Below are 72,089 nucleotides of genomic sequence, written 5' to 3' on the forward strand. Positions count from 1 at the left end.
CCAAGGGATGCTGCATACCTGTCATATCAAACATCGGCAGACCTGCCACAAACTCGGTGGAGTAGGAAGTGTCCAGCACCTCGTCCACTATGAGCTCCTCCAGAGTCCCCTGGATGGCCTGCCACTCACTCATTGTACAGCTTGGAAGGACTTGACACAAGGCTAGGCATACTGCCTGGTAGAAATCCTGGCTGGACTTTGCCAAAAGAGTCTTGGGTAAATCCTGTCCAATATAAGAGCAAACACACACAAAATAAACACTTCAAATAATATGCCACTTGTTGTCAAACATCATTACTATTACTGTGTTTAGTAATATTATCATCATCAGCAACAGCAGCAGCAGAAGTAGTAGTAGAAGTAGTAGTAGTACATGTACTAGTAGTAGTAGTAGTAGTAGTAGTAGTAGTAGTAGTTGTTATTGTTGTCGTTGCTGCTGCTGTTGTTGTTGTTGTAGCAGTAGTAACAGTAGTGGAAGTAGTAGTAGTACAAGAAGTAGTGGTATTGCCATCACTGCCATAATAATCAATACAGTACGTAAACCTCTTAACTGCATACAAATCCATGCAAAACTAAGGGTGCATTCGAGCGCTCTAAAGCGAACCAAAGCGAACCGAACCAAAGCGTACCGTACCGAACTGTGCCAGTTTTGGAGCGTTTGAGTGCTCTGTTGAGAAAGCATACCTCACAAGTTATTTTTAGAAAAGGTCACACATTTTTGTAGCAAGGATGTCATCCACCTGGGGCTTGAACTACTTGCACCTGTCCCGAACAAAGTGAATGATGTCTTTGCATTGTGATGTATGCGAATGATACGCGCATGCTTTACAGCGAACTTTTGGTACGCTTTTGGAATACATCGGGAAGGGGTCCACTTTTGGCTTGGTACAGTACGGTACAGTACACTTTAGGAGCGTTCGAGCGCTCTCTGGCGCCGGTACGGTACGGTACAGTTCACTTTAGGAGAGCACTCGAACGCACCCTGAAAGTTCTTACCTGGAAGAAGAGGTCTCTCACTTCCACTGAAATACAGCAGCCTTGAAAGAAGGCTATCATCACAGTGCTCCAAGCCAGGTAAGAGGGCACAGAGTCTGGATGTGGAGCAAGTGATGAGTAAGGGAGAACAGTGAGTAAATGTATACTTATAGTCATTTGGCATTTGTAATTGTTTGTAATTGCTGCTCATGATGGATTCAGTGTCATTAGCTCTTGAGCATTATACTTGCAACACTGTACAACATGACATCTTTATTTTCTCGTTCATGCTAAAGCAATACTATACAGGGATATATGTAACAAATTATGCTGATTTGTGCCCATGAACCTAGCCTCACCACAATCAAAAGAAGTGATTTTTTTTTCTCTGAACAAATTATAGTTACACTGTAGGGTTTACATTATCACTGCATAAAAGAAACTGGATGCCCATTAAGAAGTCTCTGATAATACTGAAAGAAATCGAGATGATATTTTCACAATTTACTGTCACTTCTAGGAGCAGTGTAATCTATATCATGGCTTCACATTGATGTCCTCCTGTTCAACAAAAATTGTTTCCAAGAAAAAGAAGGAATGAATGAGGGGTCCATTGCCTGATAAAAAAAGGAAACACTCATGGAAAAAAAAAAAACAAAGACAAACAACGAAGAAAGATGAGGACATTTCATACAAGCTACATACCTGTACTCTGCTTTGGCTCTGCAGCAAATGATTCCATCACTTCAGCCACGTACAGAGCAATATTCTGCACACGCACAAAAAGGGGAAAAAAATGATTTCACAGCACATGCATTGTATGATTAACCCTTTCACTGCCAAGGACTTTGGATGGTGTGTACAATGCTATGGAATTTACTATGCCAATTGGCACTCAAAGCAGATATAGGGTTAAGGATTTCACTGTTGTGCATAGTCTCAACTGGGATGCCTTTGCTATTCATGCAATCACTATCGCTGCTGTAAGAACATGGTCCTTCTCATCAACATTTTGATAAAGCTCAGTCATCTGGACCACTGACCAAGGACTGACATTCAACACTCTCTTGACAAAGGAAGTATTATACAATTAATTTCTCTTCATTAAACCAAAGCACTTGAATAGCGCGCTCATACTTTAAGTGGAATTAATTGCCATGTAATGGCATCAATGCCTTTGTACAGTGGCCACAGACCCCATGTTGTCTACTGACACCCTCACTTGTTATGATCACTTGTGTGTATTACATAACACACTTTTGTTTTCTGGTGTGTATCAAATTGAAAAGACAGATTAGAAAACAAAAAATAATTAAAATGCTGCTTTTGGCATTCATTTATTTCTTAGATACTTAACAATGTCTTGTGACCTTTTGCATAAGGGAGCTTTTGATTTTTGTGACGGAGATGCTCAGAGGAAAAAAAAACAAGTTCTGCGCATGTGCAAAATCGCATGTCAAAGTCTATCTATTTATAGCTTGCACTATCTGAGCTTTCACTACGCGTTCTAGGCTATTTCATACTACTTCATATGGGGTGCCATTTTATTTTTAATAGCTTGCGTCTCTGCGTAATCTAAAGCTACATTTCAACACGACGCAGGGAGAGAGGAGAACGTCCAACGCAATCATCGTCTAAAATGTCTGCGCCGCAAATCCAAAGCTCCCTATTGTATCCTGGTGTATTACAAATATTTCTTCAAGAAATCAAATTTCCCACCACCCTGTTTTTAGTGGCCAGCTATCTACAAAGAGTTGTGTTTTTTTTTTCTTGAGTGACCACAAAACACAGGTTTGACTGAGAGATGTCTACTAAAAAAATGCCAGTGAACTACTTGATTGGTCTGACAAGCTTTCACATTTCTGCCATACTTAAAACCAAATTGTATTGAATATAGAAAACAAAATATATGAAAAGAGAAGAAGAAAAACCATCAAACAAATAAACCAAACGACAAAGTCACCTTCTTGCATTCAGGTTCTACGTCAAGGAAGAGAGCGTTGACTGTCAGTCTGGTTAACCAGTCCATGTCTTCTGTCTCCTCAAATAACCATCTGATGCCATGGCTAACCGCATCCCCTGGGAAATACACCGGTGGTCTGTCATTATCCAATACTTTCCAGTCAGTAACATGAGAGACAAGTTTAGCTTTTGTATCCCTGCACACATTTTGTGTTAGACTACTGTATTAAGACCAGAAACATTCACAGCATAAAACTTTTGCAAATCGGAGTCAACAAAATTTTTGGTGGCATGTAGTTTTGGCGAACTGCCACTGGCATTCAATGCATCGTGCAGACAAAATCCGTCATGTGCATTTAACTTTTGCAAATCCAGCTGAAATTCACCAATATCTAAGGCATGTAAAAATTTCTGATTTTTACAGTATCTGGGCATTTTATGTAAAAAATAAAACTCTTCAAAAGTGATTTCACAGCCTGTGTAACATTGCTACAGCCTGAAATGTTTTGGGTGCCTTCTGTGACATGGTTTTTACCTTCTACATCAACAAATTAACCCGTTGAGGATGGTTTGATTTTACTGCAACACACATTTCACATAGACGCTTGGCCGAGTATACTTTGGACTCGTCCTCAATGGGTTAACTATCTTACAGACTTGTTGGAAGACAAACCGAAAAAAAAAGCTTCTTAGGAGCATAATACATCATGAGGTCTAGCTACATGAGATCATGGAAGCTCTTGAATTAAAAAACAAACAAACACTAATTTCTATCTCCATGTATGTCTTTTAAATACTTTGAAATGTCGTCATCGGTTTCATTTTTTGTATCTTTAACACAGCTTTAATACTATGGCTTGAGAGAAACATCACACAGGAGTACACTCTTTGACTCAAAGTACATACATGTGTATTCTGTTGGATATACACAACTATAACGTCATGAAAGGAGAATTTGGACTATGATTATTCCAGCCATTGAAGTAACTACAATCCTATCTTGGCTAACTGGCATTTTGACTTTGTGACTAAGCAAAAACTGTGGAAGATACCTTTAAATGTTCTTTTGATGTGCTCAGCAAACTTGCGACAGAGATTTGTTACGAGTTCCTTGATGACAAACCAATCCCCATCCCTTCCTCCACCTCCTCCTCCTCTACCCACCAAAGCCGGATGACACTCTTCCAGCATTTGGCAGAGACAGAAGAGGGCTGAGAAGCTGGCTCCAGCATCAAAGACCGCATCCCCTGGCGATGAGAGACAGGTGTCCAGTGTCAAATCTAAGACTCTGAGAGCAATTTCCCTCCTGACTCCAGAGGGCGTGTCTGTATCCGTTCTCGGCGGGTATCTGACAGATGCTTCCTGGGACGTTTCCGGTGACATCAGAGGCCAAGCAACGTGTTCAGCCAGCATGGCAGGAGGTATCAGGGGAGGGTATTTGACTCCCAGGCTTGGGTGGGTGGGAGACTGATATGGCTGCCAGGAAAAGAGATAAACAGCGAGATATAGAGAGAGGGAGGGAGAGAATGGGATTGTATTATTTACTCTTTTTGCTGCCATATGTAACTACTTTTTCCTTCAGGTGTTCATGCATCCAAATGTTTTAAAGAGATATGAATGAAATTGCCTTATCCTTGCAATAAGATATCACACTCCATCTCACAGGAAGAAACTAATGATCAGACACAAATGCCAGTGAGCCCTCTTGTGTTGGATTGAGACTCAGCTCATCTTCACTTCCTACTCCTTCATTTCCTACTAAATCACATTTTAACAGTCTCTGTGCAGGCAACAACACAGAGAAGAACACAACAGCCAGATGCATGTATGTTTGCCTGGGATACATATGCCACCACAAAGCCACACAGAGTTACTGTAGTAAACCCTTTCACTGCCAGGGACTTTGGACAGTGTGTACAATGGTGTTTTGTGTATTTTTTTTATTTTTTTTTTTGCCACACAACGCTCAAAGTGCATAAATGGTAATAGCAAGGTGTTACACTCTGTCAGTCATTTAATAAAAAAGCAAGCTCATTCCCAAACAGATGGATAGGTAAGATGGTGGCTGTCCATCATTTACTGTTCAGCACTGATATATAATTTAGACTGATCCGAGGATTGGTTTGTGCATAACATCACTGCAGTGTCCTGCAAGCCGACCGCAATATCTATCTCACCTTCACCACGTGGGGCACTGCAGTAGTGGCACATCGTGATGCCAAGTCAGATCAAAGGACAGGGCCACATTTCCTATTTTCCTCATTCCAACATTCTGGGATCCAGATTTGTGTGAAATGATGTGGCATGTATCATGCTGATATAATTCTATCTACCAATTACATTCAGGATAGAATGAAATTCCCTTTTCTCTTTCATTTTCATATCCTGCAAGACAGCACAGACCTGATAAAGATGACATAAATAATGACTGACTCCGCTTACCTGCATCAAGGTTTCAGTAAATCTTAGCAGATTGAGCTTCTCAGTCGACTGATGATCCTCTTTACAGAATACTTCAACAAACTTGCGGAACTCGACGAGAAAGCATGGCCGGCCATCCACTTCCAGTTGAAGCAAGAAAGGCAGACACTGTAACACCTGTGTGGGAGAAAAAAACATCAAACTCTAATACCACATTTGTGTTTCCATGATTCAAGTTTTTTGTCACTGGCTCCCCAAATCCAATGATGGAAAGACACATTTGGTTGTTCAAATATTAATTTTTTTTTTATCATAACATGAACAACAATGTGGAATGCAACATGGAGGCCCTTCATTTCTTTCTTCATTTTGCTACATTTGCTAAATTTCCTACTGAAATTTTTGACCGATTTCACAATATCTGTACAAATGCATTGTGTACGGGCCAGAGTTGGCCTCAGACTACAAAAAGTTGAGAAGCCTGGGTCTACAAGATCATACAACATGACACCACACCAGCTGAACACTACAATATACCAGTTGAACAGTAAACTACACCAGCTGAAAACTACTAATCACTACATTACACCAGCTGAACACTACAGTTTACCTGCTGACACTACAGCGCTACACCACCTGAATGCTAAACTAGCTGATCACTACTGCACATACGCTGAACAACACATTTCACCACTTGAGTGCTACACTACACCAGCTGAACACTACACTATGAACTAGCTGATAACAGCATTTCACCAGCTAAACACTAAATCTAACCAGTCAATGCTCACTTTGCAGAGGAGTTTGCCTGCATCTTGACTACTGACAGCTTCTTCGATGGTCTTCTGAAGAGCAGGCCCAAGCGAATGGAGTGCAACCCAGCAGAACTCTTGGGCAGCCTGTAACAGAGAAGGGTAATGGGCATTATTTGGTAGAAGTACAGTACCAACAAATATTTGCGCCTAAATCATACCATTATCTTCTAGAAGTGGCATAGAGATTTTTTTTTTTTTTTAATCCTTGAATCTATATCTGTGTATGATAACGCATCTCTATTTTCTCACATTTTTCTTTTACCTTTCATATGTTTGTTTCGACTACTTTTTTCTTCTCTTTTCTTTTTGTTTGCGTTACACTGTGTAAACCTATCTGCAATATTTCAATATTCTGAACAAAGTGTGAAAGTGTACTTTTTACTCGTTGCCATATCACTTTTTGGCCATTATTTTTGTACATTCTGGTAACATAATTTATTTTGTTTTTGCATATGGTAATCTCCTGCTGTTTTTACTATTGATTTGTTAATTTTGTATCTTTTTTACTTATGTAGATATCACATCTTGATTGTTTCTATGTGTTCGTTTGCTTTCTTTTTTGTTGCTGTGGAATTATGTGATTTTTACTCGCAATATGTACTATTTGTAACAGGGCTCACTTGAAAAGCAGGCCCTTGGGCCCTGAACGTGACTACCCTGTTCTTTTTTTAAATAAAACTGAATAAATAAATAAATAAATAAATAGAGAAAGTGGTTATTTATCTATTTATCTGTTTTTTTTACAATTCCTGAAGAAAGGAACTAATATGAAAAGGTGAAAAAGTCCATTTTGCATACGACAAAATTAATCAATTCCCCATTCATAAAGAACAGCAACAAAAAACAACTACACAACGTATTTACCCTATGGAAATAGGCAGCAACAATTATAATAACAATCATCAGACAGACAATTGAATTGATGTTTGAATTGAACTGAATTAACAAAGCTGCATTCATGAATGGCCAGATATTTACCTTGATGATTTGTGTGTCCACTACTCCGGTCACTAGATGGTTAAACACTCGAGTCAGTTCCTGCTGGACATTGATTGGGCTATCCACCTGGTAGAGGACACGCCCCTTTGGCTGCTCCCACAGCCACTGGAACACACAGCATTGGAGGGGCAGTGGAAGAGCAGCAAAACACTTTGATGAGAGCTGCCAAATAAAAATTTAAAAAGTGTAGAATACAGATCAAAGGAAGGAGAAAATGGAAACAAACCATTTATATATGGCATTAGAATAAGTTGCACTGTTTGCGTTGCCATTTGTGTTAACAATTAGTGTAATGAATAATCATTCCACTATCAAATGACAGTTCTGAAATACACTTCAGAATAAAAATTCAATCACATCTTCTGTTTAAACGAGTTCCATACATTAAATGAGTTCCATACATCTTCTTTGAATGAAAACTGTACTCAGGACTCGTACATGTGCGTCATTCCCTCATGAGTCCTGTGTTCTGTGTTCTGACCCACTAATACTGTGTATAGATGGGGGCTGAATATCATGTAATCATATGTAATATGAATAATGCTTTTTTTTTGTTGCTCAAATTGTATTGTTTCAGGGCAAACCTGACTTCTTTTTCTTAATTATGATATAATTGATACCCTCACAATTTATTTGTAATGCATGTACCAGTGCACAGTATGAATGAGTTGATTTATGCTGTATGATATAGCAGGAAAGATGTTTACAGCAAATACAGAGGTCAGTGGATAATGTATAGATCTGCAAAGACAATTCGAACTGTGAATATTCAATATTTCAATCTTCATCCTTCAAATAGTATTTCTCCCCTCATTCTTTTTGCCCAATTTGGACCTCAAGAGTGATACATGACTGATTCTAGAGAAACCAGAAAAGAAAAGAAAAACAGTAATTGAAGTATATTATTAAATGACAAAGTCAAAACTCTGGGTTTTCTGATAGAGACATAACATGTGATGGAAGAGATGCAAGTGTGGTAAAAATAGAAGCAAACAAGCAAAACATTGATGGCAATAAGCAAGGAGAAAATGCTGTGGTGGAGAACAGAGGGGAGGAAGAAGGGATTAAAGAAAGAAAACAATTTTATACTTTTAGGAGTCTTCTCCACGTGTCTGCTTCAACTCTGGTCAGTGTACCACTTTCTCTCTCGGCTAGAATGAGGCAAGATTCCAGCATCTTCTTAACCCACCTGTAGTGATTTCAAGAAAATAAATTTCACAGAGCACAGTTAAATAGCTCTATGAGGCATCATTCTGTAGAAACAAAGCTCTTGTAGAATACCATGTATCTGGGAAAGACTGTGCTATGCTTTGTCTGAACTCTGGCAAATGATCCATATTTAATGCATGAAAAATAAACATATGATTTACATTAATCATATCTTAAAGGTATTGGGAGCAGTAATTAAAAAAAATATATTTGAGTTCTCACATTTGATGCACATGTGTACATTGTGCATGTCATTTGTATCACAAAACATTGGACTGCCATATAAAAAAATTTGCAACAAAGCCTATTACATAGAAATATAAGGAGATATCACTATTTTCCACAATAAGCCACTACTGTATACAGTTTATTCTAAAAACAATTTAATGGAACTATTGTTCACAGTTTGTATCTAACAATACTTAACATTGATTATACTGATTAACATTTCTACATTGGTTTCTTCTATCCCTAAATCACATTTTAGAACTATTTTGAAGCATGGAAGCTGGGATTTTGTTTGCATGGTAAATAATGCCTTTAAAGGGTATGTACATGTACAGTTCTGGTCGAGGTGAGGATTTAGCTTTAACATTTTGCGAGATATTTAGAAACTACTCTATGAGATGTCAAAGATCATGCAATTCTAAGGGATATCAAAAGTTTATTTGATGAAAATCGGTTTTGAAATGGCCGAGATATCCAAAAACAAGGTGAAACAAAGAGATCCTAATAAAGTTGTGGCATGTCGCCTTTTATTATTATAACTTTTTTGGATATCTCAGCTATTTCAAAACCAATTTTCATTAAATAAATCTTGAATCCTTCTTAAAATTGCATGCTCTTTCATATTTCACAAGCAGTTTCTCATTATCTCACTTAGAAATGTTCAAAACATGAATCCCTTACCTCAACCAGTACTGTACAGACCCTTTAAGCATTCTTCACAGCATCATTCTTAATAAACATAAATTCTTGAGTTGGGAAACATAAAATAGTCATTTGTTATTATTTTCCAAGAATTTCCATGGATGGATGAAATAATTAAACAACTGATGAAATGCCTCATTCTAACTTTATTCAAAATATTCATGACACATCCATGTAAGATTAAAATTACTGTGTGATATGGGCATAAACATTTATATAGTATGAACATACAACTATTGTATGTTTGTACAATTACTGTGCTGAACAAAACATATATCTCAGTTGCATGATTCATCAATTTGTAATAGTTGGCATGACACTGCATTTGTCATACTCCACTCTTCTAAGATTTTTTTCTTGTAAATCAGCCCTAGTTCAGTTACTGAAACTTATTGTACAGTTACTGATTGTCATGTCATATCTACTAACCACTGTACAGTGTACTGCAGAAATGCATGAAAAAGGCACTGAGTGATTTGTGAGTGCTGTGAGAACTTTGCCACAAGGCTACATTTACAACTGTATTCTCCCCCCCCCCCCCCCCCCCCCCCATGCTAACTTCTTTAGTTTTACACATCATAAAGCAAATAACAGGTCAGGGCTTCTGGTTAAAACACATGATGTCATCTCGCTTCTTAGATATAAGATTGCACCTTCAAATGCACAAATGGAAGCTGACAACCGTGAACAAATGCAATCAAAAGAAACAACTCTGAGATACCATCCATCCTCTGGGCAGGAAATCATAATGGAACTGTCCAGTTTACGAGGAGGTCAAACAGAAGCAACACGAGAGAAATCAAATGTCCATGGAAGTTTCCTTCTTGGACGTGATGGACTTTGTTTGCCAAGTCATATCTCTACAGCTGACTAGGCACGACAGGAGCTGTATTCGATTTGCACAAATGCCAGAGCTAGAGTGTTTTCTGTTTACGCGTGAGTATCAAATGGCTGCTGATTCTCTGATCGCTGACTGCGATGAATGGCTGGTAATTTGACCGGTGCCCTGCGCTGACAAGCATGCAACTTTGTCAATTTAGAATCAAATACAGCGCTGAAAAAATGAAAAAAAAAAATGAAATGGATGTCAATGAAGCTTTTGTATGGGCAAACTGAAACACTGCCCCTTGTTGGCAGTGTGCAGAGAAGCGAGACCAAATGGCACGCACCGCAATTATGTCACTGGTTTTGTGATCATCATGGCAGAAAATCGGTATTTGCTTCGGACATCTCACTATCACTTTGACACACCATGGGTTGATGCTAGGCCATAGAGTTACTTGTACCAATCACAATGCATCAAGATATCAAATACTCCAAAGAAGATATTGTCAATCATCATTTCAAATGTTCTGCATAATATGGCATGGTACAGTGTAGCTGTATTTACTTTGGTCCGAAAAGGCACGAAAGTCTCAAGAGGTAATTTCCATCTTATTTTTGGTTGTTACTATTACAAAAGAAATTATTTGCATTAGCTGTTAATCTACAGTATAAGCACTCAAAGCAGGGGTGGGGTGGCATACTTTCCCTTCCACTTAAACATTAAAATTCATCCCTATTCTATGTCTAGCTTCCATCTGCAGTAGACGACTGTCTTCGCTGCAATTGCATGCATGCTTTGATGATTTCATTTTTCCACTCTAGCGTTGTGGCCCTGTCTACATTTTGTGTCCTCACTCACTAAAAACATTTCTGTGCAATATATATCCATTTTAAAGGGTCCCTGAAATCCAAATGCATGTTGATTTGGTTGATTTATGATACCCTCAACATTACTTTCGCTGTGAAACGAATATCTAGAAACATTCCATGTATTTTTAACGATTTTTTTCTTCTAATTTTTCTTCTATTTTTCTTCAGATTACTTGGGAACGCCCACAAAAAATCCTTCCAAACCAATATTCCTCAGATGACCTCATCTGTCAATCATTGCTAAAGTACTGAAATGTTCAACAAAAGACATTGGAATGCACCTTCCCTCAACTCAGCATAACTTGCATGTTTCTGTGATATTAATGTGACTAACAAAAGACATGGCGAGGGAATATGCAAGTTATGCTGAGTCCAGGGGAAGGTGCATTCCAATGTCTTTTGTTAAACATTTCAGTACTAGCAATGATTGACAGATCAGGTCATCCGAGGAATATTGGTTTGGAAGGATTTTTTGTGGGCATTCCCAAGTAATCTGAAGAAAAATAGAAGGAAAAAATCTCTAAAATTATATATATGGAATGTCTCTAGATATTCATTTCACCCCAAAAGTGATGTTGAGGGTATCATAAATCACCACAAATCAACATGCACTTGGGTTTCAAGGGCTCTTTAATCATATCACAGAAAAAAAAAACAGTACTTGCTCCAGGGAGGTGATCAACCTCTGTGCATGCTCTATGATACTTCCACATTGTAGGTTTCACTTTCCACCCTAATCAATCAGCTGGTATGATTTCCGTCAGCTGGTAGCAACACATCAGTCATTGACATGAAATGCAACATTGGCAAGACATCCATGATGAATCAGCATTCATATCAAGATTGGACAAGAGTTTTATAACACAGGTCTTATACACACATCGTACATCTTGCTGACAGAGATTAATTCTTGTGCAGCATACACGCATGTCATACTCTTGGCAATATGCAGATTCATTCAATCTCTCACTCCTATAATATCCCCATATGAAATGAATATAGCTGCTCTGTGTCCCGTCTGCATTGATGTGCAAAGTCCTCAGTCCAGATTTTATAACACAGCATCCCTGCAAGTTTCTACCTGCTTTAATGGTGCATGCATGGCAGCTTTCTCCAATATGCACATTATACATTCAACTCTCATTCTTCATCCATGTATGAAATGAATAATCTGATATCCATCCCTCTGTCCTGCCTACACATCAATACATGCATCTACTCAGCCCAGTTTCCAATGTACAATGTAGCATCTGTGAAAGTTTTCTTTTGCTTCCAAGATTTCGTGGGAGCTTTCTTTCCACTGTCATCCTTTCTGAATCTGTGATAAACGACTGTGGCTATGCTGCTCATTAAAAAACAAAACAAAACAAAACAAAACAAAACAAAACAAAACAAAAACAAAAACATTAAAGCTAGAAGAATGACGAGATTCGAAGGAATGCCACAAGAAGCCAGAAAAATTTCCAGACTAGCTTCCTTAATGGTGTATCAGTGTGATGCGCTTTCAGTCATGTTGGCCAACTACTCTTCATGAAGTTTTTTGTGTCCTCATATTTAATACGCTGACACATTTTCCTCTCCTCAGCAGCAGAGCTCAAGATCAAATTTAGAAGTTATCCAGCATACATAAACAACTAACAAAGAACTTCCTTGGAAATGCATGCAGAAACACACACACACATGTGAAGACACAAACACAACACTGTACAAGTATGTGTATGATACAGGATTGTGTCTCAGTGACATCAGTTGTGTAATAACATACTGTATGTATGAACAAGCAGCGTAAATGGGTATACCATTGACAGTGATAAATCATTCTACAACTCCCAGGACAACTAAGAAGTCAGGAAGAGAAATTACAATCTACGTGTACTTGCAAAAAAGACCAAGGGAACTAGTGCTCACCTGAGTACATGTATCTCAAGTTCGCCTTCCATACATTCTTGCAGACTATTACCTATTAATAACACTGCAAACTTGGAGTGGTATTCTGAAAATCTTCCTAGGTTTCTTCCTCAGTTTCTTCGTAAGTCAGAAACCTAGAAATTGCCTAGGAAAGACAGAATTGGTATTCTGAAATTTCTTCCTAGGAACTTCTTATGCAAATTAGGCCATCCTTATCCCCGCCCACGCCCTCTCTTAAGCCAATGCGAAATGTGATACCAAGGAACAACCAATGACAATCGTATATTACTATGATGTGGGGTCAAATACATGTGTTCGCGGCATGTCCCCTTTCTCACACCCATTTTGCACATCAAAGTACATGTTGCGCGCAGTGAATGACAAGCGCGCCTATTACGATGTTTGCAGCTTGCTATTTTTAACAACGTACTTAGGACAGGGGTAGGGCTTGCCTAAATATTTCCCTAAAATTCTTTCCTACAAGTGTAAGTGCATTCTAGAATACCAACTACTTCATAAGTCAGAAATTAGCATACTCCTGCCCTCTTCCTAAGTTTCTTCCTAAGTTTAGGAAAAAACCTTAGGAACAGACTTTAATAACAAGAAACATAGGAAGATTTTCAGAATACCACGTAGGAAAAAATCCTGACTTAAGCCCCTTTTACACTTTCACGGAGTGCTTCACGGATGACCACGGATCGTCATCCGTGGTGTTCCGGCATGCAAAATATCAATTTCCTCTCAATACCGGTGTGAATACGATCCCAACTGGGTGTCTACACAGACAAGTACATGGAAGCTACAAGGACAAATACGGTGCCTACACGGACAGACAAGGAATGAACGCGGACCACAGTGGAAATGGTACGGAGCTAACACGGATATCAAGGAAGAGCACGGATGCAACTGGGTCCCTTTGCGGTCTTTGCACGGATATCCCTAAAATGTTGACAAATGACATTTACTTTTGCTTTTGATACTTTATCATTCTCGGGAAACATACTTCTAGAGCCAATAACAAGCACACCAGAAAATCTACAGCAGCCTACATCCGTTTTGCGGGAACACCATAACATAAACAAAGCAAAACAAACTATATAAGACAAATCAAAAGACAAAAAAAAAAAACAGCAGGAAGATGTGTGTGGGTCACGGAAGCTTCTCGTGCATAGGCGTACCCAGGATTTTTTAGAGGGGGGTGTTCAGTGGCGTGCCGTGGGTCAAGACATTGGGGGGGGGGCGCACCTCATGGCCGGAAGCAACATCAGAATTGCATAATTGTACAATTAAATGCGAGCGAGCGGAGCGAGCGAGATTGAAAATTTTGATATTTTACAGTCCCCAAACTGCCGTTTGTAGCTATGTATAATAATATATATATATATATATATATATATATATATATATATATATATATTTGCTTTGGAAATTAAGGGGTTGCACCGGGTGCAACTGCTGGCAGTTGCTGGCAGTAACATCAGGAGAATGGCATAACGATTAAATGCGAGCGAGCGAAGCGAGCGAGCTTGAAAATTTTGACATTTTAAGTCCCCAAACTGCCGTTGGCAGCTATATTTTTTTGCTTTAGAAATTAAGGGGAGGGGGCGCACTGGGCGCAACTGCTGGTAATTACTGACAGCAACATCAGGAGAATTGCATAACGATTAAATGCGAGCGAGCGAAGCGAGCGAGCTTAAAAATTTTGACATTTTACAGTCCCAAAACTGCCCTTTGTAGCTATATTTTTTCGCTTTGGAAATTAAGGGGAGGGGGCGCACCGGGCGCAACTGCTGGCAATTGCTGACAGCAACATCAGGAGAATTGCATAACGATTAAATGCGAGCGAACGAAGCGAGCGAGCTTGAAAATTTTGACATTTTACAGTCCCAAAACTGCCGTTTGTAGCTATATTTTTTCGCCTTAGAAATTAAGGGGAGGGGAAGCACCGGGCGCAACTGCTGGCAATTACTGACAGCAACATCAGGAGAATTGCATAACGATAAAATTCGAGCGAGCGAAGCGAGCGAGCTTAAAAATTTTGACATTTTACAGTCCCAAAACTGCCCTTTGTAGCTATATTTTTTCGCTTTGGAAATTAAGGGGAGGGGGCGCACCGGGCGCAACTGCTGGCAATTGCTGACAACAACATCAGGAGAATTGCATAACGATTAAATGCGAGCGAACGAAGCGAGCGAACTTGAAAATTTTGACATTTTACAGTCCTCAAACTGCCGTTTGTAGCTATATTTTTTCGCTTTAGAAATTAATGGGAGGGGCGCACCGGGCGCAACTGCTGGCAATTACTGACAGCAACATCAGGAGAATTGCATAACGATTAAATGCGACCGAGCGAAGCAAGCGAGCTTGAAAATTTTGATATTTTACAGTCCCAAAACTGCCGTTTGTAGCTATGTATAATAATATATGTATGTATATATATATATTTGCTTTGGACATTAAGGGGGTTGCACCGGGTGCAACTGCTGGCAGTTGCTGGCAGTAACATCAGGAGAATGGCATAACGATTAAATGCGAGCGAGCGAAGCGAGCGAGCTTGAAAATTTTGACATTTTAAGTCCCCAAACTGCCGTTGGCAGCTATATTTTTTCGCTTTAGAAATTAAGGGGTGGGGGCGCACCGGGCGCAACTGCTGGTAATTACTGACAGCAACATCAGGAGAATTGCATAACGATTAAATGCGAGCGAGCGAAGCGAGCGAGCTTGAAAATTTTGACATTTTACAGTCCCAAAACTGCCGTTTGTAGCTATATTTTTTCGCCTTAGAAATTAAGGGGAGGGGGCGCACCGGGCGCAATTGCTGGCAATTTGACAGCAACATCAGGAGAATTGCATAATGATAAAATGCGAGCGAGCAAAGCAAGCGAGCTTGAAAATTTTGACATTTTTACAGTCCCCAAACTGCCGTTTGTAGCTATATTTTTTCGCTTTGGAAATTCGGGGGGGGGGGGGGGGGGGGGCGGGGGCGCACCGGGCGCAACTGCTGGTAATTACTGGCAGTAACATCAGGAGAATGGAATATAACGGTTAAATGCGAGCGAGGGAAGCGAGCGAGCTTTAAAATTTTGACATTTTACCGTCCAAAAACTGTCGTTTGTGGCTACATGTATATATATTTTTTTTTTTCGCATTGGACGGAGGGGGCGCCCGGTGCGCCCCCTGGATCCGCCACTGGTCGTCAAGGGTGTCGGTTTATGTTCATGATTGGGGGAGGTATGACCAGCGAGCTTGAAAATTTTGACATTTTAGTCCCCAAACTGCCGTTTGTAGCTATGTATAATAATATATGCATATATATATATATATATATATATATGCTTTGGAAATTAAGGGGGCTGCACCGGGTGCAACTGCTGGCAGTTGCTGGCAGTAACATCAGGAGAATGGCATAACTAAAAAATGCGAGCGAGCGAAGCGAGCGAGCTTGAAAATTTTGACATTTTAAGTCCCCAAACTGCCGTTGGCAGCTATATTTTTTCGCTTTAGAAATTAAGGGGAGGGGGCGCACCGGGTGCAACTGCTGGCAGTTGCTGGCAGTAACATCAGGAGAATGGCATAACGATTAAATGCGAGCGAGCGAAGCGAGCGAGCTTGAAAATTTTGACATTTTAAGTCCCCAAACTGCCGTTGGCAGCTATATTTTTTCGCTTAAGAAATTAAGGGGTGGGGGCGCACCGGGCGCAACTGCTGGTAATTACTGACAGCAACATCAGGAGAATTGCATAACGATTAAATGCGAGCGAGCGAAGCGAGCGAGCTTGAAAATTTTGACATTTTACAGTCCCAAAACTGCCGTTTGTAGCTATATTTTTTCGCCTTAGAAATTAAGGGGAGGGGGCGCACCGGGCGCAATTGCTGGCAATTTGACAGCAACATCAGGAGAATTGCATAACGATAAAATGCGAGCGAGCAAAGCGAGCGAGCTTGAAAATTTTGACATTTTACATTCCCAAAACTGCCGTTTGTAGCTATATTTTTTCGCTTTGGAAATTAAGGGGAGGGGGCGCACCGGGCGCAACTGCTGGCAATTACTGACAGCAACATCAGGAGAATTGCATAACGATTAAATGCGAGCGAGCGAAGCGAGCGAGCTTGAAAAATTTTGACATTTTTACAGTCCCCAAACTGCCGTTTGTAGCTATATTTTTTCGCTTTGGAAATTCGGGGGGGGGGCGGGGGCGCACCGGGCGCAACTGCTGGTAATTACTGGCAGTAACATCAGGAGAATGGAATATAACGGTTAAATGCGAGCGAGGGAAGCGAGCGAGCTTTAAAATTTTGACATTTTACCGTCCAAAAACTGTCGTTTGTGGCTACATGTATATATATATTTTTTCGCATTGGAGGGAGGGGGCGCCCGGTGCGCCCCCTGGATCCGCCACTGGTGTCGGTTTATGTTCATGATTGGGGGAGGTATGACCAGCGAGCTTGAAAATTTTGACATTTTACAGTCCCCAAACTGCCGTTTGTAGCTATGTATAATAATATATGTATATATATATATATATATATATATATATATATATTTGCTTTGGAAATTAAGGGGGTTGCACCGGGTGCAACTGCTGGCAGTTGCTGGCAGTAACATCAGGAGAATGGCATAACGATTAAATGCGAGCGAGCGAAGCGAGCGAGCTTGAAAATTTTGACATTTTAAGTCCCCAAACTGCCGTTGGCAGCTATATTTTTTCGCTTTAGAAATTAAGGGGAGGGGGCGCACCGGGTGCAACTGCTGGCAGTTGCTGGCAGTAACATCAGGAGAATGGCATAACGATTAAATGCGAGCGAAAGTCCACTTGATATGCTTTTTCGAGCACTTAAAAGGTTTTTTTTTTTAGGGTGATATAAAATCTGATAAATTTAAGAGGGGTCTTTTGAGGGTGATTTAAATGTATAGGCAACCCTAAATTTTGATATATTTTGGCGAGCGAGCGCAGCAAGCGAGCCGAAAATTTTTATATTTCAGCTTTATACATAACATGGAATTCTTGTCATTTTTGGTTATTAAATCTTCAAATTACAATTCTAATCATAGTGACGGCCTTATAGATAACGATTTGTTCCAACAGTGTCCAACCCCATCCCGGTAGGGACTTAAAAAAGTCCACATGATGTGCTTTTTCAAGTACTTATAGAAGGGGTCTTTTTGAGGGTGTTTTAAATGTAATAGATATTGAAGAATTTTGGCGAGCGAGTGCAGCGAGCGAGCCGAAAATTTTTGTATTTCAGCTTACAAAACATGGAATTCTTGTCATTTTTGGTTATTAAATCTTCGAATGACAATTCTAATCAAGATATAGTGACGGTCTTATAGATAACGATTTTTACCAACAGTGTTCAACCCCAATCCCATCCCGGTAGGGACTTTAAAAAAGTCCACTTGATGTGCTTTTTCGAGCACTTAAAAGGTTTTTTTTTTTTGAGGGTGATATAAAATCTGATAAATTTTGATAAATTTTGGCGAGCGAGCGCAGCGAGCGAGCCGACAATTTTTGTATTTCACCTTACAAAACATGGAATTCTTGTCATTTTTTGGTTATTGAATCTTACAATTCTAATCAAGATGGGATAGTGACGGCTTCATAGATAACGATTTATGCCAACAAACTAAGGACTTGGAAAAATACTCTAAATTACTACGAGTGAGTGACCCGAAATTTTTATATTTCCACGTCATCATTACGTTTTGTTCTTTTTTTTTTTTGAAAAAATTTTGGCGACCGGGCGCAGCGAGCGAGCCGAAAATTTGTATATTTCAGCGTTACAAAACATGGAATTCATGTTTTGTTTTTATCGTGTTTGATTTGGTTTTCTGTTTGCGCGTCAGCTTCGCGCGCGGTGCAGTAACGTAGTATTAACACGTACTGTACACGAGTTCTTTAGTGCGTATGATATTATGTAGCCCCATAATGTATCATCATCCACACAAACATTAAAACAAGGAAGAGAGAGAGAAAAAAAATGAACGCAAAAGAAAGGAAATGCGGAATTCAAAACGGAAATAAAAGCGGTAAAGACAGCTTTTGTTTCATTTGTCAACATCTAAGCATTGCTGAAGAGGGGTGTTGAATAGCTCAAACACCTCCCTCTTGCCCAAGGGGGGTGTTTGAACACCTTAAACACCCCCCTTTTGGCAAAGGGGGGTGTTTGAACACCCAAAACACCCCCCCTCGGTACGCCCTTGTTCTCGTGAGATATAGACCTATTAACAGTAATAGGAGTCAATTGGCTGTATTGATGGGGGAAGATGTGAGCAAATTTCATTGACTTTCTGAACTTGTATTGGCAAAATACACGAATTTCTTATCCCGGATGGAGCCGATGCTAATACGGACGTCCCGATGTCTTCACGGAGACAACACGGATAAGCCGGTGCCTACAAGGAATGAATACGGATGCAACACGGAGTAGACGGTGCCAGCAAGTAAGAGTATGTATCAATTTTCATCTGTGATGTCCGGGATGAAAAATTAAGGAAGCTCAATTTTTTCAGCGGACATGCTGGATGATCAAGGGTAATGCCAGATGACTTCACGGAGTCAACATGGTCATGCCGGAAACAGTACGGATGATCCCGGACCAACGAACCGTGGTCATCCGTGATGCAATCTGTGAAAGTGTAAAAGGGGCTTTAGGAAGAAATTTCTCCTAGGAAGGATTTCAGAATACCACCCTTGGTGGAGGGGAGGGGTTCTCTGGGCCTCTAGGGAGGCATGGTGTCCATTTGTATTGCATCACACTGGCAACAATACAGTATTGACCACATAATCGGTCACCTGATAATCAGGAACACAAGTTAAATGATGAATGCCTCCCAGAAACATTTCCTGAGCATGCTAGTTTCTCTGGATAATCGGGCACAGATCTCCAATAAATGGGACATTTTTTTAAAGCGATCTTTACTTTTTTCATACACAAAAAGCTATCAAAAACCAATACAACTTTACAATGATTCTGTATACTGTAAAACGAGGAATGTTCGCATGCATTTTTATTTCTCAAATTTCGCGAGCGCCAAAATTCGCGAAATTAAAATGCACTCAAAAGTTTTTGCCTACACAATATGCATTGGATGCCAGTGGCAATTCGCGAAAATTTCATGCCGCAAGAAAGGCCGTCAGCTCCAATTTGTGAAATTTTCATGCCGCGAATATATCGTGTTTTACAGTGAAAGTTGTTGTTTACACATCAATACATTGTATGCATATGGCACCTACATGTACATGTACAAAGCAAGTTTCAGACTAGTCAGTTCCACAACCTCCATCCAGTAAAAATCACTAACTTACATTAATAATAGCTACATGCGCATTGATATCAAAGTATGTGATTACTATACATGACAGAATTCAGAAGACGTACAATGTGCATTTGCAAACATTTTTCTCCTATACATCCAGGCAAAGCAGCTAAGGCCCCCTTGCCTTGCATACTTGCATTATGAATCCAACATGTGATTTCAGAAAAATGAATTATGTTTTAATAGTTCTCTTTGACATGAATTTGACTGCAACTTTTCATGAGCCAAAAGGGCTGAGCTTTTGCTAGTACATATCAGGTTTGGTGATTGAACAAATGTTTTCCTGATGTTCCAACTTCGATTCTAGGTAATCATTGCTTGTGGATATGGATTATAAATACGGATGTGCCTACCTACCAGTAAGCTATGAATGATCACAGAGAAAGAAATACATTGGTAAGGCATGCAAGAACAAAAGAAGGCCTTTTTTTTGGGAATAAGGTGTTTACTTTTTATTGCACGTCTTTTGCGTTCAAACATACCTATATGTGACAGAAAAACCCCATTGCAATAGTCTATGGTGATGCAAGATTGTGGGGAGGGGTATGAACAGTGGGCTGGTGAATACAATGTACATTCATGAAAGAGCACTAGCATGGTACAAATGTACATGTTATGTATTAATTATCGATGCCATGAGTGTATATGGTGTGTGCTCATCGCAAAATTGGGCAACCCACTTTAAAGGGCCATTTTTGCTACTTCCAGCCTATCCTGATTATGCCGTGAGTACTGTACATGCCAAGTTTGTAGAAAATTTATTCATGCATTTTCAAAAAGATTATCAAAATGTGAAAACTTGCTGTTAATTTGGTCCCAGTCCCAAATGGGAGAAAACACATCTTACGCAGGAGACACACAGATAGAAGAGTACATTCAAACTCAAGAGGGAGAATGGGAGGCTTTGCAAAATGGCTCAAAGCAGAATTTCCCACTGACAGCAGGAGAGTCGAAGTCTCTGATGTATCGTGAGCTGGACCAATTGCAGCAAAGATGTATACTTTCTTCCTGACAGCATACAGTACATTTAGGGATGATGAAGCATTTTCTTACCTCGATCCTGTCAGTAAGCAATGATTGTCCTCCAGTGCCTTCATCCACTTCTCACTCTTCCAGTTCTGAAGATCGGCAAAAAGTCTGCCTATGCATTCTGGGAAGAGGAAACAGACATCTACAACGTCAAACACAAAGAATACTGTGTACAAAGTTAGTGTTGCTTGTGAATTTTGGGAGTGGCTGAATTCATAATCGACAACCACATGGCTGCAATATTAAAGGAAATCAAAACCCAAAGAGAAATGTGGATTGAGTGAAAGCAGCAACACTAGAAGAACACATCAGTGAAAGTTTGAGGAAAATCAGATGATTGATGCAAAAGGTAAGAACTTTTAAAGTTTTTGTTTTAGAACTGCTGGATGAGGAGACTACTAGAGGTTATGGCGTCATATGTGGACAACAATACAGTATAAGGACTAGAAATGTTACTATGGCGACTGGTATGCCTCCGCCATAATGCATGATTCTCCTAATACGTGTAGGTCTACAACTAGATAGTACATGTGGACAATGTGTGAAGTCACAAAATTGGCAAAATATTAAAATGACAAGTTTGTCACAAATGTGTTGAATGTTCACCTTCCTTGACCTACAATTTGTAGGTTTAATTGGATGAATAGGAGAGCATGTATTTGGGATTTAAGGACTTTAACTTGACTTTGACCCATTCATACCTTTATGCATTGAGTAATTTTCAGGGTATGGAAAAAAGTGCAATTTCTGTATTGAATAGTAAATTGTTACCATTTCATCTGGCCTTTGACCCTAAAATTCATAAGATAATCACTGTCAGGCAGAACATGCATGAATATGTAGTACGGTACGTTTCAAGATAACTTGAGCCACTTCCGAGATATGGAGGAAAAACTTAGTTCAGCACTTTCACTTGATCTTTGACCTTTTGACCTTTGAGGCAAAAACAAAAGAAAAAAAATTTCCAGAGAATCTCTATTAGGTTATACATCCATACACCAAGTGTTAAAAAAAATAATAATCCTGCTGGCATTGCATAAACATGACAGAAATTGTAAAATTTTGAAGTGTTGCCCTTGACCTTTGACCCCTGACCTTTGACCCATGAACCCTAAATTCTCTAGATAATCACTGCCAGTCAGTACATGTACACTTATACTATGTTCCATGAAGTTACCTTGAACAATTTCTAAGGTACAGAGAAAAAAGGTGAAGTTTTAATATTTTACTTGACCTTTTGACCTTTGACCTCATGACCCAAACTTTCACCAGAGAATCTTAATTGGGTAATACATGTATACACTAAGTTTCAAGAAAATTTCTTCAGGCATTGCACAGATATGGTGGAAATAGTGAAATTTTATGTATTTGACCTTGACCTTTTGAACTTTGACCTTGAGCATGTGCACCCAAAAGTTGATAGGCACAACTTCACCCCCTAATACATATGACAAGTTTCATTAGGATACCTCAAAAGGTTTTGATAGTTACCCTGTCCACAAAATTCATTACGGACAGACGGAAGGACGGACGGACAACCCGAAAACATAATGCCTCCGGCACCACTTCGTGGCGGAGGCATAAAAATATAAAGGGAATTCCACAAAAATTCATTTTTCATGAAAATTACACATTCCATCAACTTGATACTGACATATGTCAAGGGTAGCAATTATTCCCCTTGCTTTCTGAAAGCGGTAAATAGTCAAGTGCTCTTTCATTATGCTAGAAAAGTGAATTTTTGTGGAATCCACATTTATCTAACATTTTGGTTTCCTTAAAATAACTATTATCCCTCTTCAGAAGAAAAGTAAATGATGTTTCACCTCAAAGACAATATACAGCCCATTTGTGTTACAGGAGGCAGTAATTAGTTGTTTGTTGTTACAGTAATTTGCAATATATCACTGAATGATCAACTTCAAGTGATTTTCATGAAAATTGAAACAACATGAAATAAACTGCATTTTTGGTAGTGCGGTTATAACAAGGTATGACATAGGGAGATACCCCATATAATTATGTAATTTTGCAGGTCCCAGTGCTTCTTAGTTCTTTTTTTATTATTAAATGTTGATATAATGAGATATCTGATATAAGGGCATTTTGATGGTCCCAAGCAGCTTGCTACAGTACAATGTATAATGAGGTTCCAATGGAGAAAAGTAAATTCACTTTTGAATGCATCCTGTAAAGTACATGTAGCAGGTCAACATTGACACGTGGTCTGCATGGCAGTGTTCGTACTGATATTTCCGGACTTCCATGATCATGGAACACACAAGGGTCAAGTAGAAAACGGGCTGACATTCTGAACCATTGACTTGATGTTATCATCCTTGAGATCTCTTTGCTCTTCTGACCTAAAAACCATATCTTATTTACATATTTGTAGATTTCATATCCCAATGCTTTTTACCAAAGCCATTAATCAGTGTACGGTGTATGTACACATTTCTCAAGTATTTGTTGGTTGTTGTTTTTTTCATTGCTTTTTGCACATAAATACCTGTATGTTCATTAATCACTCTTTCATAGTGGTATTTGATTTGATGTATTTGCAAGCAAGCCATAGGAATCTGGTGACTGTAGTAGATCCATCTCATGATAAACAGCACCATGGTACAAACGATACATGTACTGTATGTGTTTTGCATTTGGTGAAATCTCATTATGGTCACAACACTTTATACCCAGCAAAATACATAACAAAATTTACTGAAACTTATTTTCAGAGAATGACTGAAATATATGTGAAAATTGTTTCACGCTTTGGTTGATTACATTTTCATATTAAGGAGAGTTACCATATTAGCTTAAGGCTTATGCTATCATTCTTGTCATGAAATGTTGTAACTTCCCCCAAAAATACTGTCCATAGGATTGCCACAAACATGTAATGTCTACAACAATATATGTAAGGTGGCTTCTAGTCTGCAGCAAGTAGAACTCCATATTTACATCATTCAAATGACATTGGACCAGGTATTCAGTATTCAAGCAGACTATGATTGTAAAACATCTTCAGAGTCATTGCTCTGCAGGATTGCAATGATAATATGTACTTCAGATAAACACTTTTGACTTGTGTAACTGGAGGGTAGAAGAATAAATTACCTTCATATCCTTGCAATCTTTCTTCAATTCTCCAAATGCATTCATCCAAGCTGCAGCTTGATGGACCAAACATCTCACCATCATGATGCCTTTTGTCATCTTCCCCCTGAGTTTGCCCTCCACGGTAGAGACACTGGCGAGTTCCAACCGCAGCCTTTTCACTCTCTCCCAGCTCTATGCATCTGGCCCTCAGGTAGTTCAACTGCTGCAGAAAATGGGGCCGGGATTGCATGTCGATGCTGCTTCCACCTTCCTGGAAGATTCCTCCACCCCATTCTTTGGAGCACAGCTCTTCCAGAGTTGACACAGCCTCCAGGAGAATGGAGGAAACACTTCTTGACCCTGTGTCTTTGAAAGTAAATGCAGCTTGCAGAGGCCTAGATGGAGATACTTGTAGTAGTGAGGATGGCTGGCTGATTTGGAGGTCCTTCTGCAGAGACAGCCTCTGTTTGTACAGCTGAATAACATTGCACTTTGGACTAGTAAAGCTGGAAGTACGTAGGCTGACTTCAACATCTAGTATGTTTGCGATTGCCAAAGTGCTTTGATGAAGGAAATTCAGTTTTTGATAGCGGTCCATGGGCTGCACACCAGCCCTCTTCAAAGCCTCTAATAACTTGGAAACATTGCATAATCTTTCTCCTTGCTGTATTTCCATGGCTGGTCTGTCACTTGGCATTGTACTTGACCAACAGGACCTGGGCTGAAATGAAAATTATTGAATAAATGCAAAAAAGAAAAAAAAATGCCTTATGCAATAATGGGATTCTGAAGATTTGGTGATGGTGGTTACCAGCTGTCATTTTAAAGGGACTGTTCAGTAGGTACTGGTTGAGGTGAGAATTCAGCTTGTAACATTTTGCGAGATATTTAGAAAACCACTCTATGAAATGTTAAAGAGCATACAATTCTAAGGGGAATGAAAAGTTTATTTGATGAAAATCAGTTTTGAAATGACTGAGATATCTAAAAACAAGGTGAAACAAGGAGATCCTAATAAAAGGTGTGGCCTGTCAATTTTATTAGGATCACCTTTTCTTGGGATATCTCAGCCATTTCAAGGCCAATTTTTATCAAATAAACATTGAATCCTTTTTGAAATTACACGCTCTTTCATATTTCATAACTGACATAAGAGGTTTCTCATTATCTCACCAAATGTTTTGTACAGTGCATGTTTTTCAACCTGAATCCTTACCTCAACCAGTACTGTACAATCCCTTTAAAATGGAGAATAGCATAAACAGAATGACATAGCATCCTTTTATGACATAAACGTGACATATTTGGAGTAGCATGAAGTTCAGTTATGAATTCTGAAGGACTTGTTTGGCATTCTGAAATGTTGATTTTAGCTATGATAAACACGGTTGTATTTGACGTTGTCAGTCAGCATGCAAACAATTAACAGCCTGACGTGATCAGTACGCAGCTGCACGGCACAAAACACTGTTATGAATGTTGCTCTGAGAACATGAAAACCATTTAAACAGTAAAATATTTTTTTTTTCCTGCTGTAAACAACCTGGACCATGTGTGTTATCAAACTACATTTTACAAGCAAAGCTGAAATCAACACTTTCCTTAGTCCCATGTGGTTTGAATTCATATAAAAGATGTGAAATATTAAAACAAAAATGCAGTACTAGTATGTTTCGATCAGCTCTATATTACAGGAGTCCTTCAAAGGATCATAGGATCCATTTATCCCCTTTTAACTTTTACATATTTTTTTATTCTGCACTCGATTCTCCATCCCTTACTAGACTGATAAATCTGCCTTTTGTTCTGTGACTGTGGCCTCATAAACTGGTGCAGTTGGTAATACAGTTGGCCAACCATATTATTGACCATACAGTTAACCTGTTGAAGATTAGTTCTGAGTATAATTAGGCAGGCGTTACTGGAAAATGCATTACGTGTATACACAATGTGTAGTAAAATCAGCCTGTCCTCAACAGGTTTTGAGAGGCCACCAAACAAGAGGCAGATTTATTGGTCTAATCCGGTTAATTCCTAACCAGCTTTGTTTTCTCTTGCTTTGTTTTATGATAAATTACTGCTTGTAAAGTTGCAATCATCTCATTCGGAATTTTAAAACTTCATCACTTTTCTTATTTCCTTTCAACTCTCCTCCTTCATTTCTGATTCATTTTTCTCCTCTACCCAATTCTCACTTTATTCTTCTTTTCCACAGTCCCGATCCTGTCTCCTACCCTCCCAACTCCAGTCGTGCAGCACCATTGCCTGCAATGCAACTTTAACTTCCACTTCTACTAAAATCTAGCTCACCACTCTCCTAGTCTTGTTTTGACTGACACTTAGATCTAGACTAGTTTTCTAGTCTAAACTTAGGGGCATAGCTAGACTAGGCCCCTCTGTGATCTAGACCGTAGGGACTTACGTTAGGGTCTCAAGTGCACAATTGCCGGGAAATCAGATGGCCTTCCTTCAACTCTCCCTGTGTCACTCTAAAATTACTCTTTCGAGGGTCTTCTTTCGCCAAACAACGGTCTTTTCAAGGACTACAAACTCATGGCGTTACCGCAAACCGCTTTTCTGCAAACACTGCATTTGCTCTAATCATGCAACTTTAATTCAAGTATCAAAGTGTTCTCAGCCAAAAAAGCAAAAGGAAGAATATCATTCAAACGCAGAATTACACGCATGGGACTTATAGGCTTACCTCTTCTATTATTTTGATGCTTGTCGTTGCGTTGAAGTGCAGTGAGCCTGTTATGCCGAAGATTAGATAACTGGTGGTTTGTTAGTCTTTTAACTGCCCAATAAGTAATGGAAGCAGAAGCACCCATGCCAGAAAAAAAAGGGGTTTTTGCCCTCAGACACTTAAAATATTTGTACCTTCGCGGCACAATTCACAATCGCCATGTAAACGTGTGTGATCCTCCATGAGTAGTGTACGGCACATAGCCTTAATTCAGACGCTGAGTGAGGATCATATGGCAGACGTCGGATCGACATTGCAATAAAATTGAATAAAATTTATTTCAATTTAGTTCAATTTTTCATTTAAACATTAACATAATCAGCAATTACACATATATGTTATTTGAACATGTGCATACAAATTATATCAATCACAAAATTGAAGGAGGTTTTAATGTATACATAGAATGTTGTGTGGGACAAGAAAAAACAAAAGAAAAAAAAAAACATGAAGGCCTATGCATGTTATAACAAGGTCCCCCAAAACACAGATTTGATAATATTGCAGATAAGTGAAAGTAAAACGGAGAGAGTTATGAATTAGGATATAGGACATTCGGATGACAGTGCAAGTTATGGCATTACTGAAATGCTACACAATTGGCTAAAGTTGAAATATATAAACTGTCGCAGCATTTCTGAGTAGGCCTACAACATACTTATATACACATTGACTATTGACTTTCATTAAGCAAAAGTCAATCAATGTCATCAATCAACAAAGGATGCAAGGATCAGGCGTTTGTTAAGTCTCTGCTTGAATAAAGGATAAACTTGGGGCAGATTTAACATCGGCTGGCAGATCATTCCAAAGCTTATAGGACCATGCAGAACAGTGTTTCGTGCAAAGGTGCCAGTGCGTTTACGAGGTAGGCCCCTTCATAATTATGAAACAAGTTTTGCCAACAAGTGGAGTAATCATGAACATTAATAGGCCTATTGCTTTTATCACTGGCTGAACTTTAAAACATGGTGCAGTGGCAAATGTCATGCTACCTTTGCAGAGACCAGGTGTCAAAAAATTTTTTTAACTACTTTTACTATTTTACGACCGGAGAGGGAAGATAGATGTTCGAACAAAGAACATACTGAATTAAGTTTGGAATTAGTAGTTTACAGTAAAACAAATGTAAACATTTTGATGTTGACACAAACACAAACACTGTGACAGAACATGATACTCGTTAACATAGGTGTAAACATGAACATACATCTATAAAGTGAGCATTAATGATTTGATGCCTTAAGAACAAAATCAGAAACTACAAGTAAAACAAGACAACAGCAAATTGACTGCCATGACCGATATTGCATCAGCAGCAGCAAAACAACAAAACCAAAGCATGTCAGTTCTCCACACACATTTGTCAAAGAAATTGCAATTCAGTGAAAAAAGGAACAAATAAGCAATTATTATATGCAATATATATTTGTAAATATGCAGCGGTAAAAGAACACCGCTCTTTCTTTATGGAATCTATTTATAGCGGGCAGTATGCTATTATTGGCCCTATGTCATGAAAACTCTCTGGCCAAAACAGTCATTTAAATTCTTGCGCTCCATGCATCATTGAAAAACTGACCTATGTTAAAGTGAGGCACCATAAAAACACAACCTAACGTCTTATGGTTTGGGTGTGTCTGTGTGTGTTTGTGTGTGTGTGTGTGTGTGTGTGTGTGTGTGTGTGTGTGTTTTGCACAACTAATTGCATACAAATTATTTGAGGCCCTGATTTATCAAAATCAATTTTAAATTTCCTTTTTAAACACACAGGCTGCCATATGATCGAAATCAACTTTGTAATTAATTTTAGAGAGGAAATACAGTCCAAATATAAGTTAGTCTGATAAAAAAGAGTAAAATCTTACGAGTTCAACGGTAAAAATTTGACTGAAATCGAATGAAAAATAAGGAAGTTATTACATTTTGAAGGTTTGCTAATTTCTGCAAAACAATTCCTGTACAGTGGATATGAATATGCAAATAAGTGAATTATCCATGTCATACCTCATAATTTTCCATTGATCATGTACAAAAAAATTACGAAAATTCAATGTTTCTGTCATTGAAATCTGAAGCATGATGTTATTCCCGGTTGAATAACTTCAGAATAGTGATCAGTTAGATATACGAAGATTTGAGCCTCGGGCATAATTGCGTTTGATTGAAAAGCCATATGGTAAGTTGTGAGGGAATGACATGCTCACGTTGCCATTTGCATATTCATGTTGACTATTCAAGAAATATTTTCCCCAAAATAGCGAAACTTCAAAATGTCATAACTTCCTTATTTTTCATCCGATTTCGATCGAAATCATACCGTTGAAGTCGTAATATTTTACTCTTTCTTATCAGACCAAGTTATACACTACTCAAAAAAAGTTAAGGACCACTTTTTAATGTGTGTATACAATTTTCAAACCGGGTGTTGTATTTCTAGAAATACCCGAATATGGCTGTCTTGAATCTCCTCAAACACCCTGTAACAATTTCACACATGGGTGGTTTCAGTTGTTGCATGATGTCTCTCGCATTATTGCATATCCTGAAAAGTGGGCCCATTGTGAAGTGGTACAAATGTGTACAAATGTGTACGTTTTAAAAAGTGGTCCTTAACTTTTTTTGAGTAGTATATTTGGACTGGATTTCCCTTTAACTCTTCATCAAACGTTGTGCAGTAGCAAAGACACAGAATGACTCCTTTGGTTATATCCATGTGCCGCCCTCTCTAGATGCAAACCATACAGCCCACATCATTGAATACAACAACATTAAAGGAGAATAAAATTCTTTAACAATTGATATTGAAATGCGAATGAGAAAACTGCTGACGATATTATGTCGTTACCTTAACCATTTCACCATTAAAACTAACAAAAATTCAATATTTCTGCTATAAGAGTGCAAGAAATAATGTTTCCTGTCCGATTAACTTAAAAAATGATGATCAGTCAGATAGAGAGGCTGGGGTAGGTTTTCGATTGAACAACAACCGAAAATAGAAAAAATACTGAAAATTTCAACATTTTGTGGACAAACTTAATGCCAAGTTACGATGCGATAACAAACTCACTCATTCGCGTATTCATATTGACTGCTGAAGAAGTTTTTTTGTAAAATTAAGCGAAGTTTTACAATTTCAAAACTTCCCTGATTGTTTTATTCAATTTTAGTCAAGTTTTCACTGTTGTGCTTATATTGTGTACTCTTTCTTATTAGACTAACTTGGTCCAGAATTCCCAATCAAGAAACTATGGAAGGAATTTTACACACACACTCAGACACACACACACACACACACACACACACACATAAACATTCTGGGACAGTGAAAGAGCACATGACGCAGTATTTACCAAAAAGGCGTAATTTCTAATGCGTTTTCCATATCGTGATTACATAATAATTACATGTACTTTTTGTAAGAATAAATACTAGTATGATTTTTGTTGAATTTCTTCTTATCGTCCTTTCTTCTTGTACAGCAAAAAATTGCCTTATTGCGTTCCCATCTAAACACGACAGCACATGGAATGAATAAAACTCTTAACTATTTTTTTAATCGATTGCTCTGAGAGATCCCTGAAACCTATACACTGTTTTGCAATGTTTTGTTTTGTTTTTTACACTCATTGAACCCATGCACAATATTTGAGGAAATCCTTCCTTTAACCTTCAGGAAATGGCATGTTACTCGACTAACGCCTGCATGTGCCCTGAAGACGTGCCATGTGAAGCAACTGCGTGGACTCGAGTAACAAGTCCAAGTCTGTCGCGCATAAATTACACCTGTCTGTATAAAATAGATGCTGCTTGTTTTAGTGTGCATGAGTGCGTTCAAGCCGTATTGACTCGCAGGCGACCAATTTAGTTTTCATCAGCTCTTTCGCAAGGGAAGGAAAATGTTTGTGTAGTTTTTTTCTTTGTTTTGTTTTGAGGCTGATGTCTAAAATTAAATAAGGTTCGTCATTCCGAAGATGCGTTGTTTCGATACACACAACTTCTGCATGTATGCCTACAGATCGCTGGTGTTTTCACGAACCGGCACAGCCGGCCCCGGAGCCGCGAAAGTAAGTTTCGAGATAATCGCGTTTGAAGTTTTTGCCTTTGCAAAATCCATGATTGCGCCTATATTTCACGTCCAGTTACCTAAATATCACACTGCACGACAGATTAGGAGTTGTTCGTGTGTTTCATGTTCTTGGTTCATCGTGAAAAACAAAAGTTTCGTTGAAATATAGGGCAAAGTCCGTCGTGCCGGTTCGTGAAAACACAAAAACACGTAAACAACGCTTCCAATATTTTCACGAACCGGCACCGTCGGCCGTGCCGCTTCGATTCTTCGCGCATGGTGCGGATTTCATTTTTCACGAAGTGACACCATCGGCGCGCACGCGCTGCGCGTTAGGTTATCTTCATCATTTCTCATAGCCGCGCGCGCACATAATCGAGCGCGCGCATTAGCGATGCTCCTTTGTATACTAGTGATATGAATTGGGTATCAAGATTTTGTTTGATACTTTTTTTTTTCTTTCCCCCTTCTAAATCTCTCATCCATTCGCAGAAAGGCATTATTATTGAGTTGTTCTTCATTATATTACACATTGATCATTGCTCTCAGCTCATTGCATCGGTCTTTCTGCACATTATTTCGAATCATAATTTTCAAGATTCACTCTCTTCCTCGGAGCATTACCACGATTACTGTATCTCGTGCTATGTTGTTTTCGAATATGAAATGTAATCAGTTTGCTCTATTGCTTTGTGAATGTGTCATTCTTGTAAAGAAAATAATTCTGTGCTGGTAATACTCTCTTTCACTCTCTTTTCCACCCTTTCTTTCGCTTTCTTTCTCTCTCTCTCCCTCACACACACGCAAACACACACATACACACAAACAAACACACAATCCCTCTCTCTATTTATTTCCTACACGTGACACCTTACAAAACTTTTTAAATTACATAAAAACTAAATGAGCTTTACTTGGGTATCTTTTCTCATTCATAGATTTATTACCACGTGTGTACACGAGTTTTAAATATGGCTTTTCAATAAACTATACGTGGATCATACTACTCATATAATGCAGATTCCAACTTGAATGAAGTTTAAAGGTAATACAATCTCGTAGACAGTGACTGATCTAATTGATGTTTAAATTGCTGTGACAGTTCACAAAGTGTATTATAAATCTTCTGCAAACAGTCTTGATCTTCCCTCATTTTGTAAAAGTTTGTAAGCACTCATATTATGCACAGTATGTGCCTGAAATTTTATTCATTACCATACCATGTTATTTTGCAAGATATAAAAATCCTCATGTTTCCCTTTCTTTTCTCTCACTGCTAGAGGATACCATATACAAAGTTCCTTATCTAAGCTCAGTAAAAAGTGGCTATCAGATCTGCATTTACTCATTATTGTTTCAAAAGTAAAACCCACAAAGATATACAATATAAGAAGACATAGATAATGATGTCTAGGCCATAATTTCTGATGTGGACACAGACTGCAATAATATGGCTATGTATAGCAGTACATCTATCATCCAAGAAAACATTTTCTGTCAAAGTTTATTAGGCATTTTTTAGTTGCAGAGAGAGAGCAAGCAGAGGAAATGTAAGCATCCGATTTTTTATATTCCTCTTGCAGTCTACTAATACCTTTCTAACTTGCACAACTTGACTTGACTTGGTCCTGACTTTAGTTTATGTCTGCTGTGGGTGTCACAGGTGCTGGGGTAGGCATAATTCAAAAATACTGAAAATTGTTTATGGGTTTGGCCTAATGGTGGCTGGGCTAAGGGAGACAAAATGAATAGTGTGATGGGAGAGCTGGTTCGTAAACAAAGTAAAAGAAGAGACATCAATATGGTATTTGACATTGCTATGGTTTTGTTGTGAAAAGCACTGTTTAAAGTCAGAGAGGGGAAGCATAATACAGTGGAAATTGAGGATGGCATCATTGTGACAAAGCAGTATAGAGAGACCCGTGGATTGATGGTTATCAAGAGTAATGTCAGTGAATAAGGTGACAGTGAGAGATACAGTATGTAGGATTAATGTCCCTTAATATCTCCTTGATTCTTTCACATACAATATTTTGAAAATTTGAGACTTTACTGATAAACGCACAACAGTACTTCATGGTTTCTTAATGTGACATGTTGATCTTGTCATTAATTACTTTGTGGATTGTCAGTCAAACAGATACAGAGATTACAAGCTATTCCAAACTCTGCTGCAAGAGTAGTGTCCAAATTAAAAAAAAAATGAACAAAAATTTCACCAGTGCTAAGAAGCTTGCACTAGCTTCCAGTCAAAATTCATACACAGATCAAAATGTTGATATTAACTTTTGAATCCACACTATTTGAAAGAACTACTTTAGATAGAAAATACACCAGAGAGAAACCTTCATTCAAAAGGTAGTGACTTATTTGTTATCCTGAATAAAAAAACAATGGCATACATTTGCTTGTAATGTCTCTACCATTACAGTCTAAACGTGAAAAAAGGTATCATTGTAATTGCAATTGTATGTTTTTGTTCAATCATTTCTATCCTTGAGCACAAATGGCATAATATAGAATGTTTCCATATGCTATATATTAAAGCACTGTTGATTATTATAATTATTACTATTTTTATTGTTATGATTATGATTATGATGATGATTATTATCATTATTATTATTACTATTATTATTATTATTATTATTATTATTATTATTATTATTATTATCATTATTAAAAATGATGTCCTACTTTATGACACCACTACCCCCCCCCCCCATTTCTGCACACATACAAACCCAAAGTCATTAAATAGAAAATCAAAAAGAACATCGAATAATGTTCTGCTAGAACCTGCCTGTCCATTCATAGAGCACACACTCTTGTGAAAAGTTTGATGCTGCTGTGTGGAGCAACTCTGTGATTGTGGTGAAATATTGCTATGATCTCCTTCCACAATGATCCCATGGCTTGGATTTTAGTGCAGATGTTCAGCTCAGCCACCCTAGTCATTTGTAGCTGTTTCGGGTTTCTCTTGGCTTTCTCCAGTAGACAGTTGTTATCTGCTTCTCTCCCTATGCAAAGAGGAACAATTGTTTTTCACAGACAATGTTACTTCTCCATTGCAGAGGAGAATGATGACATTTGATACAACAGTTATAATAAACTTCTTAATTAATTTCACACATTTCTAAAACTACACCGATTTCCCTAAGAAAATAATTGTATGATAATGTTCCTTTCATATCAACACTTTGGTAATGTTTTACTCAAAAGTGTTAATACATCTTTTTTTTTATCATAAAGTTTAAATCAATGTGATAATGTGCATAACAAGACTGTAGTAGGATTACACCTAATTGTCCATTGACACTGGATTTTCTTAGTAATTGTCTATGACAAAATAAAACCAAATACTACATGAAAAGGTGTTATGCTGTTTATTGATCTTGCTCACCTTTAGCATGGTGCACAATGTAACCTTTGAGTGCAGTAAGAAGAGGATGCTACGCCAGACGAAATGGTGAATGAACATATTGTTGACTAGAATCAGGAGCAGAACTAAAGTAAAGAATAAAGAAAGCAGGACATCACAAGTGAAAATCAGTGACACAGTCAATTCCATGTAAGTAATGTCTCAGACATTTGACTTCTGAGTGAACAAAGAAAAAAACACATTGACATGAGTAAAACTATAAATGTATATTGAGACAGTTCATTTTCATCTTCTCTGCCAAGAATTTGTCATACAGTATGTGCCATTGACTTTTGCAAAGTTGATGGTATCTCATATCAGTACAGAGTGTGTAACTGTTCTTCCTCATCTCCCTTGCCCCCCCCCCCCCAATAAAAAAATAAAAACACAACAATAATCAAACTAACAATAAAAAACTACAGTTACAACAGTCCTGAAAGATACATGACACTGAAGAAATGCACACTGCTACCACATCAAAATCAGACTGAGGGACAACATTGCCTTTATACCAAAATGCAACATGACTACAGATAATTAGATGTCAAAATGTTGGATTCCATGTTATGTCAGTGCTTCACATTCATGAAACTACAAATACAGTTGTAATTAAAGAAAGAGTAAGACAAAACAATTATTTCAGTATGTGGCAAATCATATTAGGAATATTATTATTACTAGTAGTGTGCCTGCACTGTCTATTACACACTGGTCTGTCTAATTTACTCTAAGTCCTTGACAGATAGCAATGTAACTTACGGTTCTTGTTCAAGCTTGAGATGATAGGAGAAATCTGCAAGAATGTGGTATGGAGTACAATACTGTAAAGTAGCCCATCATCGAAGGACAGCACTCATTTCATTCCAGTCTGCAAGTTGTTGGGTCGTCCACACAAATGCCTCAATATCTGTTTGTAATGGAAGATGAATAAAAGATGTCAGTCACATGAAACTCCATCACTACCAGTTCTGTAAGATCATAACATTGATGCACAGATTTGCAAAACATCACACTGCCCCCCCCCCCCCCATCCCTTTCAGGTCTATATTCTACAGCTTACCAGAATCTGAAGTTTATGAACGTCTCTCTGGTTTAATTTTACAATTTGCCTAGCTCTGAATCCCTAGCCTCCATCCCCCCCCCAAAAAAAACCCCTCTGTGTTTCAAAGAACCATAGATTGTAGAAAATCAAAACAAACAAAATGAAAAATCGCAACCTAAGGCAAAAGTACTTGCCACGTATACGCCAATTACGTCTACATTGAGGCTTTTAGGCTCATAATATAGCATGATAGAACAATTTATGAATTCATGTGCTGAGCATAAACGTTGCCCAGGAGTTTTTTTTTTTTTTTTTTTCTTGTTGTCTATCCATTATTCCAAATCAAATTTGCTGGTACGGTATTCTTGACAACATTATCAAACTCTTCATTGTTGTTGGTAACGCCTCAATTAGACAGGGAGGTGGGAAGAGGACCTCCCTGATTTAACGTTAGACTTTTAGCAGAAGTAACTCTAAAATCATTTTTTTTTTTCATGGAGAATTCAAAGGTAATCAAAACAATTATTTTAGTATGTGGCAAATCATATTAGTGTGGCAAATCATATTAGTAATATTATCATTACCAGTAGTGTGCCTGCACTGTCTATTACACACTGGTCTGTCTAATTTACTCTAAATCCTTGACAGATAGCAATGTAACTTACAGGTCTTGTTCAAGCTTGAGATGATAGGAGAAATCTGCAGGAATGCGGTATGGAGTACAATACTGTAAAGTAGCCCATCATCGAAGGACAGCACTCATTTCATTCCAGTCTGCAAGTTGTTGGGTTGTCCACACAAAGGCCTCAATATCTGTTTGTAATGGAAGATGAATGAAAGATGTCAGTCACATGAAACTCCATCACTACCAGTTCTGTAAGATCATAAAATTGATGCACAGATTTGCAAAACATCACACTGCCCCCCCCCCCCCATCCCTTTCAGGTCTATATTCTCCGGCTTACCAGAATCTGAAGTTTATGAACAATGAACATCTCTTTGGTTTAATTTTACAATTTGAACAGCTCCGAATCCCCAGCCTCCACCCCCCCCCCCCCGAAAAAAAACCCTAGTGTTTCAAAGAGCCATAGATTGTAGAAAATCAAAACAAACAAAACGAAAAATTGCAAACTAAGGCAAAAGTACTTGCCACGTATAGGCCAATTACGACCACATTGAGGCTTTTAGGCTCATATATAGCATGATAGAACAATTTATGAATTCAGGTGCTGAGCATAAACGTTGCATTTTGCTTGTTGTCTATCCAAATCAAATTTGCTGTTACGGTATTCTCGACAACATTATCAAAGTCTCCATTGTTGTTGGTAACGCCTGAATTTAGACAGGGAGATGGGAAGAGGACCTCCCTGATTTAACGTTAGACTTTTAGCAGAAGTAACTCTAAAATCATTTTTTTTTTTTTTCATTGAGAATTCAAAGGTAGTCAGTGAAATAACATCACTTTTAGAGTAACCTAGACAGGTAACCTGGACAGGTCAAGAACACTATTAACATTGTAACACTGTTAACTATCTTAATTAGATGTTGAAGTTGTAGGCCTAGATATAGACTCCCTTAAATGGATCTAAATTCCTGGAAGATTCAGACATAATCAAGTAAGATAAGAGAGTTAAATCAGTCTACCTGCCACCTGGGAAGTAGGTCGTTGCATTACGTATTTGAGCTCGTAATACAGGAAACAATAAAACTTCACAATATATCACCAGTTAGTGCGTTTAAGATTCGATGCAAATGTGAGACGTGTTCATTTGACTTTAGTTCGAATCACTTTCCCTGCCTATTCTCAACTTACACCGAATGATAGATGTGGGACTGCACACGTAGATAACGAACCTAGGACAGCGCCAAACGAAGTCAATGTGATCTGCAAGAATACATATTTACGCTGTTTTGATATTCTAATTCCTCATTCGTAAATCTACATTCAAGAATGTGAAAAATGAACAATTAAAGTGTCAATACAGAGCGAAATGTAACTTTACCGATTTCATCTGTCTAGCTTCCGTTGCTCTGGGCGCAGCCATTTTAGACGCGCGCGTACGAGGATGTTTGGCAGATGAATGATTTATGATGACGTCCGGCGTATACGCACCGTCAACCCGCGATCGTGCCACTTCGTGAAAATCGTAGACCGACCAGTCGAAGTTTTCACGAAGTGACACGGTCGTTATTATTACGTAATTATTTGAGATTGAGGTTCAAAAATTTGTCAGGTTGTAGATCTCGGTATTTACTATCATAATATGCAAAAATCTTAAAATCGAAAATTTACTCGATTTTGGCCGGTCGTGCCACTTCGTGAAAACACCGACGAGATGTTCGCCAATCCGAAAATCCAAGAGGGTTTGTTAATTCGAACATTACATTTCGTGGCGTTATTCCTGAGGTTTGTATAGTCCGAAAATGAAAAACAGGTTCGTTATGCCGAAGGTACGTTAATCCAAAAAAGAAGAAAAAAAGTGTGTACTGACGAATCTTCGGAATTACGAACATTCGGAATAACGAACTGCAACACTTTTTTTATAGATGATTCAGTACAAGTACTCTCACGTAGATACAGTACGATAGCGTCAGATTGTAACTGCACGAGTTGTCAGATTTGATAGCCATCTCCATTTCTCAAGAACAATATATAATGTTCACACAAATATACTCATTGTCTCAACTTCAACTTCAACTTCAACTTTGTTTTAATTTCCATTAAATAAATATATATAATAAAAAAAGATAAATATATAGATAAACAAAATATCTCTCTTTAGTCATCTCTACCAACTCTATATTTTTTCTCCAGATATTACATGTTTTAGCTGAAAATTGTTATGACAAAGACCCGGGTTCGTTTCCCAGCGGAGACCAATTTTTCAAACCATCTTCTCCTTCGTCATATCTTATATATATATATATATATATATATATATATATATATATATATAAATATAATCTATATATTTCTATGTAGTATATAATATTTATGAATACAAATAGAGATCAAATTATTGTTACATAATTACTTACCTGCACAATCATTATTTTATCTGCACATTTATCTATATAATCTAGCTATTATCTTTGTTCGTCATTACAATGTCAAATGTATTCTGTCGTTTTACTCATTTGCCTATCTTTCTGTATACTCCTGTCTCTATGTGCGTATGAATTTGACACCACTGTGCATCTATTTCTTGGAGGATAATCTATGTAGGCCTACTTGCAGAGTATATACTGTAGCGCAAAGGAATAAAGTAAACGTGCCGAACTTATCACAAATTTTTCTCTGCAAGCATTCCATTTGTGTCAATCATTCACACCGACAGGTGGCGTTTCATTCTTCTCCCACTTCCCTTCCCTCTCAAAATGATCAACAGAAGAAATACAACAACAACAACAAACAAAAAAAATCCAAATAAAGTCTTTTCAATCCCTCTGTAGCTCAGCCAGGGATAGAATTCACAGAGAGCGAATTCTCTTAGAAGACGCGAACACGCGCGCGTGTATCACAAAAAGAGTAATTGGCGGACTTGAGGCTAAAGCTCCTTTTGTGCCATCACCCATTCCCTTGGGCAGTCTGTTGCAGCGTTTAGTTACCAAATGCAATTCCTTGATGGCACTACAATGGTACGGAAGTGATGAATAGGTGGATACGTAGGTAGGAGGGAATATCCCTAGGTAGGAGGGAATATCCCTAGGTGATGGAAAAGAGTATAATTATGCCTGCCCACAGCAAGGTGTATACAAAAGCTATACATGCACAGATTATTTTCTCAACTCAACTCAAGTTTCTCCACTGGCCGAGAATGAGAAACTGCGATTATAGCGAAGCAACCGAAGGGGCAGGGTGGAGCGGATGTCTCCCCCCCCCCCCTCCCCCATGCAGCTTTTTAATTTCGGGACTAGAAATTGTGCAGTTTGACCCACACTTATAATGCGATTTTACTCGCACAATTCTCAGATTCGTTTTAAAAGATGGTCCTGCAAGACATCACTTTGAGCTTTTTTTTTGTCCAAATTTTGGTTTAAGGTGAATGAGCCTAGAATGCATGCCTGACTGACATGACGTGATGGTATAGACGTTTTAGAGACCTCTTTGGATTATTAATTTAGAAAGGAAAATAGCTGTAATAAACAGCCATGTAAGAACAAAGAAAAAGTTTACCTCACTCAGTTCAGCGTAAGTGGGCCTCTCATCCAATGTTTTATACTTGCGGCATGGGCGGTGTGAGAAAATGGTTGCTAAGCGGGTGAACGTGAGATGGGTTGCTGGGGAGAGAGACTCACGCCGTAGGCGTGAGACGTGGTAGGTCTATACATTGCACACTGGGAACTCTTCCATATAGCATACAGAAAATCTGTGATGAGCATTACATGGACAGGTATACAGGAGCAATGACGAAGGAGTCGAAAGATGAATTAGTCCTACGTTATGTACGGTAGGCCTACCTGTGTGTGTTATAACGTAGAACGATTGATACGTAGTGGCTTTGAGCAGATGAATGAATCGTCAAAATAGAGCTAAATTATTTCTCCCGCGTATGATTTTGTTTGTTTGTTGTTGTTTTTTTCGGGGGGGGGGGTAAACTGCATGGTAGGCTCTATTGTACAATTTGCATAATATTTCATGATCCAAATGTTTCCGCTTTGTGAAAACATATTAAGCACAAGTACTGAACGTTGTAGTCACGAGAGTAATCCCCAAACAGAAAAAAAATTGAAATACGGTAGAAATTTCGGAATAATAATCGTCACAGCAGCAAATACATACGCTGCAAGTATTGACTTCTGAGAATGATATCACAATTTCTACCAATGACTACTCTTGATCTGTTTCCTCACTCCCCAACAAGACACAAACACATAATGCCTAATATTAGTGGCCTGATGGGCCTTTTTGTGTGCATTCTCTATCCATTCCAAAAATAAAGTTCACATCAGGTTGTTCTACACAGTCTCAAAATTTCGCAAACGGCTAATAATCCCCAGTGGCCAGTTAGCAGAGGGAGGAAGCAGCGTGAAAGCCGATGAGGTGCCCGTAATTAGCTTGACCACTGACTGGACCCATGCCTTCGTCAATGGGATCACTAAACTGCAGGCAAGACTGATGGCTGCATGTCAATGATCAATTTTCTGCAGGCGTCAATATCGAGACTGGGTGGATTGGAGCAATCGATTCATCGCTATCGGGTATCGTGTATCGCGTTTCGGATGAGAAAGGTGTGCAGCTTGTTGTGCGTTGTGGAGCATAGGGCACTGCTGTCACTGACCTAGGCCAAGGAGCGGCTTACAGCCCCCAGCATTTTAGCTCTCAGTCTGAATTATCAATGCTGGCATTCATCTGTAAGTACTGCCATACGTATACAGTCATGTTATGGCACTATACAATTAAATACGTTTTTTAGTTTCTTTGTTGTTGTTGTTGTGTATAAAGATGTTCCTAAAGAGCAGACATTGTAAGCCGAAACTCATCATGATTATTACAGAAGTTGGGAAACTAATCTGAAATGATTATGAAGCATATTTTTCTGATTTCAGATCCATTCCTGACGGTATAGGGATTTATATCAATGATATCGAATAATATACGTTTACACTTTATGATAATGTTTTTGGTTTTTTTTTTTTTGGGGGGGGTAATTTTTTTTTTGGATTCTTTATTCGAATTTCGTTCAATTTCATTTCACAAAATTCACTTTCACAGAAACAAAAACAAAACAATAATTATGCAAAGACAAACTGCATTATACACAACACTGTACAAAATAACATACACATGCATAGTGAGTGTATAACACACACACGCGCGCGCACGCACGCACTCACAATGTATACGCCATATTCAAATCTATCTTATCTCTTCATCTATATCTAATACGTCATGCACGTACGTGCTATAGAATACAGTACATACGTTCACCTGACGAGGGCTTCTACTGTGGACAGAATAATTACGAGCAATGACGAGCGTACCAATTTGTCGCCGTATGTGATTTTGATTGTTGACCAAAGCCTGTAACTACACCCTCCTCGAATCGAAACTGAGACAATCAAGACACGTTTCGTCTTTTAAGTGCGAGAGTATCTTAAAACTAGTAGTAGTAAGAGCGATCTTTATGACAGTCTCCTTTGGCATTTTACATTGTGGACAAATGAACAAGGCAAGCGTACATTTTTATATGCTACTCGTTCAACATAATTCTAAGCTTTTGACACGAGTCTCAAACAACGCTACAATTATAAGCTAAGGCCTACATTTTGCAATGATATTCATACATTTCTGTCATTCAGCTTGAGAAGAAAGAAAAAGTTTCGTATAATTTTGATAAGCACGATGAGACCACGTCATAAAAGCATAATACAAAAATCATAAATGATACAGCTCAAACTCGCAAAAGATTAATGTAACACAATACTCCATACGCCAGATTTTCTCTTACGTTATAGTTGTCATTCTCTATACGTCGTGTTGCACACCTTCCTGCATCTCCTTCTCACTATATTTCATCGCATGATGTTGACATACTTCACACACGTCCTTATATTTCTTCCTAGTGACCTTTCCTCGTTTTCTATTTATATATGCACCTTGCCCTTCCGTGTTTTTCAAAACTCATTACTATATTTGTCTGTTTTCCCGACCCCTTTACGTCTGTGTTCGTGAAAAGAAAGCAACGTTAGTGGCTCCGATTTTTATCGTAAAGGCTTAGGCAAACATCTGAATCATCTGTCGGTCAATATTTTTGTATGTGCTGCTCTATTTCTTGGGGCGGTGTCGAAACAACCGTGTAATTTGCTGTCGCGATCGGTGGATTAAAGAATTCCAATATCCCTACACTATACGTTATTGAGTTAGTTCGCGATTATTCAGTAGAAAAGGGAGAACATACGTGGTGGTAATCAAATTTTTTACATGCCTAGTTTTCCTTTGCCAGAGATGGGGGTATATAGGTGAAAAGAGGGGGGGGGGGGCAAAGTTGGTGATCGAGTTTCGGCAGTTGTCGCTTCGGCCCAAACCCGACCGCCCGTAAATAGAGCAACGCTCCAAGATAATTGACACACCATCCTGGCTCATCATCTTATCTGCATCCCGCTCCGGGGGTGATCGATAAAACCATTATTACTCTAAAATACGCCACTGTCAGAGCAACTGCTATCGCTCACAACGTGTCCAATGGGGGTCCATATTCTGAACGGTCTCGCATCACATGGGGCCATAGGATCACATGCAACCGTACATTCTTTTGTCATGCTTGTACTTTAAAATAGTTACTGTTTACAATGATGATTTTGTTGTTGTTTCCTGCTCTACATTTACAGCTATATTTCAGCAGTACATGAATATTTTGACGATTTAGTTATATATTACTGTATATCACATATTGAGTGATCCACGTTTTACAAGCCCTGCTTCCAATGGACCACTCTTTGCCAAACTACATTTTTTCTGTCAACCTTGCAAAGTATGCAATGATGTTCTTGGTTATTCTACCTAATGCATCCTTTTCACTATATATACTTTAACGATGTACACTGCATTATGTATTTCTTACAAATTGATTAAACGCTATGATTTGTGTAATGTAAGCTTTGTCATTTTTGTTTCACTCTTTTGTTGGAAGGAAATGAATGATAGGCCTAATTCAATCGAATTGAATAGAAATGCTTTCAAACAGTTTGTGCATACACGTCTTCACATTATAACGGCACAACATACACACATAGATCAACCGTACTACCATGACTAACAAACAGACAAAAACCCAATTAAAAAAAAAAACTCCTGCTATTCTTCAGAGTTTTTCTTCTGAAACCAGTGTCAGGCTATATAAAATGTCCTATTGTAGCACTTCAAAACATATCCCCCGGTGTTTCGGTATACCAGAATGAACATGTTATCATGGATGTATCCATGAATTAAAATTATGGACAGATTTCTGTTATTCTTTTAGATGACTATATCAAACAAATTCCATGCCAAAAATAGATACTAATATCAAAGGCTTTGTGGAGGAATGAAGAATGGAAAGCTTGCCTGAGAACAACATCTAACATAGGGGGGAAAAGGCAGAGCCGAAAGTAGCGATGGTTAGTATAAGATTACATGTCCTCTCCAATCGGCTATTTCTGGGAGACAAAAATCAGAGATAGCAAATTTCGTTGCATAAAACATCAAATCATTGCCCGAAATATCGGTGTGGGGGTGGGGGAGTATACCTTATTATCAGCATCAAAGAGGAAGGTAGTTTGGAATTTGCCTGCATGTCCCCCGAGAATTGACGGAGGAAATATTAGGTGGACATAATAATGGACAGACGTGATCCCCTGCTATAACTGCGTGTCCTTAATCAAGAACACACACGGCATGTTCTAAGAAGTTGCAAAGCAAGCGTCTGTTTGTCATTCGTACTTAAGCTAAAGGGTATGAAGATTGTACATGGATGGGATGGCGATGAAGAGAAATATCTGTGATGACACAGACAAGACAGTGATGTCCCATTGATCACCAGGTCCTCCGCATCATCATGATCAGGGGCGGATCCAGGAATTCCGTAAAGGGGAGGCGCCTTTACAAAATTGAAGGGGGGGGGGGGCGCGCCAGCGCCCCCATTCTTTCTTTTTATTTCTTTTGTTTTAACAAAAAATAAAGAGGGGGGGGGGCGCCCGGTGCGCCCCCTCTGGATCCGCCACTGATGATACGCGAGAATGAAGGCCTAAATACGTCAAGAGCAAGGCATTGACCTGGTGTCGTTGTCCCACCCCCCTCCCATTTCCTTCAGCTAAAGGTGTTATTACGTCATTTCTGTGCAAGTTTTGGAACAAAACCTAAAGAGGAATAACCATAAGACTTTCTTCTTCCGATCTAGCATCATCCTCTGTTAAAGTATTAAAATAAACTTCATTACCTTGAAACAAATTGTTTGTTGACACAGAGAAAAGAAAATCATCTGTCATGCTAATTAGTTTACACTACAGTTTATAAACTTAACAATACTTAGTACATGCAACAGGTATAGCTTAAAATCATGTGCCGTATGCAGCCCCTGTTTAGAATGGTCACCCTCTCGAGACAAAAATGTCTTCATGGTGACGTGGTCCTTATAGACAAGTTTATACGAAATGCTCTTAAGTCTTTCTGTATACCAGAGACTTTACAAAGTGTTTACAACACTGGAGGGTTGTCTTTGCCAATCGACGCACAAAGCACGTAAAGCGCAAAGGTTTAAGGGAAACAAATTGAGTTGTCTTTATGTACGGACAGCAAGTCTTTACAGAATGTACCGGTATTTATGTGTAGCCGCTCTATATAATCATTATCATTGATTGAAAAGTGATATGCTTTGTTTTTCTTTTAACGAATGACTTATTTGCCTTTGACAGGCACACCCGGGAACACGGTTATTACTGTCACGACGAAGAAATTTCATTCTCAATTTCATCGATCGTTCCCCAATCTTAGGAATCTGACAGCCACAGCCGAAAGAATAAGGTTGATAAACAAAAAAAGACTAAGAAAACACACAGCTGAAATTTTAAGACCCTCTATTAATCCTATCTCCATCTAATGTTGCATCTTTACCATAATCACACACAATATCATGCACCCAGCTACCCATTATCACTCTCATGAATATACGTGTAAGTCTCTCTCTTCTCTCTCTTCACATAATCCGGATAAACAATATTTACAATATTATGACTCAGCAAAACTATTGACTAAATCTACATCAACGGAGCAAACCATTTGTTGTTTCTTATCTGTTCTTTCATAACGAACCAATGTGAGCCTTTTATTGTTAATTGAAAAATTGAAATACACTGTGAAGGTTGCTCGAAATATAACGAAAATAACATTTTGTCACCATCAGTCGAGTCCAGTGCATATCATATCTTCGAGCGTTCAGGGTCAAACTTATACCCTGGATACCGGGAACGAAAGTAATAGCATACATATTAAAGGACAAGTTCACCTTCATAGACATGTGAGTTGAGTGAATGCAGCAATATTAGTAGAACACATCAGTGGGAGTTTGAGGAAAATCGGACAATCCGTTCAAAAGTTATGAATTTTTGAAATTTCTGCTCAGTCACGGCTGGATGAAAAGACTACTATAGCTTGTTATGTCACATGTGTACAACGATATAAAGAAAGAATAAAGAAAATTCAACATATTTCCATTTTTCTGGCATAACAAAAGAACACTCAACTTCTCTCTCTCAGAAGGCAGGGGGAATGATATTTCCCTTAACATATTATGTCAGTAACAAGTCGAAGAAATGTGCACTTTATTCAAAAAAGTAAAGTTTTGTGATATTCTCTTTTTATTTTCCTTATATCGTTGTACGCATGTGACATCATACACCGTAGTAGTCTTCCTATCCAGCAGTGACTGCGCAGATACTTTAAAAATTCATAACTTTTGAATGGATTGTCCGATTTTCCTCAAACTTTCACTGATGTGTTCTACTGATATTGCTGTATTTTCTCAATCCTTATGTATATGAAGGTGGACTTGTCCTTTAATTGACATTACATTTATGCAGCAAAGACAGAAATGCCTTTTCCTATCTTGCGTAGATGTGAATATACCCTGCTGGAAAGAACGCTGTGAGTTCACAGTGTATATACATTGCCAGCTATGTGAAAAACGCTCGAATTTAACAGTATGAAGATGATTTCACACTGTGGTGTTATTTTTCACAGAGAGTTTACACAGTAACGTTCTGTTTCACACTGCGAATTAATGATTTAGAATGTGTTCGCAATGTTTAAACGTTCGAATTTAACAAGTTGAAGAGAATTCGCACTGTGTTTACAGTGTGTTCACACTGTCAGACAGGACACTGTGATATTTTCAGCAGGTCATGGGCTCTTCTTTTAATACCACATGTTATGAAGACAGGACTGTGGGGCAATGATTGCTAACAAAGGTTAAGGATTCTGAGAGCACCCTCCACGGAGTTCATAAAAAAAAACGACAACAACAGACTAAGAAAAGAACGTCCGATTTTAAAAAGTTCTCTCGACAAGATGAGACAATAAAGATCCAATCAAACCGAACCAGGCGTCATTTCACTTTTGAGGTCAAGATGACGGGGATAGAGACGGAGTAGTTAAACGACACAGAGCGAAAGGGAAGGCAAAGGGGTAAGGAAAAGAGCGAGAGAGTAAGTGATAATAAAGATAGAAGGAGAACGACAAGCGTGAGGAGAAAGGAGGGGAAGAAAATAGAGGGGGAGATGGGGAAAGCGTCATGGGGGGGGGGGGGTAAGTGACGCAGAAGGAGAAGGGCAAGGGGATGGAAAGGGAAAGACAGAGGAAGGACGGAAAATGGGAGAGTGAAAGATTGAGAGGTAGAAAATAGAGAGAGAAAGGTGCGGCAGGATTAAAGTTGCCGTATCAGGTTTTGCTGGTAGAAAAATAATGAAGACACCAACTCCTTCATGATTGCCTCACCACCTGCGAAAAATGGCAAACAACATATTGCTGCTGAAACAAAACAAGAAATATAGCCATCATTCTTACTCAAGGTCGTTCCTTCACTAGATTTGGAAGCGGAAGGAGCACGCGCAAAGAAATAATGAAAAAAAAAGAAAGAAGAAGAAGAAATCACAAACAATGATGACGCAGACGGGATAATCGAACGCAAACCCCTTCTGAAATTATGGCTGAAGGAGAAAACCATATTTGGGCCACCTTGGTCAATATCCTAAGCCAAGGCCGTCGATGTGGGGGAACGCTCAATTCCGAAATTTGTTCGCTGATTGCGGCGTCTATTTGAAGATTCCGGCGTGCTCATCGAGTTGCTATGAGAAACGTACATCACGAAGGTGATAGAAAGAAATGGATGATCGATGCTGTGTTCGTATGCTCTACAAAACGTCCTTGACCCCTGCGTGGTCAGGTAATCAATTGCTAGTGCAAAGAGAGGGAGCGCAAACATTCGCCAGCACACTTTACAATACACCAATACACAACGATCGTAAAACAGCGAAAAAATATATATATGTATATAATGATGTCAGTAGTACACACTAATGTCTACGCTGGGGTAAAACGTATTTTTGCGTACACTCTGTGAAATATAATTATGTAAGCTTATAACTTACTTTATTTAAAGGATTTTTTTTTTAAATTCTGCATCCTTTGACTGATGTTATGTTTCTATAATTTTTCTCTTATCCTCCAGAAAAGTGCAGCATTAATCTTGTAAGTCGATAGAAAAGTAAAAAAAAAGAGTTCATATTCAGGATACTGAAAACAGCAAAATGGAAAGGTATGCAACAAATCTTTTATCTTGCTTTCAACAATGGAAAAAAATGAGCTTAACTAGAATTGTACTGCACAGGTGTAATATTATGAGGAAAAGAAGGTGTAGACTTTGTAGCGACTGGTACTTGTATTACATAGGCCTATGTATTTTCCCACTGTATTGTTATCATAGGTATTGTTGTAAAGCGCATAGAGACTTCAGTGTAACATGCGCTATATAAGCAGAATGTATTATTATTATTACTTCGTGGGAAATCAAAGTGAGCATGTCCATGCATGGCGCCGATAAAATCACACATTTGTTGTAAGGAGAGTGATGCCAAGCCTAAACTCCTCCCCCTACACTCTCCAGGCGTAAAAGAAGTCAGAAGTTGTATTTTTCTTATCCCTGCGCCTAAAAATCCATACATAATTATCGCAAAAGAAAAGTCCGAGTTATTGATGTTTTATCCTTACCACCTACTGCCGATTACCTGTATACACTGCAAAAAGTCCGGTGTTAAATAATGAACACCGAGCTGGTGTTAAATTTTCGGTGCTCATTTATGGTGTTAAATTAACACCTCCGGGTGTCATTTCCAAATCTTAAACTGTTTTTTGAAGAGTTTCTTAGTAACTGCACTTTTTGTTGATTTTTAATTTAAACAAGACGATCAAGAATTTTACATTAGAATACTAGATTTTTGAAAAAATGTGAAAATAAATTTACACCAAAGTAACACCAGCTGGTGTGGTCTCTTATTGAAGCTGGACGGGTGTTAAACCAGTGATATTAACACCAACAAATATCAAATCAACACCATGTGGTGTCATTTTTTAATTAACACCAGTACAGTGTCAAAATAACACCAGGTGCGGCGTCAAATTAACACCACGAAGTGTCAGGTGAACACTTTTCAACACCATCACAGTGCATTTTCAACACCTGTGGGTGTGGTCCTTTATTGAAGTTTGATCGGTGTTAGATTTAACACCCGTGGTGTTAAATCTAACACCGATGTTTTTACAGTGTACTGTCATCTCGTGTAAAGTGAAACGCAAATTCCATTAAACTCTTAAGACATTCATCTCTTTAATTCGATGATTGAACGAGGCTGTCATTCAAAATGTCAATATGCTGTTATTACTATAATTATTGCGGCTCTCAATTTCACCTTTTATGACCAAAGATGAAGTACATTTTAAAATATTTCGGACATATCTAGGTCACCCCTTCCAAAAGACGATGGAAAAACGTCCTAATGAAATGACAGAATTTCTGCCTAACTTTAAATACAAACCCAGGTGCAATCAGAATCAAACTACCAGCGACTAGACAGGGTTGTATGTACTTTATTAAAGGTACGCGACATTTCCATTAAATTGACACTAATGTGATTATATAGATGCTGCATTCACGTCTAGCTGAAATGTATAATGTCATTAATCCCGGTAAGTGCATTTCCGGCGCTGGCCTCAGAAATTCTGTCGTTATTTTAGTAATTCAATAAAGAACACGCCAATAATGGTGATCCCGAAAGTCCGATTCGTGCCAGAACTAAAGGACGTCAACAAATCTCGTGCTTCCAACATTTTGCGGTGTTGGCCTCATAATGTCAACGTTAGTATATCTCTTCAAAAGCAATCATATCAAATCTCTGAATGGCTGAATACTTGAATTACCGCAATAATTTTTTTTTGTAAAGTATATAATTGTGTAATGATTTTTTTTCTAATCACAAGCTTCAGATTTCGTTGACATTCCTTGCTTGAAGGACGCAATCTTTACCTTCAGCATGTCTAGAAATAGGAAACTTATTGGTTAGTTTCCTCTTGGCCCCATTCCACGGGTTCATTAACTATATAGTCAGAGCGAAGTAATGCAATTACAAACCAGTAAGAATTGGACTAGCAGAGAGTACTGTGCAGCTTGAAATGGAATGCAAATGTTGTTGTTGTTGTTTTCAGCATTTCAAGTTCTTTCTGTATTTCCCAAAAAGCAAATGCATACACCTGTAGTATTCATGCTGCTTTATTCTCAACCCTTTTCATAGAATTACTATTCTCAAGTTAACACATCGATAATCTCTTCAACAACAACAACAACAACAACAACAACAACAACAACAACAACAAAAAGCTATATAGGCCTACGTTTTCAATCAGTAAAGGTTGGAAATACATGAGCCTTAATTTCGCTTTGAAATTGGGAAAGTCCAAATATTTACGTATTCACTATATTCTGCTTCTAGCTCTCTTTTTTTCTCCAAAGCAAATTTCACAGATACTATTCTACACACCAGTAAATTAGGAAAAATCGTCGATTAAAAAAAAAGAAAAGAGAGAGATATTATTCAGGGGTGAAGGGTTCAGGTGTGAGTTTCTTCAATTTGTCTCCCTCTACAAATTCAGTTTGTTAAGATCCAGCGACAGCCTGGTGGTAGTGCCGCTGCCCGGAAAGCAGTATATAGATGACAGGTCCGAGTCCCACTGGTTCCTTTTTCCCCCGACATGTTTGTTAATTTACAGATAAGCAATTGCGATCTTAACAAATTTAATTAGTAGATGGAGACAAATTGAAGAAACTAACACCTGAACCGTCGATTACTTTTGAAGATCTATATATAGTATATAAGATATGGGCCATTAATGATACAAGAGGTACTGAACATCTCGAAGTTTTGTTAAAGTTCCCTAAAGCAATTTTAGCGCAGATCGAGGTCATGGAAAAAAGGAGAAACGAGAGAGAATAAGAAATGTATTTGAGAGGGGGAGAGAGAAAGAAAGAGAGATAGAGACGGACAGAGTGGGAGAGAGAGAGAGAGAGAGAGAGATAATAAAGAGAGGAGGAGGAGGAGGAGAGAGAGAAAGATATACAGATAGAAGAAGAGGGAGAGAGGGAGAGATAGAGACAGACAGAGTAAGATAAATGGATATGTATAGAGAGGGAGGCACGGACGGGGTGAGAGAAATAGATATATATATAGCGTGTATAGAGAGGGAGAGACGAACAGAGTGAGAGAAAGATATACATATTATACAGACATAAAGAGAGAGGGGAGAGAGTGACATAGAATTATGGCTATCAATACATTTCTCGCGGTGACAGAAGGGGAGCACAGGTTTAATGATATACGAGGTGAAAATTAGGACATATTGATGTCGGAATTCCATGAAAGTGTGTTCCATTCACATAACTTGGATGCTTAAAATTCACTGTAAATTGTACAACCACCTTAGTAAAACATAAAACAGTAGAATGTGTCATTCAAGGTGTGTCATTTTTATATTTTAATGGACGCAAAGATCTATATTTACTTACGTCATGTCTTTCTTTGTGTGTGTGTGTGTGTGTGTGTGTGTATGTGTGTGTGTGTGTGTGTGTGTGTGTGTGTGTGTGTGTGTGTGTGTGTGTGGTAAAAATGTCACGTAAGTTGTTCTTTCCTGTCTTTTTTTTTGGTCGAATAAATTGCTGGCACACATTTTCCCCTGATCCGTCATGGATTACTCTGTACCTGACCAATCGTAAGCATCTCAGTACGCGGTGGCTGGAGTATCATCCTGAGGATTTGTGTGTGGATACATGGGATTCTAATTATTCTTTGATAAGCCCTACTTAAAAAGACCAAACATACATATTCCAGTAATACCCTGCCATATCCTGCTACAGGCTCTGTGTAAAAAGATATCTTACAATCTTCGCACTCTGCAAAACTTGACCCGGGCCCTTTTCCCCGCGACTGATGGCGGGTTAACCATTCACGTGTTAAGCACCGTGCCCCGGGGGCATTGGAATATTTTCATTTCAATGAATTGGGTAATGCATCCTTAATCAAGGATGAGTAGCGGGATAAATGACAAGTCCGTGAGAAGCCATCTAGGGGTAATTTCTGCTCGCGTCTTGCGAGGTTTGTCCTACGCTACCGTCCGTGTTTGCTGTTTATTTATCTATTTATTTGTTTGTTTGTTTGTTTGTTTGTGTTCTTTTAACAGCCAGGCACTCTCTAGTGTTGGCTGGTCAATTTGATGTGACGGCAATTTTGATTGATGCTCACAAGGAAGAAATGAGATTCAGCAGCACGAAAAAGATGATGGCCTCCTCAAGATGTATTGTCTTCCATTTTTTTTTCTGTCTTTGTTTTTAGTATTGATTGATGCTTTACAAGTGTATTGAGAGTATTACCTACATCCATCTACTGTATGGCATTAAGATTCAGAGATCGATTTATACGGCGAAATTAAGAAGGGGCATTAGCAATGTACCATAATTATATAGATATCGATACTAGTAACTCAGATCGACAGGCGGAGGAATTCCGTCCTATAGTGACGCATCGTGTTGATTGCTTCTGATGTCATCATCAAGTATTCGAACAGACAGCCATTAAAAAAAATACGTATATGATAATGATTTAAATGATTATAATATGTGAATCTCAATATACAAACTGCAGCTGTACTGTTAAAGGTGTCAGGTCATTCTAACTATATTAATTGGAGAAGAATTTTGGAAAGAGGATACTAAAGTTTCATTAATAACTGAAAGGGATTCCGATTTGTCCTACCACGCCATATGTTCAGCTTGCAAGGGGAGAAATCATGTAGATTCGTCAGTTTTGTATGATTTAATATGAAAACCAACATGGTATGGAGATGACTGCACATATACCGAGTACATGCCGTCCATTTTACACATACACTATGGAGAAACCATTTGGCTTCCCCAATACTTCAGAAATCAACTCTGCATGATACTGGTGGAGCTCATGCAATGTAGTTCGTCATGCGCTCAATATCCGGCTCGGGTTGTTAATCTCTCGCTTGTTTAGGGTTCATTTCGGAATAAATGAAATGCTTCATTTGAGGGTTCGGCTGCGTATACGTCTCAATAAATTAAAGAAGACATTTGGCAGGCAGAGTTGTACCTGACAAGATATGTCCAAACAGACATATATCTAACCTTTAAGAGGAGAGAGCACGGATGGATTAGTACAAGGCAAACATGAATAAGGCAGGAGTGACGCTCACGAAGTTTTGGTCTCACTTTAACATATACCTCTCTGTATACTACCGTTCCGCCAGACCGTGATCTACACTCCGAAATAAATTGGGGCGAATTTCCGCGGTTCGTGACCAATGCGATATGAAAACTAGTCGATTTCGTTGTAATGGTACAAGACAGAAACTGTTTTTAAGGGGTGGGGCAGGTTGAATGGGAAGGGAAGAAGGGAGATAAAAGAGCAAATCACGAAAGAAAATATTCGCACGCATAATAAACATCCTCATCGAAAGGAGATACGGCGTTGTTGTTGCATGTGGAACATTGATGGATATATCAAACGAATGCATTTTCACTACGAGTATATCATTGTCAGAATCCGATATCGACTTGCTCTCAATACGCAAGACTAATGCAAATTTTCACCAGCCCAGCGTATAGCGGGAAACCTATTTCGCCATCAGATGTACAGATAACTGATTTGCTTATCATAATGGCAAGCGTTGTCTGAGCGTTAAACCTGCTTGGTTCACACGCTGCTTTCCTCCATCAGAGAGGTCCCACCTCCCTGCCTCCATCAAAGATTGACTATAGGATAGAAACAACAAGATATTCAAATTATGTTAGACAAGAGTGAGCCATAAGTGAACAATCTTTAGAATGTGTCCACATAGGATTTTCACTCTTGTTGTGGCAAACTTTAAGTGTAAAACGGAGGAAAATCTAAAAAACCCAATCCATCCAGGGCCTTTCTTGATTTCAACACTAAAAAACATAATTTACAGAATACTATTTGTAAATTCTGTCTTCGGTAGGGAACCAACTATACAGAAGGTTGCAAAACTTGACTATAGACTCCTGCTGTGTAAATCACCCGCAAACAAGGGGTTTACGATTATCCATGATCTACAACTTGCAATAAATAGTGTAGACCCACTGTACATCACGCAAAAGAATGTCATGCCCTGTTTACCGTAAGGGAGACTGCAAGACAGTGACCCCGAATTATTCTTAATATGGATCAGAATGATTTAAAAGTAAAGCTGAGTAAAAACAAAAACAAAACGCAGAAACAGTAGTCATGTCATGATTCAGCTCCCCTCCTCCCACCCCTCCTCCCACCCCTCTCCTCCCCCCCCCCCCCCCCCCCTCTCTCTCTCTTTCTAAGCTAAGGAGATATATGTTGTACTATATGTAGGCAAAGGACCGCCTATAGCTGCTCAGGGCCCCGTTGCAAGAAAGTTGCAATCAATTGCAAATAATTGCTAATTTTGAAACAACCATTCTGATTGGCTCAGGGTCTGCCCTATTAAGAAGACATGCATGCAACAATGATTTTGATTGGCCAGTGACAATCAGTTGCAAGTTGCGTTTAAACGCAAAGTTTCTTGCAACGGGGCCCTGGAGCGACTTCACTCACAGACACCCAAATAAATGTTCACCAATATTCATTATCGCACGAATCTTAATTGACTTGGTCGTTGAAACAAAGAACACATTGAACACAACATATCACAACGAGAACTGCCTTACACTTGTTTGCTCTGCGAAATGCAAATAAGGAATTCCAACTATTAGGATAGATTGATGTTCATTAACATTCATACTCCTTTGACAAAGAAGATTTTTGTTGCTGTTGAAACTACGCCCCTCTTCAAACGTTGCTCTTGACCAATAATAATTGATACAAATGGCTACCTGACAACAGTGTTGTAATCCAAATGTCAGGGGCTTTTTGGAGTGGACTGCAGTGGCACTGTGAGGCTATTGTGGGTCAATAAGACTGTATCATCGTAACGATGCTCCATGATGAAGATGCAAACTGTTCTTTGCTTATCATCATATATTCTAGAAGAGACTGGTCGCTATCTGCCGAATGTTTTTAGTGACATTCAAAATAAATACTACACTGATCAAAACGTAACAAACTTAAACGAACAAACAGAAATAAAACAACAAAGTAAAGCTTTGCTGCAGATAGTCTAAAGAATGTATAGACCCTAACCCTTTCATCTACTGTGACACACGTTGACCGATTAAATTGCATAAGATGACAAAAGGGGCAGATATACTTATACAAAAGAAAATCCCGTAGATTTCATTGCGTTGTATTATGTAAAATCACATAGAAGTAGTAAGAAATATACTCATCACGCCTTACGCTGAGTCTATCTTCAAGCACGTGATCAGCATAAATGCATAACGGACTACCATAGATCATAACCGCGAACAGTAAATGATCCACCTTGAGGCCGCCAAGAACGATACTGCATGACAAACACCAGTGGTGTATACTTACCCTGGTTTACCGCCGTCTGCAGCTCCTGAAGAACGGGGGAAAAGGATTCGGTTAATCAAATTTTGCCACAATATTAGCACGGAGGACGTGGGTCACGGCGGGTTGATGCCATAGTTTTCACGGCTTGCGACCGATGGGATCATTAACAGTAGTAGGAGATCTGGAGAAGTCAGGGAAGAAAGAGATTAGAGAGAAAGAGAAAAAAAGACAAAAAGCGAGATGGGGAAAAAGAGAGGTAGAGGATGGGAGGGGAAAGGGGGAGGAACGTATTGTCACTGATTGTCGTTTTGTCATGAAAGAACAACGGAGTTAAAGGGATGGTGGTACAGTTTCGGTTGAAATAGGGCTTCAGGTTTCCAACATATTTTGATGATGATTTTCTGAGATAATGGGAAACCGCTTATGAAATATGAAAAGGCATATAATTCTAAGAGGAATTCAAAGTTTATTTCATGAAAATTAGTTTTGAAATGCATGAGACATCCAAAACAAAGCGACCCTAATGATAGGTGGGACCCACCTTTTATTAGGATTATTGCTTTGTTTCACTTTGTTTTTGGTCATCTCAGCCGTTTCAAAACTGATTTTGAATTCCTCTTAGAATGGTATGCTCTTAAGATTTCATATATGAAATCTCAAGACCATACCATTCTAAGAGGAATTAAAAGTTTATAAAGTTTTTTTTTTCTAAAAGATCAAAAGCTGAATCCTCACCTCAACCAATACTGTACCACCCCTTTGAGGAATAAATAAGATTTAGAGATACCTGACCTAATATTTGTAGCATTAGAGAGAATAATTCGTCTCTTCCGATACAACTTAATCCTCACAGTTAATTGCAATATATGGACCTTATAATCTCTAAAGATACATTTACAGCAAAACAGAAAACGGCGCATTAAGGCGCCAAATCAATGGCATTTTAAGTCAAGTCACTTCTCGAGAGCAATGAGCATCCTTTTTGTTAGGGAAACACTCTAATGCCCTGTTTTTAACAAACCTTACTACCGTGACAACGTCGCGTCAACGTGCGGAGAACAAATTCCTCCAAAATTTTAATAGAACCGTAAGAGAGAATGAGGGTTACCATTTTAACAGACACGCACTGAAAACCTTAAGGCCCTGTCACACTTTGCCGGATATGCCCACCGTGCGAGAAACGGGCGATATTTCGCTCGTCCGTTGTTGAAATCATCGATTCGGTGGACAAAGTGTAAGGTTTCCGAATTAGAGGAGCGTACATGCATGGTTTTGGGGCCGAACAAAACGAAGAAACAACGCACCTTGGGCGATTGTGTACAGGACAGTGGAACGTGCGCAAACGCATGGGAAATGAATATGGACCGCGTGCCCACAGGACAAAACGCACGAGGAACAAATGGGTGACGCATTCCCATGAGACGTACATCGAACGTCAGAGATCCATGATAGACGTGACGGCTATCGGGCTATAAATATTTGCATCATCTTAGAGCGTCCACCACTCGGCCAGTTCTACCTCTACTACCTGTACACTTCACTTCACATCTCATCAGCTTCCATCAATATGCAAAAGGGATCGAAGGCCAAGACTTAGTTTCTTCCTCAATGCGGTGGCTACTAGTTGCTAGACCTCTGACACCACTTTCTTCATCTTTGTCCCAAATATCACTTACATGCAGATTTACCAAAAAGTTTCTAACTTTACACAAAGTCACTTTCAAACATGCCCATTAGTGTCACTTCACAAATCTAAACTTCTCTATGTTTTTTTTCTTTTCTTATCGATTTTCTTTTCAAATGTTTTTCTGTGATGATTAACAGCTGGATCAACATTGATTTCCTAAAGTAAAGGCACATATTCATCGATGTACTCATCCATTGTATTTGAAGATCATGCAGTCAAAGAACATTTGACTGCGTTCAGAATATCAATGTCAGGAATAAATTTTTCAAGTTTGGACATTGACATAAGGTTTGAAGCAGTCTTTATTTTTTCTCAAACAGTTTCTGTTATACATCAAATCAAACGCATCACAGTAAGATGGCTCATTTATATTTAATAATGCTACCTTGTCGTCATGGGTTTTAATTTTGATGGCTTCTACTCATTGTCTCACTTTCAACTCGAAGTTCACTCACAACTTTTAACCTGTGAATATCCAATAGTTTATCCCAGCCGATGCCCAGTCACATTGCATATGCTTCATCGCCCCATGCTGGCGAATCTGATCAAGGCTGCCCTTTTTGGTGGTAAAAGCTACAGCTAGTGTTTTATAGGTGATAATGATGCTTCCCTAAATTTGTTCAGATCTCTGCATTTCCTCGTTATTTACAACATTCTTACAACAGCCATGACAGTAAACTGACTGAAAATCTTGCTTTTCCGAAAGACTACTCTCTAAAAAATCGAGTGAAAATATTCACTCCTAAAAGAGTGAATACAAAAAAGAGTGAATTTAGAGTGTAATTGGAGTGAATTTTGAGTGAAAATGTTCATTTTCACTCATTTTGGAGTGACCTCGGGGATCACTCGAAGATTTTGGAGTGATCCCTGAGGTCACTCTAAAACGAGTGAAAATGAACATTTTCACTCCAAATTCACTCCAATTTCACTCTAAATTCACTCTTTTTTGTATTCACTCTTTTAAGAGTGAATATTTTCACTCGATGTTTTTTAGAGAGTAGTTGTCTTGTCACAGAGGGGTGAGAAGGTTCCCTCCCCCCCCCCCCATATGATGGTCCTTCCGACCTTGAAGCATAATATGCCTTTTTTTTTCTTTGATGTGCCTCTCATCTTTTCACCTGAAACACAACATTTGCATGGTAAATTCGGGGAGACTTAGCAAAGTAGTTCGAATTTGTTTCGCCTTTGTGTCTATGACAATAATTTATTGGTGATACAAACCAAATTGCCTGCGTCTCTCAGGACCAAGCCACTTCTTGGACAGCATCTGCCTTCTCTGTTGCTTGCGTTGCCTCCTCCAGGCGGCAATATACTTCTGGGCCCCGTTGCATAAAAGTTACAATTATGGTAACTTTGAAATCCAATGGTAACTACCATGGCAACAATACTCAACAGCCAATCAAAATCAAGAATTCCATGGAAGTTACCACTGGATGGCAAAGTTACCATGATAGTAACTTTTATACAGCGGGGCATCTGGAGAGCCATGCCGGCATTCTGCAGATTCAAATCTGCCTGCGGTAAGGCTGCCCTGTATCGATGTACAGCTTAGAGCCGGTGGCAGTTCATCACGACAGAGAGGCATGAAGTCCTACGACGTTTTAATATGTCCTTGCAGGAGTCAGTAGTAGCAAGGCTGGTACATATTCGTTAAATATCAACTTCATTTCCTGTTCATATACTGTAGACGTGCTGTAGGTATCCTGTAGATAAAATCTTTTACTTTGATTGAAAATAACACATCAACCGCTATGTACTATGTTTGTATTTTTTGTTGTTGTATACATCCAAGCTGGACTTTCTGTATTATTATATTTTGTTATATTTTATGTATTTTCCATCGAGAAATACGAAAATAAAATTGAAATTGAAATATGTTGTTATCATCACTTATGGCCGTCCTGTCCGTTTGTCATCCGTAACTACATGCGTTTTGCCCGGTAGTTGTCATGTGGCTATGCCGGTGGTATGCGTTTGATGTGCTGTACATAGCCGTTCCATCTCTTACAAGTTACAGCAACGGACTTTACAGGAGGCCTAGCGGGTGGAAACGCGTGAAAAAAAGACAAAGTACAGTACAGATACAGGAGAAAACGTGCAAAAATGGTAGGACAAGGGTCGGATCGAGCTATCCGTTTTTTGGCAAGCAAAAACTCTGTGCATGCACAAAGTTTTCTTGCCGCTCTGACGGAAATCACAGGAAGATAAACGTCAATCCAAAGGATAAAACGAATATGAAACGCATTTTAACGGATATCAACGGATGCCAAAAATCGACATTCGTTTCCCATGTGTTTCCCTTATCGGGCAAAGTGTGACAAAGGCATTACCCGGGTAGGTTTCCACGAAGAGGAGTGTGTCCACTGATGCGACTACCACGCCTACTACCGGCCTATTGTCCTAGACTGTACACGTACATTCACTGATCTCAACTACGTAGAGATCAGTGGTTACAATCATTCATGCACGTGATCGGCGCGTGGCGTGTCAACCATTCTCTGTTTGCAGCGTTGCGCATGCGGGTTGTGTGTATCAACGGACTGTTACCGCACTTGCGTTCTAATAGAAGAGTTATCAGGTTAGTGTCGCGGTAATACGGAGCTTTAGATTTTAGACGCGCGGACGTTCAAAGGGAGGGAAAAAAAACATTGTCTGAGCGTGCGCAGTAGCTTGACGTGCGCTACTGCGCACGCTCAGATCATGTTTTTTCCCCTTTAAACGTCCGCGCGTCTAAAATCTAAAGCTCCCTAATGTCAAGGTAATGTCGCGGTAAATTTCCCTAGCTGGCTAGGGTAGGATTTGGCAAAAGTTACCACGACAACGTCCGAGCGACATCTTGCTGGGACCGTTTTAACAGGTAGGGTGAAAAAAGATTACCCTGACGTTACCCGGACGTTGCCGCGGTAACTCTATTTCAAGAGGCTCTGTTAAAACGGGCCTATAAAAAGAGAAATAAAAATCACAATTGAATTTCGACACTTTATTTTCATATTGCATAGGTTCAATTATTTCAGCCGCTTTCTTTTCCCTGTTCTTAAAAAAGCTCTTTACATCACTCAATGTCATTCTTTCTCAAAGGAAACTCACATCACAGATGATTATTTAGACTTTTGCATTTGAACGTCTTTATTGGTTATGCTGCAGGCATGGCAGGGGTTCAGAATGTCAGAATTTATAGCGATTGGGATGAGGAATGAGAATGATTTTAAAATTCAGAACATAATACGATGATCAAGGATGATGACATAGCAGCTTCACATCAGAATGCATGCTTTGGTGCTCAAGGGAGAAGAACAAATGGAATAATGCGTGCATAAATTCTGCACAGGTGAATTTGTTAAGCAAGTGATATTGTAATGGAATAACATTGCTACATTACTGAATGTGTGAGCCTCTTACGTCATCATCCTCGTTCACAGAGTATTGTGCTTTTGTGTTTTTCAGAGCATTAGTTTATCTGCTCAAGTACCACACTAAATTATATGCACCAATTTTTACATGGCACTATCGATTTATGTACTACATGATGTGAAATTATATTGTCTTGAATGCCCATTTAAGAGTTTATTTTCTTTGTCCCTCTGTGTTTGCTTAGTTGCCTATCTCAATTTCGTTCTGTCTCTCTTTATTCACACATGGTTATGCGCTGACACACACAGACAGGAAACAAACATGTCATCCTCGAAGTACTTTCCGCAAACCGAATTCGGAGTGATGATGCTGTTTTCCGCTCTCCAATCTTAAATCCAGGGCCACGATTTCTTCAGATGAAGAGAGACCGATGGTAATTGGTCTGGAGTCTACAGGCGAGTGTTTCCGTCAACTATCATCTATTTTTCGAGCCCTTGGATACTGGGGAACGATGTGCAGAGCGTCAACTAAATGACGTGAAGGGTGAGAGGTCCATACAACACAATGTGCACTAATCAAGCGACTCCATCCGGGTGCTTATACTCGCTGATCAAGGTCAGCAGCGCGAGGCGAATCTGATGACGAGCTAGATTTACCAAAGGGTTGACATTTTCGAGAAATTGTTTTCGACCACAAAGCAATCAATCGTTATTATCATTTGAAAGCCGTCTCGCCCGGAGAGGGTTTACTTTTATGTGGAATTTGAATGCACGGATCTCTTATAAATGTTGCGTTTGAGCTGTAAATCATATCTTCCAGCTGATATATTATTCATGGAAAGTACGTCCATGGACACGTGACCAAAACTCTTGATTGACAAAGGATAGTCTAGAAGTTCTTATCATACTCTGAAATAATGTGATGCATTTGCGGACATTGCAGCGTAAAACCTGAAATATAAGCCTTATTGCTCAACGCAGATCTTACGTCTCCCTCAAAAGTTGCTAGAGAAATAGACAGAATAAATCATTATACTGCATTTTGCAGAAATAAGATCCAAGAATGAAAAACTACAAAACAAAAATATGATTAAATTTGGCCATCCACTGGGTTGAAAGAGCGCCGAGCCAAAACTCATTTTCTTTGCTCTACAGGAATGAGCCACTGGTTGCTACAAAAGGTATCACCCTAGGAGTGGTTAGTGGGAATAAAAACTTCTGACTTGGGGGACACCTATCTCAATCTAATCCATGCCTTCCCGGCAGCACTCAGGCTGGTATTCGTGGTATATAGTGGATAATACTGCTGCAACAAGCGACCCCCCCCCCCCCTCTCCCCGTGCTTGTACACAGGCTGAAAAATGAGAGCGCGGATCGCATCATATTTGAGCTGACTTTAAGATGGAAACGAGAACTTTGCTAAAATGAAAGATACGGAGAATTTGGAACGAAGAGATCATTTCGGTGTTTTCTTGTCCTGGATCAAAGCATAAAATCCAAGGGTCTTACTTTCTTACGATACAAGGCTCCCGTCATCTTACCCCTCTCGCAATCGCATTTTTATTAAGGCGGGGTGACCTCACGCCTATGGGCTGAAAGCATGCACCTGCTATGCTGGCAGCACTGAGGATATCGTGTGCTTCTCAGGAAAACCATCCCGCCCAGGAGTGATCACATGATACAGAAGTCCAAGAAAATGCTATATATAACACCAGAAAAAGAATGTCTCACAGACGCTCTAAAATAAGTCTTGCGACTTTTGGAAAATGACCATTTTGTCTTTAACGTTTGCCCCGGGAATGTATGCTCAGCCATTCATGACTGATCATGATTCTCATATTCACAAATAGATGAAATAAAAATAAAATGAAATTTTGAACTTCCTCTGTTTTAAGAACGATTTTGCTCGAATCCTTTCATTCAAAAAGTGACCCCATTTTAATTAAGGTGGGGAGTTATTATTATTATCATCATTATTTTTTTTTTTTTGGGGGGGGGGAGTAATGTGTATTTTTCTATTGTTCTTTATTTTCTCTTGACTGCTCCCCTTTTTTTTGGGGGGGGGGAGGGGTTGGGGCTTCAGAGTGAGAGCAACTTTCGACAAGAAGATAATTTTACATCCGAGGTGAATGACATGTCTTCGCGACGGTGCTTTGGTTTATTTTTTACTTATCAAGTTCACCCGTCTATATTCGTGCAGGATGCACGCTTTTGTACCCTCATCGACATTCCAGGCGTGTAGGACAAGTCTAATCGGGTTTGATTATAGAAAAAACAAAAACAAACAAACAAACAAACACATGTGCAATGTGCAAATGTTTGAAAGCATGCGAGTGGAATGTGAAAGTTGTTGACTTCTTCGCGACAGGCTCATGATAAACTTGTGTCCCCGCTAAGTGACCCACAAAATGATCCGCAAACTTTACAGACTTTCCGCCCAATATTGTTGTCATTTTTCCACATATAATATTTACAGCGGAAAACAAAAGAAAGAGAAAAAAGGTGACCGAACATACACTTGCTGCTCTTGTGACCAATGATCAAGCCTTACGGTTAGTATTCCTTGTCAAGCGAACTTTTATGCAAATGCATGCAAGAATATCAAAACATTAAGCGCGTGAAACGTGTGATTCCACGGCAACGACGAGATATTTCCAGGCGCCAATTCGCGTGTATGTGTGGACGCGTAGGAAACCTTAGCACTTGTTGCATTGTGAGGCAAGCAATGGCGAACAGAACGAAAGGTACTCCCAGAAACAGAAGTGTGTCATAGGTTACAGTTCATTATCTTCATTTCCGAAATTGAAATATGGTTAAGGTTCGTTATTCCGAAAGTTCGTTTATTCGAAAACGAAATATGGGTCGCATTTCCGAAGGTTCGTTAGTTCGCACTTTGTTTTCATTTACGGATTATAACCAAACTCCGGAATAACAGATCTCAAATGTTCGGATTAATGAACCCTATTTCATTTTCCGAATAACGAGTATCTAGGTATAGGGAAGTAGTGTGTTTTTGAATAACGAACTTATTTCATATTCGGAGTAATGAACCTTCGGAATAACGAACATCACCGACTCAACACACAGTATTACATAAAAGACGTGTCAGCGCAAACGCGCAACCATGAATGATTGTCCCACACGCTTTGCACACTCCACACATTCTTGCACACACAGTCTGTGAACTAAACCCCATCCGATCAATAAAAGCAAAAATTAGTAATCTCTGTTCTTCTGACAAATCAACCGTCTTCATTGGAACAAACAAACTCACCAGTTTCCCCCGATCTCTCATAACATGTCCTAAACTGGGTGCGGTTAACAGTCTTGGTCGAATTTATGACAAAGTGGATTTCTGGAGGGGGTTGACTTAATGTTGACTGTTGTTGCTATGTGAGGCAAAGCAGGGACACTGAACAGAAGGAGCACTCCGAGATACGACAAGATAGTTTAATGTGTGTGTGTGTCCGTGTGGGTGTTTGTGTGTGTGTTTCATTGTGTAAATGAGCCTGATGTTGCATGAAATTCAAATATAGAATATCATTAAAAAACTGTGTGCGTGTGCGTGTGTTTTGCTTGAGTACCAGCTACGTCTACATCTTCCAGCACATCCTGATGGCGCCGTGTAAATCGGTTACAGCTCGTTATTCCGAAGGTTCGTTATTCCGAAGGCTCTTCAGTCCGAAGATTCGTTATCCCGAAGGTTCGTTATTCCGAATTTCATTTTCGGATCAACAAATCTTCGGAATAACGAACCTTCGGAATCAGAACGCCACAAGTGTTCGGATTAAAGAACCCTTTTTCATTTTCGGATTAACGAACCACTAGGTATAGGGAATTTGTGTGTTTCGGATTAACGAACCTTCGGGATAACGAACCTTCGGAATAGCGAACCTTCGGAATAACGAACAGCACCCGTGTAAATCATGCCCACTAGTTGCTAGTCTCTCCCGGGACTGAGCAACCACAGCTTCTCTGTTTTCTGTTGTGTTCATGTTGTTTTGTTTTGAATTGCTGCTCTTAGCATAACTGCTCGCCAAGAACAGTTATAAAAAAGAAAAGAAAGAAAGTCAGAATTCAAAACTGCAACACTCGATTTGAGAAGGACGAGGTACTTGAATGTAAATGCTTTTCTTTTCCCATTGGGGATATGACAGCGACATTACTGGAAACAGAGGGGGACACTATTAAGTGAGGCAGAAATGAATAACATTTTGATGTCAGCAGACCAAAGTACTTCGACTACTATCTCTGGGCAAGGAAAGTAGAGTGATGCAGCGAATGAGAGCAGTTGCAGTGATAGGATGTGATTTATTTTTTTACTTAATATCATAAGATCAGGGTTCTACGTTTTAAATATTTCTTTTCTTCTTGGGGGGGGGGGGGGTCAGCTTAGATAGGGCCGTGTAGAATGACGCTGGATTTCTGATGATCCCATTGGAGTGAACAGAGCTCAAACATTTCAGTTTGGAAAACTGCTGATTACAGGAAGAGTCATGATACCCTCGATACTCATCTACCTGATATCTTATCCGACATGCATTATACGGACTTCTGTGTCTATGAAACGTGATACCGTCATAATTCTACTAGAATTAGCCATAATGAGCTAGCTCATATTCAAACACACGTCTTGGTTGTTCGGGGAAATTTAGTCAAACCAAAGGGTTTTAAAAATGTATTGTTATTACGGTGGACGTAATATGCAGGGACACATCCTACGTGTCCTACAAACAACTGTAAAATAAAGCTTAAATTCACCAGTAAACACACACAATTTAGCCTCCAGTTCGCATTGACAGGGTTATAATTCTCATGATGGCAATACGATATAAGAGTGTGAACAGAATTGCATTAACTGGATTTCCTTTTCTTTTCAACATGTTATGTGCATATGAGATTTCGCCTTGCTTGTATTGTATCACAAAACCTGCATTGCATCTCTGTTGCTGTGTTCGAGTACACGTAAATTTGTTTTTGTAGAAACCTAATTTGCAAATAAGACATACGTCACCTGCCGGAGAAGATCCAAATGAACTGGAATTAAATAAATTTCTCTGTAGTCATTTACTTAACAATGCGCCCACATTCTGCTGTTAACACTGAAATTGAAGACAGAAGGCATTTACGGACTGGAGTTTCGGCGGGCGGGTAAGTTGCTGTCAAGAAACTGCGATTTATAGTAACTTCTGTAATTGATGGTTACTGATATAGGAAGTTGTTCTACTGCGAAGTTTATTTTTCTCTAAAAAGTGGAACTTTCGGCCAGCTTGGCTTTGTGTAGAGATCTGTGTAATAGACACGCATAATGACGAATACAATATATTGTTACTGCAACATTACACAGACATTAGATGTAGTGTACAGTATATATTCACATAAAGATATATCAAGATTATACGTACATAAGAGAATTAGCCAAATATAATCATAACAGAGTGTCTGTGTATGTGTGTGTGTGTGTGTGTTGGCGTGCGTATGTGCGTTTCTTGTTATTTCATTTTTAAGTTGTTCATATTGATTTATTTCATCTCCAACAAATTGGGGATACAATGAAATGTTCGCGTACACAAATAATGTCACAAAATCAGTACAAGAATGTGATGAACATAGCGTCTAATAAAGACACAGACTAACAGAGATGCAAATAAATGCAATATTATTATGGTAAACTCAGAAACAAAATTGTTGGAAATGGAGGGGACTGATAAAGAGCAGAGCTAATAGTATGCAGTCAACTAATAAAAAAAGGGGAAAAGTCAGTCTTTTGTTTAAGCCTTTCCCAGTCTGCCGTTTTTTACCTCTCATCAGTTATCTCCCCCCCCCTCTCTCTCTTTCATCGTATTTTCTGTCTATATGTATATCATAATACATATATGCCAGTTGTTATTAAATATTCATTTGATTTCTATTGGCATCATAACCTTGGTAGCTGTTTTTCCGGTGTCAGTCAAATACGGACATGTCTGACCTCATATTTCCCCTCCAAGATCCCTCACCTGAGTCCGATCAATACCCCGTGACTCTCCGACTGCAGTGCAGGCAGACTGCCGTGACACAGTAAACTACGGGCCCCGAAGGGTCGGCATAGCAATGAAGCACCTTTCTAGGTCGAAGATGGTGATGCTGTATATGAAGCATCCAATATCACCGTCTGAAATCGAGTGAACTTCGATATCTTGACAGTGTTGATTCAACATATTAAAAAAGATAGGAAATCAATCGTGAACGTTCACAAAACCCCGAGGCTATTTTCCCGTCTGCCCCAATCATCCTGTAATTTGAGTTCAGTAACTTTTTTAAACACCAACACGGAATAGTTTGTTCCATTCTCCTGAAGAAGACCTAACAACAGCTTACTATCTAACTTCATCAAAAACTATTGGAAGTAAAGACTATTTTGTTGCACTTAATGACCACCTTCGTTATTGACTTTATATACACATATATACGTATATATATATATATATATATATATATATATATATCATAAGCTTTGTTGATTATAAATACCTCATATCAATAATAGCTAAGATATATACACGTCTAAGCTGACATTATTTTTGATAAGTATAATGTGTACAAAGAAACGAAAATGTACCCTGGAAAAGCAGAGAAATAGATACGATTGTAACTTGTGCAGAATTCCTCAATTCTTTTAGTAGCGTCTGCGAAACTGTTTTAAATGGGTGAATCATCAAATTGGGGTCATCCCACGAGACCGACACACACGAGTCATACGGCCCACTGGTTCGACATTCGAAAAAAAGGTGTCAGGTGTCAGGTGTCCTTGAGTCAGCCCACGAGTCACACACCCCATGAGCTCGACACTAGGCAAACATCACGGAGCTCATAATGTGTATAATAATTTTTGCTTAATAGTGTCAGGTGCGTTGGCATTATTTGCCTTGTGTCGGACTCGTGGGCCTTGTTTGCTTAGTGTCAAGCTCATGGGCTGTATGACTCGTGGGTGTCGGACTCGTGACGTGCACAAATCAAATAACAGTATCTGATGGCATTGTTCAAGAAAGTTTCAAATTAAGAAAAAAAAGAGGGGGGGGGGTCTCCAGCCAAATATTTCAACAGAACAACACCATTACGCAGCTCAGTCATCGCAGCAAAGTGGGGGCAATTGAGACACCCTATATAGTGACGGTGTATTAAATTTTGTTGTTTTTTATTGAAGTGTCAAGCAATCATTTTGCGAGTGTGAAAATTGCACTTTTGTAACCGGAAATATTTCAGTAACATTTTCTAAATCCTATACTCTCCAACAAGCGAATTGAAAATACGACACTGGCAAAGTGTAGAGGAAGCATTAAACGTTCATTAACAAAACAATAGTTGCTGTTGTTTTTAATTCCCCCAGGTTATGTTAGAAAACTTTGCACAAAGTATCCCTCTAAAAGTGAGAGAATGCGAGAGAGAAAATGTGTCATTTGGCAGGTGGGCGTATGAAGCTCCATCGCTGTTAGAGATAAGAGTTGCCAGAAACTGGATATTTTCTTCGATTTTTTCGTCATTCCTTGGAGACAACTTATTTCCCTCCTTACCAATTCAGCGATGGTTCAGGAAGCTCAATATTCAATTTATGAAAGCTGCCAAAGTGCCCCTGCTTGTCGAAAGCCCATGTTACCTGAATAGGAATGGAGGAATACAAAAGAAATAAATTTCGTGAACACGAAATGAACAGGTACATTCTTACTAACATCCACAACGTCACATTACTGTGTTGAATGGTACAATTTCAGTTAGAACGGGACTTCAGATTTCCAACGTTTTTTTTATGGTTTTTTGAAATAATGAGAAACCTGTCATGTATATGAAAGAGCATATAATTCGATAAGGAATTTAAAGTGTATTTGATAAAATTTGGTTTTGAAACGGCCGAGATATCCCAAACAAAGCAATCCTAATATAATAAAAGGTGGGACCCATCTTTTTATTGGGATCGCTTTGTTTTACTTTATTTTTGGATATCTCAGCCATTTCAAAACCGATTTTCATCAAATAAAGTTTGAATATCTCTTAGTTATGTTCTTTAACATTTCATAAAGTGTTTTCTGAGTATCTCGCAAAAAGGTTTAAGCTGAATTCTCACCTCAACCAGTACTATACCTTCCCTTTAAGTGTTGCAGTATGGTGATTTTGTCTTTCTTCAGTCACCTGCCGTTGACGGAAAGCTAAATTCACAATAAATGACCAGTTGATTGTGTTAATATTACTATTTCTTTTCCAAAATTGTGTGTGAATCACATACACTATGATATCCGCTTACATGTACTACTTACATGTATGTAAGTATTGACATATCTAACTAGTATATATAGTATATTTCGTGGTTGTTTGTGTGTTGGTTGTCTGTGTGTGTTGTGTGTATGTGTGTGTGAAATAGATGTAGTTGCTTCCTGCGCACTAATTCAGCAATGATTAGATATCTCTTACGTCAAAACTAACAGTCTGATTTTGTTCTTTCTATTTCCATTACATTTTCTACATGTGCTTGTGGGCTCGTTCATGTCTTGTGTTTGCCTTGGAAAGAAAAATAAAGCTACAAAAATAGTCCTCGGTGGCTCACAAATCAATACAGTGTGTTATGCCGTTTTAGGTGTAAGACGAGGGATGCACAGTGAACATCCGTCGTCTGTATCCAAAGACGATCAATCATGTTAAGAATGCTTCTCTGTGTGCGCGTTCGGAAATAATGAATGTGATGGTGCACAAAATCGGGAACCGCCAAGTTGAAACTCGACGCCAGAAGCGGTTAGTGACCTTCCATTTATAGGTTTAGGCGCTTTGCTGCACGGACAAAGGATGAAGGCATTGCAAAGAGTTTGTGGCGACCTTACAGAGTATCTCTTCTCTCCCCCTCTTCTGAAGAGGAGTGTTTTACGTCAATACTTCACTTCGCTACTCCTGTTATTTACTGATGATAAAACAATGGGAGGAGGAAAATGGGTGGGTGGGGGAGGGGGGGGGGGGAGTGGGGACTTTTACTCAAAAAGCTCATCTAAAAGACCACTTGTTGCGTATGCGTCTACGCGTCTCTACATAATCCAATATCCGTTTTTCGACCTGGACAGAAATCAGGCATACAACATGGCATGGACTCGTGTGTCAATAGGATTATAGAAAGCAACAACAACAGCAGCAACAACAACAACAACAACAACAACAACAACAACAACAACAACAACAACAACAACAACAACAACATTAAAAATAAACAGAACCTCCATCTCCCAGAATCTGGAATCATTTTGTGCAGTTTGGTGCATGTTCGCGGAAGAAACATTATGTTCCTATTGTCGATGCCATCAGTTCCTAAACGTCATGTAATTTAGACAATTTTTTCAAAAGTGTAAGTTTTTTTTTTTATACGCCCTGGATGTAGTTGATGATGCGTGCCCATGCTTCCACTCCATCTGATGATCACAAAACGTTATCTTCTTCGTTCTTGTTGTTCGAAGGGAAACGTCAATCTATTAGAAAGTTAGAGGGCTTCACAATAATCAGCAAATTCCCTAAATAATCATGTTGATTGAAAAAAAATAACATGTTTAATTCAGGTGAGGTGTTAATGACGTCACACCAGAACTCTTCTATTGCTTTTTTTTTTTACATGTTGTAAATCAAATGTTTTAGTGCTAGAAAAAACCTCAGGAAACATTAACTTTGCAACCGTAGTGGCTCCTAAAAAGAAAATCATTGCCTTTTTATCAACATTTTGGAATTAATATTTCTTTCAGTTTGCTTTTACTTATATAATCTTCTTTGAATAAGGTTAAGGGATGAAGATTAAATTGTTTAAATGCTAGACTATGCTATTACACTTGTTGTTTCGATCGTTTTAATATATATATATATATATATATATATATATATATATATGCATACAATTTTCGTGTCTTTGTGACAATTATTATCCTCATCGTCAGTTGAATGACAGAATAAACATGACAAGTATTATTGTATAACCAATGTTCAAATCTTTTACGGGGGGGGAGGGTGATTTAGTACATTGTACTAGCAAGTTTGTGGAAATATAATCAAATATCGCATTAATCGTGCTCAAGTTTCCTACATTTTATGAATACTTGTTTGAAATGAAAGGGAAATGCGTCAAAAGCACACATCTACATAACGGAGGAAAATAATTCCATGTCTTTTGGTCGACAATATTTTCTACTGCATGCGTATTAGAGCGAGATCACAATTCAAAATAAATGCTAGTGCTTCTTGGTGGGAAACGCAAAACTCAACGTTGTGACACATCCATTCATAAGTACTCATTTTCATGAGAGGTAGATGTATTTCGCTTTTACGGGAAACTGCCGATCCAGGGTACAACATACATCGTTTCCGTCCATTACCGGGAGGTGATAGTCACAAGAGACTGAAAAATGGCAATGATTGAAGAATCTTCTACGGAAAGTCAAGCCTTCGTCAAAGACTCACGAATGACAGGCTTAATATGCATGGAAAAGAACCCCCTAAAGAAAGAAATGCAGCCAGAAATGAAATTCAAGAGAAAAACTAAAATTACTACAAGGAAGAGGAAAACAGAGATGAGGATATACACGAGCAGGAGGAGGAGGAGGAGGAAGAGGAGGAGGAGGAGGAGGAGGAGGAGGAGAACAGACTACATGAAAGCCAAGTTCTCCAAGCGGAGCTATATCTTGTTAAAGATTACCATGATGACCCACGGTGTCTAGTTTGTATGATATGCTGTTCCACAGGCCATAAAAAGAAGGCGACACAGTAAAATAAACTAATGGAACACAAATAATGACAGACGAGGAGGAATGAATAAGGATGGTCAGAGAGGGAGAGCATTACTGATTGATCTTCCTCGCGGCGGCTTATTAAACGCGAGCTGTTACGCATCCCGCCCTGACTTCTCTTCCAGTTGACCTATATCTGCGGATCATCGGGGTATCAAACCATGCGAATCGCGGCGGCGCACACCATGACTGCGAGCGAGGGGCCGGAGCATGCAGTCCACAGATTCATCAAGATTTCGGGCAACTGCAGCTTGAGACGCCATCCCTGAAGACTGCGGGACGGTTCACACCTCTCACAAATTATTCCTCACATTATTCCCTGTGTAGGTAATGGAACCCGACAGTGGATCTAGGTAATTAACATAGTAACAAAAGAACGTCCGTGGATTCGGGCGGGTTTACTCATGAAATGGATAGGGGGTTAGGTTGCGTTGCTCTGTATTTTTTTTTGAAGCATTGTTTTTGCGCTCTTGTAATGTCGTCGATTACACTGTCAGGTGCCTCGGAACGTTTTTAGTGTGTGTGTGCGTGCGGGAAAGGGAGGGGGGCTAAACGTGGTTAGTTGGGTCAATGTTCAATGCTCCCTTACCCCTCCCCCTCCTTTCCCCCTTCCCTTCGGAGTCCTCTAAAGTCATGCCTTTTTTGCATTCTTTTTCCCCAATTTTCCTTTTTTTTTAAAACAGTTGAAAGTTTTGGAAAGTGTGTGTGTATGTGTGTGTGTGTATGGGGGGGGGGGGGCTTATCCCCGTCCCCGTTTTGCTGCCCCTGGTTGTTGTGTCTTGATTATTAATTTTTACGCTAGTAAATAACATTTTAAAGATTTTTGCCCCTTTTTTTGTGGAAGCATTCTAGTCTTGAGGAAAATAAAAGCTTCCCCACCAAGCGAACCTGGCGAACGGCGCCATGACCTGCACCATGGAGCTATTCGGTTGTACCTCCAGATCCATGCCTGCATCAATATGCGTTTTCATCGTCTACTTGACACAACGTCGGGTTGTGTCAAACCCATATGGCCTCTAATCGACTGAGACAGAACGGTGTGGGTTGTCCTCACGCTGACTTCATAATCAAATCATAATTCACTC

General features: G+C 39.0%; 1 protein-coding gene and 1 long non-coding RNA gene across 2 annotated transcripts; both read right to left on the reverse strand.

The window, feature by feature from the left end:
* Positions 1–4,609: 4,609 nt before the first annotated feature.
* LOC139726739 (uncharacterized) lies at positions 4,610–24,610 on the reverse strand. The gene is made up of 7 exons (XM_071637733.1): positions 24,379–24,610; positions 21,286–21,382; positions 8,262–8,361; positions 7,152–7,334; positions 6,150–6,257; positions 5,380–5,535; positions 4,610–4,717 (listed from the first exon to the last, which is right to left on the reverse strand). Exons 1-7 carry the CDS (start codon positions 24,608–24,610, stop codon positions 4,610–4,612), a joined length of 984 nt encoding a protein of 327 aa, XP_071493834.1.
* Positions 24,611–33,982: 9,372 nt separating this feature from the next.
* LOC139726707 (uncharacterized) lies at positions 33,983–35,392 on the reverse strand. The gene is made up of 3 exons (XR_011710716.1): positions 35,359–35,392; positions 34,582–34,685; positions 33,983–34,198 (listed from the first exon to the last, which is right to left on the reverse strand). It is a non-coding gene; the product is annotated as an uncharacterized lncRNA (long non-coding RNA).
* Between the last annotated feature and the right edge of the window lie 36,697 nt (positions 35,393–72,089).

This window comes from Diadema antillarum, unplaced genomic scaffold (genome assembly GCF_040938485.1).
Source record: "Diadema antillarum isolate AM-2024a unplaced genomic scaffold, OU_Dant_1.0 seq00000097_RagTag, whole genome shotgun sequence".
Taxonomy (NCBI): Eukaryota; Metazoa; Echinodermata; class Echinoidea; order Diadematoida; family Diadematidae; genus Diadema; species Diadema antillarum.

Coding starts and splice junctions, on each gene's coding strand:
- LOC139726739 (XM_071637733.1), bottom strand. CDS start 24,610: ATGCAATCCCGGCCCCATTTTCTGCAGCAGTTGAACTACCTGAGGGCC. Junction 8,362..21,285: donor TGCTTACTGACAGGATCGAG/GTAAGAAAATGC, acceptor AAATCACTACAG/GTGGGTTAAGAAGATGCTGG. Junction 6,258..7,151: donor TGGACACACAAATCATCAAG/GTAAATATCTGG, acceptor TCTCTGTTACAG/GCTGCCCAAGAGTTCTGCTG.